We start from the raw sequence: 72,089 nt of genomic DNA on the forward strand, positions 1-72,089 counted from the left end.
ACTCGGGCACTGCCCGAGGGCCCGGGGTCAGTAGGGGGCCCCATGAGATGCCCCTGGTACCTTTTTCATAGGCTTTTTTGAGTTTGGGCAAGGACACAGGGGCCCCATGATCCCCTATTGCCCGGGGGCCCCATGAGTTGTCAGTCCGCCCCTGTTTACAACTTTTCAGAAATGAGAGTAAAGGTTATCTCCTTTTTTTGTAACGTTTGTAAAAACACTTATTTCTACATGAAGCTGGCATAGACAGTTTTGTTGGTGTGTACAAGGTTCATATATATATATATATATATATATATATATATATGTGTGTTAAACAAGCATCTTGTATTAGTGTGTACAAAATGGATTCGGTTATATTCCATTAATCCTTTCACTTACCATTTACAATTTCTGTACATGATCTCATTTTATACTATTATTTCTATTGTATTTTATATGAATATTGTGCCAATAGAGGACAATACCCCCATGGTGATAAGCTGAGCAATCCCTGGACTCTTCCACTAAAGGCTCACATTATGTTATTAAATATAATTGTGCCTATTGCCGTTTCTGCTGTGGAAAGCAATTCTCTGATGGTGTTTCTACTTCTTGCAGTATGAGTTCTCGCACTAGAATATATCATTCCAGTTGGGACTTTAATTCCCATCCCTCGAAAGACCGCTCCAAATAAAAAGTGTTTCTCGTGGAGACAAAAGACAGCAGGACAGTGAGACGGTAAGTCTACTACTTCATGTACTGTGCAGCGTCACTGTTTGTGAAAGTGATACGTCTTTTTTCAATCAGCTCCATTTTATTTATTATTATTATTATTATACAGTATTTATAAAGCGCCAATAGTTCGCTCAGCGCTGTACATTACAAAGGGGGACAGAACATGTGACAGAACAATAACAATACAGTGCGATACACGAAGGGTTCGAGGGCCCTGCTCCTTGGAACTTACAATCTAGGAGGGAGGGGAACAATCTAGGAGGGAGGGAAACATATATTTATGTAGTTTCCTTCATCATGTTGCTCACCAATAGACATCCATTATTTGTTGATGGATCTTCTGTGCCCTTTCCATCAAAAAAAGTGTTTATTATTCACAAAGTGTTCATTATTAAAGAAAACCTATTCTCTAAGAAATGGGTAGTGCATGGATGTCCTTCTGAAAAATTCTAATCAGTTGGCCATCATGTCAATCCATTGGTTTAGCATTTGGCCTATAAAAAGTATGCAGATCCATCCTCCCACACACATGTTCCAGTTTGGTGACTCAAAGGGGTTGCTTTACTAAAACTGGAAAGTGCAAAATCTAGTGCAGCTATGAATGGAAACCAATCAGCCTCCAATTTTTTTTGTCAACGCCTAATTGAACAAGCTGAAGTTAAGTCCTCCTGCACACGGGATGTTTTTACAGCGTCTGTTTTTGGCTTTTGGCGTTTTTTTCTACAGCCAGTAAACCCCCCAGCATGTTATCCTATGTGTCCATCCCCAGCATGTTATCCTGTGTGTCCATCCCCAGCATGTTCTCCTATGTGTCCATCCCCGGCATGTTATCCTACGTGTCCATCCCCGGCATGTTATCCTATGTGTCCATCCCCGGCATGTTATCCTATGTGTCCATCCCCAGCATGTTATCCTATGTGTCCGTCCCCGGCATGTTCTCCTATGTGTCCATCCCCGGCATGTTATCCTATGTGTCCATCCCCGGCATGTTATCCTATGTGTCCATCCCCGGCATGTTCTCCTGTGTGTCCATCCCCGGCATGTTATCCTATGTGTCCATCCCCAGCATGTTATCCTATGTGTCCATCCCCGGCATGTTATCCTATGTGTCCATCCCCGGCATGTTATCCTATGTGTCCATCCCCAGCATGTTATCCTATGTGTCCATCCCCGGCATGTTATCCTATGTGTCCATCCCCGGCATGTTATCCTATGTGTGCATCCCCGGCATGTTATCCTATGTGTCCATCCCCAGCATGTTATCCTAAAAAATGCTGGAAAACGTGGGAAAACGCCGCTAATCGTGGCAAAACGCAACTAAACACTAATTCAAAAATGCTAAAGAAAACTGAAAAACTCCGGTTTTTAACGTGACTTTACACAGCTAACGTTACCAGCGTTATCAAAACGTCCCGTGTGCATGAGGGCTAAAAGCTGATTGGCCACCATGCACAGCCGCAACAGATTTTGCACTCTCCAGTTTTATTAAATCAACCCCAATATATTCAAGCCAGAGACAACAGGCAACATTTTCAGCAATAGCAGTCTATATGTTTTCCCCATTACTCATTTTTTTAAAGGGTAACAATAGGAGTTGTAGACCAACTATACGTATACAGTATATATATATATACATAGATATGTAAAGCGCTGCGTAAATTGATGGCGCTATATAAGTACCTGAAATAAAAAATAAAATAAAAAGATTGGGCACCGCTCAAGGGGCTTCAAAGGTGAACACTCAGTGATAAGGTTTCTTTTGATGCTTTGACGAGGCACAGGCCAGTCTCGTTCGCCATCTTACCTAGGCAGCATGATTATCTGTCACGCCTTTTTCTTTGTCTCTGGCACTTCCTTCATTTATGTCCATTTTGTATGCACTACTTTGTTGCTTTTTTTGTGCTTCTGATTTGGACATTTGTCATCTGTTTTTTTTTAGGTGAAATTTTAACCATTGCACTTGATGGTAATGATGGGTTTTAGGGTATATATGGTCTTCTGTTTCATTTCACTGTTGTGCCTTGTCATGACTGAGGGACATGCAGAATATCAAGGCTAGTACTTACTACCTAAACCATAAAATAACCACCCCCCCTTCAACCTACCCCACCTAAATAACCACACGACTCTCCTTTTTGGTGTAAAACGGCCATAGCAACCCATTTGTTTAACATAACTCTTACATAACATTTCTTCTGGTACAATCAAATAATAACTGACAGTAATAATCCCAACTGGATCCAAGGTCTTGGAAGGCACTGTTACTCACATCAATAGATTGGCTGTATCTGACGCCCAATGAAAAGGCCCCCAGCAGCTACTACACCACCTCGGGGACAATACTACAGTTACGTAGTCCCAGATACAGCCAATGACCTCCCACCTTACCATCATGACCTTATAATTGGGAAGGGACACCCAAACCTATGATGGGCCCAACCCATAATCCACCAACTTGGCACTCCAGCACCGCCTTCAAAGACCCAGCGACCCCTGCAGGCTGCCATGACAAAACAGAAAACCAAACAACACCACAGGACATAAAATGGCAATCAGGAAAAGAAACAAACCAATAAATAAAGCAAACAAAACAGCAAAACAAACAACTAAACAGGGAGGGAGGGCAGGAGAAACCACACCCGTGCTGGCACAAGCTCGGACTGACCTCTGACAAGTCCCAACCACTCTCCTCATCCTGGCAAGACCACCCTCAATCCCAATTGCTCCAGTCAGGTGAGTAACCCCCCCATCTACCTATACTCCCACCCAAATCTAGTCTCCGCCTTGTCTGCAAGCCCTTTTAGCTTCGCTCAGTCCAGGCCCTAACTAAATGTCAGACTAAACCTTATCACTGAGTGTTGTCATTTCTTGCCCTGTGAGTGCTGCCTTATCCTGGATTATTGTTTTTGTTTTTTTAGTTGTCACTAAGGAGCAGAAGCATTTATTTGGGAATTAGTTCTCAATTATTTTTTGGCACTGGTCATATTTTGTATAAATTATCTTGGATTATACCTTTCTCTGTTGAGTGTAATTTTTTTTTTTGGCATCTAATGGCCTTGTAGAAATACCTTTTTCGATTAAGATGAACTCAAACCAAAAAGTTCTTTCTATTCTTGTGTAAAAATCAAAAATGTATATACAGTTGTGTTCAAAATAATAGCAGTGTGTTGAAAAAAGTGAATAAAGCTGAAAATCCTTCTAATACCTTTTATTTCCATCCACACAAATGCATTGGGAACACGACACATTCTATTCCAAATCAAAACATGAAGACAAATAGATCAAATTTGTGTTGTTCCTCTAAAAAAATTGAAGAAAAGTGAATATTAAACGGTTCAATAAAATTGCAGTGTTTGTATTCTTCTTTACAAACTCAAACATTAACTATATAAACTGAAAAATGTTTGAAGATTTTGCTTTTCTTTGAATCACTTAATGAATATTTGGTTGTAGTCGCACTGTTTCTGAGAACTGCTGTACATCTGTGTTGTATGGAGTCACCCAACTTCTGGCCCCTGTGATCAGGTATTCCAGCCCAGGATGATTGGACCACATTCCACAGTTCTTCTCTATTTCTTGGTTTTGCCTCAGAAACGGCATTTTTGATGTCACCCCACAACTTTTCTATTGGATTAAGATCCGGGGATTGGGCTGGCCACTCCATAACGTCCATCTTGTTGGTCTGGAACCAAGATGTTGCACGTTTACTGGTGAGTTTGGGGTCGTTGTCTTGTTGGAACACCCATTTCAAGGGCATTTCCTCTTCAGCATAAGGCAGCATGACCTCTTCAAGTATTCTGATGTATTCAAACTGATCCATGATCCCTGGTATGCGATAAATAGGCCCAACACCGTAGTATGAGAAACATCCCCATATCATGATGCTTGCACCACCATGCTTCACTGTCTTCACAGTGTACTGTGGCTTGAATTCAGTGTTTGGGGGTCGTCTGACAAACTGTCTCCGGCCACTAGACCCAAAAAGAACAATCTTACTTTCATCAGTCCACAAAATGTTGCGCCATTTCTCTTTAGGCCAGTCAATGTGCTATTTGGCAGATTGTAACCTCTTCAGCACGTGTCTTTTTTCCAACAGTGGGACTTTGCGGGGACTTCTTGCAGATAGCTTGGCTTCACATAGGCGTCTTCTAATTGTAACAGTCCTCACAAGGAACGTCACACCTTCTTTCATCTTCCTGGAGCTGATTGTTGGCTGAATCCGCGCCATTTTGGCTATTCTTCTATCCATTCGAATAGTAATTTTTCGCTTTCTTCCACGTCTTTCAGGTTTTGGTTGCCATTTTAAAGCATTTGCGATCATTTTAGCTGAGCAGCCTATCATTTTCTGAACTTCTTTATATGTTTTCCCCTTTCCAATCAACTTTTTAATCAAGGTACGCTGTTCTTCTGAACTAATTAATCAAGGTACGCTGTTCTTCTGAACAATGTCTAGAATGACCCATTTTCCTCAGAATTTCAGAGAGAAATGCACTGTAACCAGCATGTACAACATTTGCTGCCTTCCTTCCTTAAATAAGGGCAATAATTGCCACCTGTTTTTCAAAGAATGAATGACCTCACTAATAGAACTCCACACTGCTATTATTTTGAACACGCCCCTTTCAATGAGTGATTCAATTACACAGAATCAGCAGCATGCATGTCATGACTGTTGGGTCTGTTGGATTTCTATTACTCTACTACACCTGCTAGTAAATTATTTGTCATGTAGAAATATAATTTCTACCAAAAACAGTGATTGATCTGGTTAGTGATGTCTGACTGCTATTACTTTGAACACAACTGTAATCGCAAAAGAGCAAATGGTTACAGGATAATTATTGTAATATCAAATATAAAACAATGTCAAAAAGTATAGTTATGCTGTTGAGATAAAGTTTTTGTTAAGTCCTTGTAAGTATGTGTGTCTGTAGGTATGAATGTGTATGTGTGCTTTTTGTGTGTGAGCTGCCAAGTCTTTTATGAATGATAACTCCTATCACCTCCCCATTGAACATACAACCTATAGTTTCCCTATATGGTGAAGCAGCAGTTGGGTTGGCTAGGTAAATTTAGTTAACTCCACTGTAATGAGAGACGCAGGGGTGGATTGATTAGAGCTCTTCAGTGTTTTGTTGGCTGCTGCTCTGTTGCTTCCCCCTGTCTTCTAGAGAATTCTAGAACCACAGTGGGAGGAAGAACAAGACTTGCAGCCTGAATAATTATGGAACTCCTGCCAATCCCTGCAGAAGTGTGCCTAGTAGGTGATGAGAGAGGCCATAATTAGTCTGAGACCTGAGCAGCAGAGTGCAGTGTTCCTGGGTCCAGTCCTGCAGGAGAAGACCCCTAGTGTAGGACCTTAGAAGATGCTTTTAGGAAGATACAGAGGTCCCTGCTAGGTTTAGCTGGAGGGCCTATTTGCAATTTCAAGTCCAGTGATCAAGTTGGGTATGGAGAAGCTCACTGGAGAGAGCCAGGAGGAATTTGGTGGGGAAGAGTCCAGCTGTCCTATGGTAGTGGAAGTCTACATTTCCATCACTAGGAAGAGCTTGGTTGATATCTGCAGAAGGCAATCGATGATCCTGTGGCTATGTGAGTAAATGACTCCCAATGCTGAAAAGTAGAGACTGTGTGTAGTCACCATCAGCATAGAGATCCTGTGGGACATTCCTTGTATTTGTACAGTGCAGCCAGAAGTGAGGAGTCCTCAAGTTGTTCAGTTCTACAGTTTATTATCTCATGTTCCTCATCCCTATCCAAGTTCATTGTTCCCTATAAAAGCCCAAGAGAAACCCCTAGAACAGGGGTCTCCACATTTTCAAAACAAAGGGCCAGTTTACTGTCCTTCAGACTTTAGGTGGCCAAACTGTGTCCATTGGGAGTAGAAAACATCCCAACGTCAGTGAGAATAGACAATGTCCCATCTTTGGTGTCAGTGGGAGGAATAGTGCCCCATTTTTGGTGTCAGTTGGAAGAATTGCGACCCATTGTTTGCGTCAGTGGGAGAAACTGTGCTCCGTCATTGGGAGGAATTGTGGCCTATAGTTAGTGTCATTGGGAGGAATTTTGCCCCTTAGTTGGTGTCATTGGAAAGAATTGTGCCCCATAGTGGCTGTCAGTGGGGGGAATTATGCCTCATTGTTGGTATCAGTGAATGAAATAGTGCCCCAAGGGCCAGATAAAAGCAAGAAAAGGGCCCCAGGCTGCAGTTTGGAGACCACTGCCCTAGACTGTTCTCTGAGTCCAGTGAAAGAGTGAAGGAAATGTTGTGTGCTTGACTGTGTGTGTTCTAAGGGGGGGGACAAATAGGACCAAATTCACCAGCGGCTCTTTAGGGGGTCCTCTGCATATGTATACATAATGTAATGTTCTTTCCTTTATTGTCTTCATCAAGAAATATTACAGTGAAAGGAACCTACATACTTTATGAACTCTGTATATCTCAATAGTGTTCTAGAGGACATCTCTAACAATTTGCAATTTGGGATGGAGGGGTTGTATGAGCTCATGAATTCCATCTGTTAAAGTCGATTTCCAGCCATTTTTGTGTTTATTAAAAGTCAGCAGCTACAAAAACTGTATCTGCTGACTTAATAAATACACACTCACCTGTCCCAGGGACCAATGGTGTATTCACCCGCACCGTCCTTTTTCTCCTTCTCTTCACGGCGCTGGCATCTCAACTGTGGGCACCCGGCTGTGACATCTTGCGGCTTCGCAGCCTGGTGCCCACTGCGCATGCGTGAGTTGTGCTGCGCATCACAATTGGTTCAGCAGTCTTCTGGGACCTGTGAAAGTTCCCAGGAGACTACGGAGAAATGAGGGGGCCAAACGTCCGGATCAACTTCGTTGTGGCAAACTGAGCCGGAAGTGGGAGCGAGTACCTGTCAAAACCAGGTATCCTCTCCCCCCCCCAAAAGGGAGGTAGGGGAGGCAAACAAGCGGAGCTTCCACTTTTGGGTGGCTTTAGGCTTGTTTGAAGCTTTTAGACAGTACGCACTCTGTATATATATATATATATATATATATTAACATTTATCTTTACCTATGACTATACACATGACACAGAGTTACCTGGCGGGACTTATGGGATTTTTAGAGAGCAGAACCTGTTTGCCTTTAGAATGTCTCTCAAATTGAAAAACTGTTCATTCATTCATTCAACATTATACAGAATGGAGAAATAAGAAAACAAGGGTGGGGTTGGGGTCACTCCCTCTCATTATTCATTTGTGTATGTGATTTAACAATAAGCAGTTGATATGGACGAAATATTGAATTCTTCTTGTAAAATACATTTCCAATTTTTTCTAGCATTTGCATTTCACTATTTGAGAGCTGGAGGTTCCATTATCCATTCATGACCTGCTGTTGGGCACTGGAAGATCCCGGATACCCTATGAAAGATAATGTTTGGTCTCCTCCTTCTGCTGAGCGTTGCCTGTATATCTGATTGTTCTCCTAACGGTTGCAGGCTGGTCACTACGGAGCTCACAGGCATGTCACTAAATGGGGACATACTAATCGGGGTGGTGGTACCTGTTCATGTGAACAAAGTATATTCAAAGATCGATTTCAAGGAACCGCCAGCTCCAGCCACATGCAAAACGTGAGAATTGTTTACTTTTTCGTTATGCTTTGAATGTTGTTACATTTAAAAACTTGGTAGTTTAGGGTATAGGAACACTCTCCACCCTTCTTCCCATGCCTTGAAAGTGATGGTGCTTAGGGAAGGTCCACTCTGGCACCCAGTGCTATCAAATGAGGCTGGAGAGAGGAGACTTAAGCTGGCCATAGATGGATGGATCTCAACCGGTTCAGGAGGGACTGACCGAGATTTGATCCATCTATGAGCAGGTTGGTTGTACTGAAGTCAATACATCGGAACCAGCTTGTTGGCTTTTTTGCATGGGATTACCTCCAGCGGCTATAACAGTGATCCTTGTGTTCTGCTTGCAGGAAAGGCTCCCCACCGGCAGAAAACAATAGCACTGCGGTCAGTGTTGTTGAGAGAGTTGAGTGATTTTCTCTCCTGAAACCCCATGGTCTCAGGAAAGAAAAACTCATCATCAATGACTTTCAACTTTGCTTTTGCTTTAGACTTTGACTTGGAGCTCACAAAGGGCTCCTTCATTTTGTCTAGGCAACCAAAGAATTGGAGGTGGAGTGAATGGGTGGTGAGCATGCTCTATTGGAAAGTGGGGCAGTCAAGCTTAAAAAAAGTTTAAAGATTTCTTTAAAGTTTCTTGGTTTTGTTTTTTTGTTTTTCCTTCACTTCCTGGGCTCAATTCACTAAAGGATATTGCATGTGATATTTGGGTCATGTGACACATTTAATCCAAATATCTCATATGATATTGAAAATCTCGATTCATCGCAAGAATGAGAAATGCTTGGCAAATAGCACATACAGTAAGTACCTCAAAAGAACATAATTAAAAAATGTCCCCCGATGTACCATTGTCACTCATGATGAATGACCCACCCATGGCCCTCCCATGGTGGGGGGAATCTGAATGTTAGTTGGTGGGAGACAACTGACAGAGTGGTTGGGTTTTGTTGGACAGTTGGGTTTTTTTCATGCAAGTTGGTGGCCGTCGTTCATCATGAATGACAATGGGGGATATTTTTAAATTTTGTTTTATTATCGGACTTGTAAAACTTTCTTTGTGTTTTTATTTACTACTGAACTGATAGGGGTACTACTTAACTGATACTCATTCACATCATATGGGGGGGGTATGGGGGGCCCCCTGGTTAAAGAGGGCTTCCAGACTCTTACAAGTCATGACCCACCCATGGTGGTAGGAATCTGAATGTTAGTTAGTGGGAGGCAACTGACAGAGTGGTTGGGTTGTGGTGGACATCTGGGTTTTCCTTCATGCAGGTTGGCAGTCGTCGTTCATCATGAATGACAATGGGGGACATTTTTACATTTTGTTTTATTAAAGGGCTTGTCAAACTTTCTTTGTGTTTTTATTGCTTACTAAACTGATAGGGGTGCTATTTATCTGATACTCATTCACATCATATGGGGGGGGGGGGTGGTATGAGGGCCCCCTGGTTAACCACTTCAAGTCTGGACACTTTTACCCCCTTCCTGCTCAGGGCAATTTTCTGCTTTCAGCGCTATCACACTTTGAATTACAATTGCGCGGTCATGCAACACTGTACCCCTATGAATTTTTTGCATTTTCTTGAGACAGATAAAACTTTATTTTGGTGGTATTTATTCACCACTGGGATTTTTTTTTTTTTTTGCTATATAAATGAAAGTCCAAAAATTTTGCAAAAAAGTGTTTTTCTTGTAACATTTTGCAAATAGATAATCTTTCTTCATACAAACCTGGCCAAAATTTATTCAGTTATCTTTTTAGTAAAAAAAAAATAACCCAAATTAGTTTATAACCAGAAATGATAATTTTTCAAACTTTGTTTTACATTTTTATTTTATTATTTTATATTATAATTTATGGGGTTTTTTTTAACATACTGTCACCTTAGCAGTACAGTGTCACCATGGTGACACTGTACTACTTGTGGGGGGTGATGAAGATTTTTTTTTTACACTGATTGCTTTTACACCCATAAAGGCTGTAAAAGCAATCATTTCTCCTTCTCTCTGGCTGCATTCTTGCAGCCGTTGAGAAATACTGTGAGAGCTGTGATTGGTCACAGCTTGTCACATGGTACAAGGCTGTTGTGAATAGCTCTGTACCATGTAATCTCTTTGATCATTCACATTACGGGCAGCACAGTGACTAAATGGTTAGCACTTCCACCTGGCAGCACTAGGGTCATTGGTCTGAATCCCAACCACAGCACCACCTGTCTGGAGTTTGCATGTTCTCCCTGTGCCTGCGTGGGTTTCCTCCAGGTACTCTGGTTTCCTCCCACACTCCAAAAGACATGCTGGTAGGTGAATTGGCTCCTGTCTAAATTGTCCCTAATGTGTATATGTATGGATGTGAGTTAGGGACCTTAGATTGTACACCCCTTGAGGGTTAGGGCCTTAGATTGTACACCCCTTGAGGGTTAGGGACCTTAGATTGTACACCCCTTGAGGGTTAGGGCCTTAGATTGTACACCCCTTGAGGGTTAGGGACCTTAGATTGTACTCCCCTTGAGGGTTAGGGACCTTAGATTGTATGCCCCTTGAGGGTTAGGGACCTTAGATTGTACGCCCCTTGAGGGTTAGGGACCTTAGATTGTACGCCCCTTGAGGGTTAGGGACCTTAGATTGTACACCCCTTGAGCGTTAGGGACTGATGTGAATGTACAATATATATGTAAAGTGCTGCTTAAAATTGATGGCGCTATATATCTACCTGAAATAAATAATTAATATTTCACTAGTAGTAAGCAATGATGTCAGAAGTGACATCTTGCTTACTACTATGCATGTGATCACTGATCGGCCAATCAGTGATCACATGATCAGGACCTCACATAGAGGGAGTCTGCACAGGCTAAAATGGAAGGCACCGTTTATAAACGGCAACCCGCTCCTGCACTGCTGCTGGCCGTTTATATACATGGGCCGGATGGGAAGTGGTTAAAGAGGGCTTTCAGATTCTTGTAAGTCAACCCCACACCTGAACAACCACCAGGCCAAGGTTGTGGAGAAGAGACCCTCCCCATCAACATGGGGACAAGGTTCTTTGCCAGGCAACATACCACCTGATGTTGAGGGCATGTGGCTTGGTATGGTTTTGGGAGTTGGTATGAACACTCATCCCCCCCCCCTTTCTTGACCTGCTGCAATACATGCTCGGATGAGGGTCTGGTATAGATTTTGGGTGGGAACCTCACACCATTTTTTTTTTTTTTGGCATGAGAACCTCCTTACAATTCATACCAAACCCGAAGGTGTATCTTTTATATCTGCCTAGATCTCAACTTAAATAGTATCATTTGCACAACAGGTTATCTTAGGTTAGATTTTAAAGAACATAAATGACTGGCATGATGTGTTGTCCTTTGTCTTAAATTCAGTTTCAGGCTGGAGAATTATCAGCGTGTCCAGGCTGTCCATTTTGCAGTGGAGGAGATAAATCAAGATCCTCAATTATTGCCAAACATTTCGCTAGGATTTCAGATTTTTGACTCTTGCACTGTCCTGCAGAGGGCCATATCGGGAACACTGCAGCTGCTGAGTGGACATGGCCGACCTCTGGCCAACTACCACTGTAACCAAGATGCCCATTTGGCTGCTGTCATTGGCCACTCCATCTCCACCTACACCATGCTGTTGGCTCATATTCTGGGGCTCTATCGGTACCCACAAGTAAGTGCGATTTTCATTTCCAAATTTCGATATCCAGCACATCCTCTCCTGCATTATATCACCATCAAAACCATCGACATAAGTTATAGGATATACATTTGGAGCTTTCTTTGTAATAATTCCAGCATAGTAACTCATGTACATGCCGAATCCGCACTGTCCATGGAAGGTCTTCTGGTAGCTTCAAGCAACTCAGAGAGCAAGATTAAGAGTTTTCACTTTGGCAGATTTTTGGCTGATGACTAAATCAGTCATTTTGTGGCAATATCAGTTTTGGCTAAAAAAAAAAAAAAAAAAAATCATTCTTCTCACCCCATATGCAGGAACCCTGTGCAGTAGCAATAGCAAAAAAAGCAGAAATGACTACGTTACAAAAATATAATCTAAGAAACAAAAACCCAGATCTGGATGTTAGCCAATAAATTTCACTAGACATGCGCAGAACGAAAACATTTATTTTGTTGCTTTCTGATCAATTTGTTCATTCAGTTTCGACCAGATTCAAATTTTTCCAATGGATTCGAATTGTGTTTGAATCGAATTCAAATCAAAAATATTATATTGATCTGAATTCATTGTGAAGAATAGCTGTTTATTTTCTATTTGAAATTCAAATTTCGGAAGACTGCTATATTATTTCTATTTTATTCTATTCTATTTATTTTTTTCTATTCTATTCTTTATTTTCCATTCTATTATTTTGCATTCTATTCTGTTCATGGACAGCTGGGTTTTTTTTTCATGCAGGTTGGCGGTCGTTGTTCATCATGAATGACAATGGGTGACATTTTCGATTTTTTTTTATTATAGGACTTGTCAAACTTTCTTTGTGTTTTTATTTACTACTGAACTGATAGAGGTACTACTTATCTGATACTCATTCACATCATATGGAGGGGGGTATGGGGGCCCCTGGTTAAAGACGGCATCCAGATTCTTATAAGTCATGACCCACCCATGACCCACCCATGGTGGGGGGAATCTGAATGTTAGTTGCTGGGAGGCAACTAACAGAGCAGTTGGGTTTTGTTGGACAGTTGAGTTTGCATTCTATTCTATTCATTTCTATTCTTTTCCTTTATTATATATTCTATTTCGTTATTTTCTATTCTCTTCCGTTTTATTTATGTATTTATTTATTTCAGGTACTTATATAGCGCCATCAATTTACGCAGCACTTTACATATATATTGTACATTCACATCAGTCCCTAACCCTCAAGGGGCGTACAATCTAAGGTCCCTAACCCTCAAGGGGCGTACTATCTAAGGTCCCTAACCCTCAAGGGGCGTACAATCTAAGGTCCCTAACCCCTCAAGGGGCGTACAATCTAAGGTCCCTAACCCTCAAGGGGCGTACAATCTAAGGTCCCTAACCCTCAAGGGGCGTACAATCTAAGGTCCCTAACCCTCAAGGGGCGTACAATCTAAGGTCCCTAACTCACATTCATACATACACATACTAGGGACAATCTAGAGAGGATCCAATTAATTTACAAGCATTTACTCTATTATTTTATATTCTGTTCTGTGTTATTCTATTCTATTTGAATTTCGAACGATGGATATATACTATTTTATTTTATTCTATTCAAAATTCGAATTTCAGAAAACGGCTGTATTCTTTCTATTTTAATCCATTCTATTTTATTGTCTTCTATTGTTTCTATTCTTTTCTTTTCTATTCTATTCTATTTTTTTCTATTCTCTTAGTTATTTTCTATTCTGTTCTTTTATTTCATATCCTATTCCTTTATTTTTTATTATATTCTGTTTTACACTATTCTTTTCTATTTTATTCTGTTTTATGCTATTCTTTTTGAAATTTGAATTTCAGAAGACAAATATATTTATTCTATTCTATTTTTTTATATTCTATTCTTTTATATTCTATTCTATTTTTTTTTTTACATTTTTATTTTGGAAGACAGTTATATTTATACTACTACACAAAGTCTTTGAAGGAATCCAGCAATAGTCAGGATTATGTTTACATTTCAAATTTGTGTACAAATTCGATTTAATTTTCAAATTTGTTTCTAATTGGATTCTAATACAGATAATTTGTTATTTCGTTCAAAATTTAGTTTCATTATTTCAGATTCTTTCAAATTTGTTACTATTCTATTCTTTCTATTTTAATCCATTCCATTTTATTGTCTTCTATTATTTCTATTCTTTTCTTCTCTATTCTATTATATTTTATTCTGTTCTCTTCCTTTATTTTCTATTCTGTTCTTTTATTTCATATCCTATTCCTTTATTTTTTAGTATTTTCTGTTTTACACTATTCTTTTCTATTTTATTCTGTTTCATGCTATTCTTTTTGAAATCCGAATTTCAGAAGACAAATATATTTATTCTATTCTATTTTATTATATTCTATTTTTTTTATTTTGTATTATATTCTTTTCTATTCTATTCTGTTTTATTCTATTCTATTTGAAATTTTTATTTTGTAAGGCAACTACCGTATTTTCCGGCGTATAAGACGACTTTTTACCCCTTGAAAATCTTCTCAAAAGTCGGGGGTCGTCTTATACGCCGTTATATGGCATACTGACACTTTTTAGGGGGGCGCCGCCGCCCCCCCCCTTCCAACGGAAGGGACACTAAGTACAGGGGTGGGCAGGGGCTGTTTCTTACCTGGCTCCAGTCCCACGACGATCCAGTCCAGGAAGCGCGGCTGCTCCTTCAGTTCGGCCACTGGATGTTCGCGCAGCTGCTTGGCCCCGCCTCCTCACCGGTGATTGGCCGCCACAACTGTAGCTCAGGAAAGGCACACAGGCGGCCAATCACCGGCGAGGGGGCGGAGCCGAGCAGCCCCGCGAAAATCGAGTGCAGGAGCAGCAGGTAAGTGTTCAGTGTAGAGGTGCTGCTGCAACCACATATGCTGACTGCAGCAGCACCATACTAGAACAGGGGTCAGCAAGTGTAATTGGTGTCAGTGGGAGGAATAGTGTCCCATCATTGATGTCACTGATACCAATGATGGAGCACTATTCCTCCCACTGACACCAATGATGGGGCACTATTCCTCCCACTGACACCAATGATGGGGCACTATTCCTCCCACTGACACCAATGATGGGGCACTATTCCTCCCACTGATACCAATGATGGAGCACTATTCCTCCCACTGACACCAATGATGGGACACTATTCCTCCCACTGATACCAATGATGGGGCACTATTCCTCCCACTGATACCAATGATGGGGCACTATTCCTCCCACTGACACCAATGATGGGGCACTATTCCCCCCACTGATACTAATGATGGGGCACTATTCCTGCAACTGATACCAATGATGGGGCACCTATTCCCCCCACTGATACTAATGATGGGGCACTATTCCTCCCACTGACACCAATGATGGGGCACTATTCCTCCCACTGACACTAATGATGGGGCACTACTCTTCCCACTGACACCAATGATAGGGCACTATTCCTCCCACTGACACCGATGATGGGACACTATTCCTCCCACTGATACCAATGATGGGACACTATTTCTCCCACTGACACCAATGATGGGACACTATTCCTCCCACTGATACCAATGATGGGACACTATTCCTCCCACTGACACCAATGATGGGGCACTATTCCCCCCACTGACACCGATGATGGGGCACTATTCCTCCCACTGGTGTGCATTGGAAGAGGGGTAGTCTTATACGGTGAGTATAGCCCAAACACTACATTTTAGCAGGAAAAGTAGGGGGTCGTCTTATACGCCGGCAAATACGGTATATTTACACTACTACACAAAGTCTTTGAAGGAAATCAGCAATAGTCAGGATTATGTTTACATTTCAAATTTGTTTATGAATTCGATTTCATTTACAAATTTGTTTCTAATTGGATTCTAATACAGATAATGTGTTATTTCGTTCGAAATTTAGTTTCATTATTTCAGATTCTTTCAAATTCGTTACTATTGTATTTCGGAAATTCAGATACATCCAAATCTCCAAATGATGAAAATTTCGCCTGAATTTCGGTTCGGAATGAAATAATTTGCTTTTGTCTATATTTCACCTCTACTAGGAGTACATACAGAATACCTACAAACATGTCAGTTTTTGTGCTTTTTCTTAACTGTAATTGTGTGATTTGAAAGTTTTGTGTAATTTATTTTTAATTTCCAGGATAGGACAAGTGGCTCTAGCTGGATAGAGGCACATTATGAGTACAGAGAGGACAAAAACATGCAAGTTTGCCTTACGTTCCTTATGCATAAAAATATATCATCGACTGACGCGTTTTGACTACATTATCATTATGCTCTTAATTGTCCTTTTATTTGGAGGGACAGCCATGCTATGGGAGCCAAATTGCTCTCGCCATCTTCTTTTCCCAACTGTCCCTTTTCTACAACTAATGTTTGGCTGTTAATTTAGAGTGTTTTATGTTTCCTTTCTTTAAAGTGTCACTAAACCCAGGACCCCGCATTCACTATATCCGCTCTCCCCGGACCCCGCATTCACTATATCCGCTCTCCCCGGACCCTGCATTCACTATATCCGCTCTCCCTGGACCCCGCATTCACTATATCCGCTCTCCCCGGACCCTGCATTCACTATATCCGCTCTCCCCGGACCCCGCATTCACTATATCCGCTCTCCCCGGACCCTGCATTCACTATATCCGCTCTCCCCGGACCCCGCATTCACTATATCCGCTCTCCCCGGACCCCGCATTCACTATATCCGCTCTCCCCGGACCCCGCATTCACTATATCCGGTCTCCCCGGACCCCGCATTCACTATATCCGCTCTCCCCGGACCCTGCATTCACTATATCCGGTCTCCCCGGACCCTGCATTCACTATATCCGCTCTCCCCGAACCCTGCATTCACTATATCTGGTCTCCCCGGACCCTGTATTCACTATATCTGGTCTCCCCGGACCCTGCATTCACTATATCCGCTCTCCCCGGACCCTGCATTCACTATATCCGTTCTCCCCGGACCCTGTATTCAGTATATCTGGTCTCCCCGGACCCTGCATTCAGTATATCCGGTCTCCCCGGACCCTGCATTCACTATATCCGTTCTCCCCGGACCCTGCATTCACTATATCCGTTCTCCCCGGACCCTACATTCAATATATTCAGTCTCCCCGAACCCTGCATTCACTATATCCGTTCTCCCCGGACCCTGCATTCACTATATCCGGTCTCCCCGGACCCTGCATTCACTATATCTGGTCTCCCCGAACCCCGCATCCACTATATCCGCTCTCCCCGGACCCTGCATTCACTATATCTGGTCTCCCTGGACCCTACATTCACTATATCCAGTCTCTCCGGACCCTGCATTCACTATATCTGGTCTCCAAGGACCCTGCATTCACTATATCTGGTCTCCCCGGACCCTACATTCACTATATCCGGTCTCCCCGGACCCTGCATTCACTATATCTGCTCTCCCCAGACCCTGCATTCACTATATCTGGTCTCCCCGGACCCTGCATTCACTATATCCGCTCTCCCCGGACCCTGCATTCACTATATCCGCTCTCCCCGGACCCTGCATTCACTATATCTGATCTCCCTGGACCCTGCATTCACTATATCCGATCTCCCTGGACCCCGCATTCACTATATCCGGTCTCCCCGGACCCTGCATTCACTATATCCGCTCTCCCCGGACCCTGCATTCACCATATCTGATCTCCCTGGACTCTGCATTCACTATATCCGGTCTCCCCGGACCCTGCATTCACTATATCCGGTCTCCCCGGACCCCGCATTCACTATATCCGGTCTCCCCGGACCCTGCATTCACCATATCCGCTCTCCCCGGACCCTGCATTCACTATATCCGATCTCCCCGGACCCCGCATTCACTGTATCCGCTCTCCCCGGACCCTGCATTCACTATATCCGGTCTTCCCGGACCCTGCATTCACTATATCCGTTCTACCCGGACCCCGCATTCACCATATCCGGTCTCCCCGGAGCCTGCATTCACTATATCCGGTCTCCCCGGAGCCTGCATTCACTATATCTGCTCTCCCCGGACCCTGCATTCACTATATCCGGTCTCCCGGACCCCGCATTCACTATATCCGGTCTCCCCGGACCCTGCATTCACTATATCCGCTCTCTCCGGACCCTGCATTCACTATATCCGCTCTCCCCGACCCTGCATTCACTATATCCGTTCTCCCCGGACCCTGCATTCACCATATCCGGTCTCCCCGGACCCTGCATTCACCATATCCGGTCTCCCCGGACCCTGCATTCACTATATCCGGTCTCCCCAGACCCTGCATTCACTATATCCGGTCTCCCCGGACCCTGCATTCACTATATCTGCTCTCCCCGGACCCTGCATTCATTATATCCGGTCTTCCAGGACCCTGCATTCACTATATCTGGTCTCCCCGGACCCTGCATTCACTATATCCGGTCTCCCTGGACCCTGCATTCACTATATCCGTTCTCCCCGGACCCTGCATTCACTATATCCGGTCTCCCACAGTACACAGAACATGGAAATGCTATTATTTTAGTAAATATAAACTGCTAAATATCTTATCAGCAGTATAGAGCAGTCTTGTGTCTTCTAAGAGTGTTCAGCAGAGCCCTGATTACAGCTTGTAGGAGGAGTTTTCATTCTGCTCTAGGAGGATGCAGGACCCCTGACCTCTGTCTGGAGAGTGTTGATTGGCCCTGTGCTGATCACATGCACTCTCCCAAAAAAAAAAAAACCTCTCTAGCAATACACACCAAACTGGGCATGTACAGAGTGTCTCCACGCGATATGTCCTATCGGTGGAAAAGAGGGGGACACTGGAAGAAGGGGAGGATTAGAGAAGACAGGATCAAACAGCCTTTTTACACAGTGCAGAGGATTAACCCCTTAGGTCCCACAGTGAGTATAACAAGCATGCTTTACTGTATATACAGACTGATTGTACTGTTGTGGGTTTAGTAACACTTTAATGACAATAGTGCATTTCTGTGCGGCGCAGGAAAATGCATGTATCCGTGAGTGTCCCTGCACTGCAGTTTGTCTAAACAATCCCTTAGGATTAAAGATGTTTGGATGAAATTTCTTTTCACTTTAAAGGCTCATTCACACCAGTTGTGCTGTGATTGATCGGCATTGATCAACACAGGCTCAACGCAAAAGCACAGAGAAAACAATTGTTCTCTATGTTTCCTGTTCACACATACATGGATGTTGGCGTGTGCCATGTAAAAATGCAGGGGAGAATGTCACCAGCACAATGAGGATCACCAATATGGGTCCAAAGGTTTTAATGAACGATCACATAATTACAGCATGGCAACGTTTCAGAGTCTCGCAGGACCCCTTCATCAGGCAGGTGACAGTGCATGGTGTATGTGACATGATGCCTGATGAAGGGGTCCTGTGAGACTCCGAAACGTTGCCTTACTGTAACTATGTGATCGTTCATTAAAACTTTTGGACCCATATTGGTGATCCTCGGTGTGCTGGTGACATTCTCCCCTGCATTTTTATATGGCACACGCCAACATCCATGTATGTGTGAACAGGAACTCACAGAACCCATCACGGAGGATGGCTGCGGTACTGCATGTGTCCCAGAGGAAGGGGATTCCTGACCAGGCTGTGTTCATCCTTAAAGGGACCTCCGGCTGACCACACTGTATACTTATACATGCGTATTATAATTACGCATCTGGTGAGTGCGTAATTTTACTCTATCCCTGGCACATCACCGAATAATCATATTTGGCACGAGGAACACCAATTTAAGATCAAGTTTACTAGGATCTTCACTTATTTGCCACTATTTATAGATATTGTTTTGTCACTTGTTTACTATTAGATTGAATAATATCTCGTTATCAGCACTTTACTATATTAGCACTTTATTTGCACCTTATTATTCGCACATTTCATCTTGAATGATATTAGGAGTTTTATGAGTATTTAACGTGTATTTTATTGCTGGATATTTAGCACTGCACCTGTTATTATTACTATAAAGTATGAAGATGGTCTCACATGAGAGAAGGTGAGGCAGGATCCTCCAGGATAGAGAATCCTACAGCCAGCTGGCATTCAGTAGGGTGGGGACATGGTAATCATGATAAAAACCAGAGCAGGCAGCGTAACACCAGATGTCAGAGCAGATGCCAGATGTGAATAATCAGGAACAAGCTGGAGGTCAGGGCAAGCAGCAGACATGGATATTCAGGAAACAAAGCCATAGGGTTGGTACACAGGAACCATTAGAAAAATGCAGGATGGATAGTATGAAGGCTTGTCAAGGGCTCGGCAGCCAGTTTGTGAAAGTATTGCAAAGGCAAAAAGTCAGAAGATGTGCTGAGTTTAAAGGTAGCCTCTCTGACTGGATGTGGCCAGAGGCGGACTGACAACTCATGGGGCCCCCGGGCAATAGGGGATCATGGGGCCCCTGTGTCCTTGCCCAAACTCAATAAAGCCTATGAAAAAGGTACCAGGGGCATCTCATGGGGCCCCCTACTGACCCCGGGCCCTCGGGCAGTGCCCGAGTTTCCAAATGGTCAGTCCTCCCGATTATAACACATTTTTATTAGCGCTGCACTTTCTTATTATTGTGTTTTGTTTTGGTGGAGACAGAGGGTTTGCACGTTGTGCTAACTGCTTTATTTTTTCTTTTTTTTTTGTCTTGCGCTCACCATTTATTCTTTGATTATACACATACATTTGATTATACATTTTAAGTTGATCACATCAATATTTCAATGGAAAATCACCATAAAAAAAAAACCCTAATAGGGACTGTAGACCTCAATTACTGTATCTAATACTGGTAAAAACAAGGTTGGGCCCTTCATACACTTTAACTGTACCTGAGCAGGACCCTGAAGGAATAACCCTTTGCCTTGAATTCTTCCTGAAATCAAACTTCTTGTGTCTAGGCACACCCGTTTTCTACCTACATAGTTGTATATCTGAAGAGTGAGATGATATAAGGCAGTCTATAGATGAGTCAGTTTTTTTTTAACCAGTGGGCTAAGAAATTTCCCCAATTCCCCATCCACACACTTGATGTGGATGGGGGAATTCTCCGCAATGAGCTATTGTATTTTTTGCAGCAGGGAGATTTCCCAACTGTCAGAATATAGTGATCAGGATTGCAGGCTATAGCCTTTGGTACTGATCAAGAAGGGGAAATTCAACAGGGTAGCTGTAGAGAAGTTCATTGGTAGATTGACTTCTGTACAACCACAGTGTCCATACATGAATCAAAATTTGGACGGTCCCTGCTGAACGTTGATCCATGAATCACCAGCTTAAGGCACTGACTGCTGATCTCACCAGATTTGGAGTGAGATTTGTTGATGTCACCGCTGTGCTGTCCACTGTTCTCCTTGCTGCAGCGGAAGCTGTATTGGAGGATCTGCAGTGCAAGGATCTCCCTGCTTCTGCTTCATTTGTCACCGCTGTGCTGTCCACTGTTCTCCTTGTTGGAGCGGAAGCTGTATTGGAGGTCCTGCAGTACAAGGATCTCCCTGCTTCTGCTTCATTCGTCATTGCTGTGCTGTCCACTGTTTCCAAATGGTCAGTCCGCCCCTCGATGTGGCAATACCAGGCAAGAAGAAGCTGTGGGCAGAGAGCTAATGATTAGCCTTGTTGGTGACAGAACAGAGAGCACTCTGTGACAATTTGGGTAAAACCTGGTAGTGTGAGCAGCTGAGCACCATAGTAGAAATGGCACTGGACGTTGGAGGGTTAGTATCTCAGACAAAAGATGGTGGTCCCAGGTTAAATGTAGATACGTACACTGCTTGCATTAAAAATAAATACATTGATGTTGATTACAAAGCTGCATTAATCTTTTATATTTCCCTGGAGCTTAACTTTTATGTTTAATTATTGTCTCTGTTATGGTTAATGTATTTTATTACAGATCAGCCATTTTTCCACAAGCTCTCTTCTCAGCAATCGGATTCAGTTTCGTTCATTCTTTAGGACTGTTCCCAGTGACACCTTCCAGTCCCGCGGCTTGGCTCAGCTTGTGTTGCATTTTGGGTGGACCTGGATTGGTCTAGTAGCAATTGACAATGATTACGGACAACAAGGTATCCAAATGATCAAAAAGGATATCTTAAAAGCTGGAGGTTGTGTGGCCTTCACAGAGAGTATCGCTATCAACCAGCCAGATAGAAATGCTCCACACATTGTCCAGGTGATCAAAGAATCAACAGCCACCGCAGTGGTCATTTTTTCTACGGACATAGATCTGGTTTACATTCTCGATGAGATGCTAAAGCAAAATGTAACAGGAAAAATATGGATTGCTAGTGAAGCTTGGGCCACCTCTGCTTCCTTGTCTGTTCAGAAATACTCCAAGCTGCTTTATGGAACAATTGGCTTTGCTCTGCACAGTGGGAAAATGCCAGGATTTGGGGATTTCCTCAACAGGATCCATCCATCCATGTCTGTAGGAAAAGAATGGATAAAAATATTCTGGGAGGCAATGTTCACCTGCAAATTCTTGGACAAAGGAAACCAAACAACATCTTTGGCATCATCAGTAAAAGAATGCACAGGCGAAGAACGTCTAGGTAACATTCTGAATAGCTACAATGATATCTCTGGTCTGAGAGTGACATACAACATCTACATTGCAGTTCATGCTGTAGCAAGAGCTCTTCAAGACCTAACCAGCTGCAGGAAAGGAGGTGGACCATTTCTCAATGGAACATGTGCAGATGTGCAAAACTTTCAACCATGGCAGGTAATGTCATTCTGAAGCCCTTTGAAAATAAATGAATTACAATAAATGGATTGGTTCACCTGACCCTGCATTTGCTTCAGTAGTCACACTGATTCAGTGATGGACTGGTAAAGAGGTCCTTTGGACCCATTTTCTGGTTCACAATCTCTATACAAATAGCTGCTTTCCTGAAACTATTGCTTTTGAAAGCATCCCCCAGGGGCGGACTGACCATTTGGAAACTCGGGCACTGCCCGAGGGCCCGGGGTCAGTAGAGGGACCCATGAGATGCCCCTGGTACTTTTTTCATAGGCTTTTATGAGTTTGGGCAAGGACACAGGGGCCTCATGATCCCCTATTGCCTGGGGGCCCCATGAGTTGTCAGTCCGCCCCTGGCATCCCCTATTCTTGCTGAACTTCAGCCACCAAGTCAATAGGCTGATAGACTAGTTATAAATAATAATGATGTGGTTCAAAGAGGTGTGCTGCATCATAACTCTTGATATGCTAATTTTAACATGACCCATAAACAGGTGAAAAACATTCAATATTTATGTTCAGATTTCCAAAAGCCTTCTGGGTGCGTTAGCCCAAAAGACTTCCAAAGACGGTGTTAAAGGATGTTCCTGTCTTAAATTCTGCTATTGCCTGGGTACTCTTATCTTTTTGGAGCCTGGCTCAGAATTCCATTGACTCCAGCTGGACTTCTGAAACAGAACTTTCACATGTTGGAAATTTGTGAATCTATTAACTCATGGGGCCCCCGGGCAATAGGGGATCATGGGGCCCCTGTGTCCTTGCCAAAACTCAAAAAAGCCTATGAAAAAGGTCCCAGGGGCATCTCATGGGGCACCCTACAGATCCCAGGCCCTCGGGCTGCGCCCGAGTTTCCAAATGGTCAGTCTGCCCCTGAGTATGACTGAACCACATCAAAATATTCAGTTCACATCTCCAATGTACACCTTGGCCTTCGCTCATTCCAGTGGAAAGTTTAGTATACCTTCTAACTACATGGTGTGAGAACTTTCCACGGGAAACAAAAGAGATTGTGGTGGGCATGCAAGAGGCTTTGAGGTGTTGGACAAGAAAAAGAGCAAAGCTCTCAGCAGAGCACAGACAGGAACTTTGTGGCTAAGGTCCAATGTACACGGGTCACTTCTGAACGATGGAAACTGACTGCTGGAAAACGTAGGTTAAAAAACGTCTGTTTAGCCACGTTTGCATAACGCGTTTATGTGCATTTGTGTTTAGAAGCGTTTTTTAAAGATAAGCACAGGAGAACCTCCCAAATGCCCAGAATGCACTGAAAAGTGGTAAATTATTAACTATTTCAGACTGTTTCAGGAAAATACAGAGAGTAGAAGCAGAGACAGCAGTATGTGTTGAGATTAGCTTAGCTGCTGACCTGCAAGTGTCCCCCCCCATCCATTTTGCACACAGCGCAAGCAAGAAGCTCTCAAACCGGGAAGAATAGGCAGAAGCATTCCCTGCCCCACAGCATGCCCCTGTTATGTGCAGCTGTAAGGAATGCCTCTGATGCCTAGGATGTACTAGCAGGTTGCTCAGGCTCATGTCCCTCTGAGTGCAATGTGCTAATCCCCACCGGATCTCTGTAGGATGTGCTGATCCCCACAGGATCAGCACACTAGAGCAGATATCTATGCCACAGCAGCTTTGCCTGTGCAGCACTGTATCAGGAAAATACTTGTTGTACCTACCTGATCCCCAGTACCATACCCTCTTGACCCCTCAGTGTGGCCTCATGACCCCTCTGTGTGTTCTCCTGACCCCAAGTACCATGTCCTCCTGACCCCTATAGTGTGCCCTCCAGACCCCCCAGTACTGTGCCTTCCTGACCCTCCCCCCCATACTATGCCCTCCAGACCACCGTTGTAGTGATTCCTAACCCCCAGTACCGTGCCCTCCTGATGATCCAGTACCATGCTCTGCTGACCCACTAGTACTGTACCATCCTGACCCCCTATTACTGTGTCCTTCTGACCCCCCAGCCCCCCAACCCCTCCAGTTCCATACCCTCAAGACCCCCCTGTGCTGAGCCCTCCAGACCCCCCTATACCGGGCTTCTCAGACCTCTCCGTACCAGGTCTTCTCGACCCCTCTGTACTTTGCCTTCCTAACCCCCCCTTTAAATTGCCTTGCTAACCCCCTGTCCTTTGCCCTGTTCGCTACTATGATAACCCCTTTCCTGATCACCCATCTCATCTGTCCTACTGACCTCTGTACACTGCTATTCATACTACTGACCTCTGTACACTGCTATTCATACTAGTGACCTCTGTACACTGCTATTCATACTACTGACCTCTGTACACTGCTCTTCATACTATTGGCCATTATACACTGCCCTTCCTCCTACTGACCTCTGTAACTTGTATACCTCCTACTGACCTCTGTACACTGCTCTTCATACTATTGGCCATTATACACTGCCCTACCTCCTACTGGCCTCTGTACACTGCCCTGCCCACTGCTGACCTCTGGGGGCTTGCTAGCTAACTAAAAAAAAATGGCTGCAGCACCCCAGTGATTTTTTCTGTCTTCCATATTCTCATGGGAGATCTCCACCTCTCAAAGGTTGCCTACCCTTGCCATAGATATCATAGGCGACCTTCCGGTCCTTGATGATCTCTATGGTTATCTGGCGTAACCACCGACTGCCATCCTTAGTTCACAGGAGGGACAGGAAAGCATGGGAAGATAGCCAAAGGCGGAGGAAGGGGGGCCCCTCCTACCGCCTGTAAAAGTGATCCAGCAGCTAATTAGCCACTATGATCGATTTTATAAAAAATTGCTGGCTGAAAACACCAGGATGATGCATGGTGCAACTCAAGGACGTGGATGGACGTACTTGGGAAGCAAATTACAGTAAACCTGTAGTTATTAATTTAAAGACAAACTTACCTATACATGGGTGGAAACTATTAGATGGCAATCTATATGCTGTCTTAAATTCCCTGTTCTAGAACAACTTGGGACAAACCAACATTCGGTATGCAAACCATGGCTACATGCAAATCTGAGATTTGGCACACATCTCATGCTATAAATCTAATGCTCTGAGTAAGTCCTTAAGGCAATGTTCCAGATTTCTTGCAACAGTTCTAGACTTGGAGCATCCAAGACATGTTGGCTTGTTTCATTACTTTCTGGTATTGGTGCTGGCTTTTTCCTGTTGTGGCCTGTTCTATATCCTTTATAGACAGATTTATTTACAAAATGGAATATTCAATCTTTCTAATTTTGCAGACTTATTTATGAATGATTTTTACTTGCACACTTATTTAGCTTTATATACTTCATAGGATTCTTCAGTTTTAGTTAAATGGTAAGTTCACCTTTTTCACAAAAAATGAAAAAGGTGAGCTAACTCCAAATATCATGGTCATCCCTCCGGACCCCGCTGCAACATTCCTTACACCATACCCTGCAATAAACAGCCCCAGCACTTGCCATTGTGAGCATTATGATTGATAGTCACTCCAGGGCTGTGTATTAAAGTGTGCCATGCATGGATTGCTACACATGGAAGCAAAGGGCACCACAGCCATTATTTTATCTAGAGGGGTAGCCAAGATATATGGAGTTGGTTCACTTTTAATATTTTGTGAAAAAGTGAACGTACCCTTTTACCCCCCTGGCGGTATTCCCGAGTGTAGCTCGGGGTTAACTTTCAGTACCAGAAGCGGTAACCTCCCCGAGCTACACTCGGAAATACCCTGCAGCGCGTCTCCAGCGATCCCTGTTTAACTTACCTTGTCCTTGGCTCCCGTGATGTCCCCCCTGCAGCGTCCCCAGCCATGTCCTCTGGCCGATGCCGGCATCCGTCTTCCGGGTTCCGTTCCCTGCGAGCGTCGGGACTTACGGGACGTACGGGGGACGGAATCGGTGGGAAATTAAAAAATGTCAAAATGTGACATTCACTCAATACACTAAAATCTGATAGTATTACATTCCTGTATGAAAGCATTTCACATACATTTTGTCCCGAGTGCTTTGTCCGGCGCCCTGCCTGCATTTTTACTGTTCTTTCTGCCTGGAAACTGAGAAACGTCCATGGCGTCCAAAAAGCGTCCCTTTAGGTCAAAAGCGGTTTTAGACCGGCTAGAGAACAGCGATAGTAAATCAGAACCACTTGCAGAATTGAGTGATAATGATTCGTGGGGGAAATTCATCATCAGACACTGAAAACGATTCTGCGACTGAGCTCAGCGATGTGCGAACTTGGCGCTCTATTTCACATTTCAGTGTTTTTGGTTTGATTATATTATTGAATTACATTTATTATTATTATATTATTATTTTTTATGATTATTTATTATATTATAATTTATGATTTCGTGTTTCAAGTTTTATCATACCCGGGATGTTTACTAGACTCTTGTTCAGACAGATTTCAGTGAGTTATTCCTAAGAATTACAGGCCTACAATAAAAAAACAACATATTTCCATTGAAAACAATGTACCGCTTTGAGCACAGAAATACTGACATAATCAGACCGCTAGGGAGGTTAAAGGTAAAAGATAACTTGAAGAGTGATAGTTTCTACCTTGTGAACTGCCTGAACTCTTCGTCTAGAGTCAAAAGTTGTCTGCTGCTGCCCTGTCTACCCTCTGACCCAGGGGCGGACTGACAACTCATGGGGCTCCCGGGCAATAGGGGATCATGGGGCTCCTGTGTCCTTGCCCAAACTCAAAAAAAGCCTATAAAAGGTATCAGGAGCATTCCATGGAGCCCCCTACTGACCCTGGGCCCTCGGGCAGTGCCCGTGTGCTCGAATGGTCAGTCCGCCCCTGACCACATACTCTGCACTCTGAGAAGATCGTGTGTGAGGTCAGGCAGCTACCAGAGCAGCAACAGTTTACCACTGACTCCCAGACTGAAGAGTCCAGGTAGGTTCGCAACACTTCAGGTGACCTTTCACCCGACTCAAGCTGAAGAGTGAGCAAAAAGTACATAAAACTATAACTACAACTATTAAAATAATTGAAGACCAAATACCATACTGTCGAACAAGCCCAGCTAATGATGATTCAGTTTAGTGTGTGTTCCTCTTACAGCTCCTCAGCTATATGAAAAAGATCCACCTGAAATTCACCAGTGGCAGGGAAGTCTTCTTCAATGAGAATGGTGATCCTCCTGCAGCATATGACATCATAAACTGGCAACTTACCTCAGAAGGAAGACTGCAACATGTGATAGTAGGAAGTTATGACACCGGGAATACAGCTGGAAATGTATTCACCATCAATGCCAGTTTGGTGCAGTGGGGTGCTGAAAATAAAAAGGTAGGCATTGTATGTCACGTTCTGTACTTTATATCCTTTAATTCTCTATATTGGTGACAATGACTCCAGTAAGCATTAGGGTATAACATCTGTCAGTGGCGTCCCGAGGCAGGTGCGGGGGGTGCGGTCCGCACCGGGTGACACCGGACCCGCTCCACAAAAAGGTAAGTTATAAAGGATGGATCCGATCCATCCTGTGGGGATCACCGGCTTTCTTTACAACTTACCTTTTCTTGGAGCCGGTCCGGTGTCACCCCGTATAGGTTGCATGTCGATGATCCTGCAGGAATCGTCGGCATGCAACCTATACAGGGTCACACCGGACCGGCTCCAAGAAAAGGTAAGTTGTAAAGGATGGATCCGATCCATCCTGGGGGGATCACCGGCTTTCTTTACAACTTACCTTTTCTTGGAGCCGGTCCGGTGTCACCCCGTATAGGTTGCATGTCGACGATCCTGCAGGGATCGTCGGCATGCAACCTATACAGGGTCACACCGGACCGGCTCCAAGAAAAGGTAAGTTGTAAAGAAAGCCGGTGATCCCCACAGGATGGATCGGATCCATCCTTTACAACAATGAGTAACCAACAAATCAATATTCCCATTGCACACCTTCCTGGGAAAGGCTTGAAGATAGTGGGTGCAGTAGCAAAAACTAACTGGAGACTGGAAACATCACAGATCAGAGTGCTTATTTGCCAGTACACCATGGATCTTCAGATCTGTTTTTATTGAAGAATGATCACATTTCGGAGCTCCGTCGGACCCCTTCCTCATTCTTCAATAGAAAACAAGTTGGGTGTTATCTGAAGATCCATGGTGAAGAATCAAGGTACCACCTCCATTAAAGTCGCAAGCTCCAAAGAAAATTACAGAAATATGAGTACAGATAAGACTTTGGGTGTCAAAAATATAAGTAGATAGTCTCAAGTTAAAGCGGAGTTTCACCCAAAAGGGGAAGTTCCGCTTTAAAGATTGGTCCCCCGCTCCCCATTAAGGATTGGCACCTTTGGGGAGTGTGTACACGAATTTGACAGGTACCCACTCCCACTTCCACTGCGATAGCCTAGGCGATCGGAAGTGGAAGTTGTCCACTTACCCTCCCCGTAGTCTTGTGGGACATGTGACCGGTCCCAGAAGACTACGGGACCATTCAGGAAGTGCAGCGCTACTCGCTGTGAAGCCGGGTGCCCACACTGAAGATGCCGGCGCCTGGAATACAGGACGACCAGTGAAACGGGCTACGGTGGGGGCACCACGGGACCGAGGGACAGGTAAGTGGCTGTTTTTTAAAAGTCAGTAGCTACAGTTTTTCTAGCTGCTGACATTTATTTTTTTACAGAGTGAGTGGAACTCCGCTTTAAAAAAAATCCATATTTTTAGTTAAACAAAACAGATTAAAAATCATGATGAGCATATAGTTCATGTGCAGTAAAGTGTTACATTAACCTCTTCATGCCGGCCAAATGCAAATGTGCCCTGCGCGCTCCCAGCACACATGTCCGGTACGCACGGAAAGGTCCCGATCAATAGAGGAGATCATGTGACCGCCGTGACGGCATATCACGGCACTCACATGACCCTAAACCCCGCCCCGCCTCCCAGCTTCTGAAACCCTTAATGGGTCGGGAGGCACCGGCTCCAAGGGGTTAAATATAGCACATCTTGCAGACATCTTCAAAAATGTATTTGATATTAGCAATTAACACATTGGTGTAATACCTCTGGTAGGAGCCTCCTACTCACACAACACACAACAGTCTTATTGGCTTTGTACGTATTGAGTTTATTCATGTGGTTCTTGGAGGTAGCGGGGAAACAGTTTATGGATTTTTTTATTTTTACAAGGAATAGAATTTGATACTCATAAATCCAAGACAATAAGATGAATTTCAGTTGCTACAAATAATTGGATTTGGTGGCTGTCAAGTTCAACACATTTCGCAATTGGCTTTTTGAAGAAGAACTGAGGTTTTATATTGCAGGTTAGGACCACAGGGTGAATATGCAGCACAATGGACACGTCAAGCATGTTAAACCCCCAAATCCACCAGGATCTTTCTTGTATCTCTTCACCTCTGCGGAGAGTGAGAGAAAGGTATGCGCTGGCTGTGAATGCGGAGTCAGAGGATCAGTGGGAGAGGTACAAGAAAGATCCTGGTGGTAAAATCCTTGAATGGAGAGAGTGGTGGAATCCCCTTTGGAATGGAGGAGTGGTGGAACCATCAAGGTTAAGAGTGTGGAGAGAGTAGGAAGAGCGGTGACACCTGAAGAGGGATAACTTACCTGGAGTGGAGGAGTGGTGGAACCATCAAGGTTAAGAGTGTGGAGAGAGGAGGAAGAGCGGTGACACCTGGAGAGGGATAACTTTCCTGGAGTGGAGGAGTGGAGGAACCATCAAGGTTAAGAGTGTGGAGAGAGTAGGAAGAGCGGTGACACCTGGAGAGGGATAACTTTCCTGGAGTGAAGGAGTGGTGGAACCATCAAGGTTAAGAGTGTGGAGAGAGTAGGAAGAGCGGTGACACCTGGAGAGGGATAACTTTCCTGGAGTGGAGGAGTAGTGGAACCATCAAGGTTAAGAGTGTGGAGAGTGTAGGAAGAGCGGTGACACCTGGAGAGGGATAACTTTCCTGGAGTGGAGGAGTAGTGGAACCATCAAGGTTAAGAGTGTGGAGAGTGTAGGAAGAGCGGTGACACCTGGAGAGGGATAACTTTCCTGGAGTGGAGGAGTGGTGGAACCATCAAGGTTAAGAGTGTGGAGAGAGGGGGAAGAGCGGTGACACCTGGAGAGGGATAACTTTCCTGGAGTGGAGGAGTAGTGGAACCATCAAGGTTAAGAGTGTGGAGAGTGTAAGAAGAGCGGTGACACCTGGAGAGGGGTAGCTTTCCTGGAGTGGAGGAGTGGTGGAACCATCAAGGTTAAGAGTGTGGAGAGAGGAGGAAGAGCGGTGACACCTGTAGAGGGATAACTTTCCTGGAATGGAGGAGTGGTGGAACCATCAAGGTTAAGAGTGTGGAGAGAGTAGGAAGAGCGGTGACACCTGGAGAGGGATAACTTTCCTGGAATGGAGGAGTGGTGGAACCATCAAGGTTAAGAGTGTGGAGAGAGGAGGAAGAGCGGTGACACCTGGAGAGGGATAACTTTCCTGGAGTGGAGGAGTGGAGGAACCTTCCAATACACTGTGAGTGCGTTTAGTCCTCAAGCACACTTCACATTTTTACAGCGGCTGTTTTTGGCTTTTGACATTTTTTTCTACAGCCAGTAAACCCCCCAGCATGTTATCCTAGATGGTATGAAAAGATCGTGAGCGCTCTCTAACAATGTCAGCAGCTAGAACACTATAGGTAACCACAGTACCTCAGAAATATATCAATATGACCTTAAAACGATAAAGTGCAGCGCTTAACCAGGTGAAGAAGACAATGAATAGGTAATCACAGTGAGTGCTTAACCAAATAAAAAAGTCAATGTATAGGTATCCGCAGTAAATCACTGTGTGGATGCGAATTCCCACGGCCTCCACTCTGTCAAAATAGTAGAAATGCGCACTCACCGGAAACGCATAGGATATGCGCATGTGTGATTATGCATCACAGGCAATGGGAACATCTGAGGTTAGGCAGCCAGGCATCTCCCTCATGGTGGGTCATCACAGACTCTTTGATAAGGTCCAGGGGTCCCCTTAAGGTCAGCCAGGTGTTGTAAAGGAATCTCCTCTCAGGATGGCAAAAGTGTTTTCACTGTGGGAATGAAAGCTCCAAATAGGAGCCCCAGAAACAGATGCCAGAGATAGTGTAGTATGTCCAAAAATCAGTGCTTTATTGATAGAGATAACAGGGCAGTAACAGGGCAGTATGCATGTAAATCATATAATAATGACATAGATATGCAGCAGTACTGACCCTTAGTAGTGATGGCCGCCGGGCCTCCTCGTGGCTCCGGCGGTGGAATGACGTCACGCTCTGCACAGCTCCTCCTTAGGCCTTTCGTGCTACAGGCACATCATCAGAGGGGAGGCTGTACAGAAGCGCGACCGACGTCAGTGTTAAAAATAGGAGAAACGGCACATGCGCAGTTAACCGCGGCCATTTTCCCGAAGAAAGCGTGTACTGCGCATGCGCGAGCACGGCAGCGCCATTTTGCCGTGGATCCGCGATCGTACAGAAAGCAAGGGGGAGACACAGAAGTCTCATAGCACAGAATCCCAGTGCCGTTTGCTAACTATGCCGCAGACCCCAGGGACTCTATGTCAAACATTATTACCCTCATTAACAGTGACAGTGCAATTAAAATAGCAGTACCTGTGCGCATGATGTATGGGGTACAAAGATCCCCCTCAGTGATTGGCGTAAGGTTGCAATAACGGACCACGGCAAGATGAAGAACAACATAATGAATATAATAAATGATATCCCACAAAGACTTGGATAAAAGCAATGGAGGTAAAAACAAGGCATAAGATCTAGGCAGTAAGTGACATAATTAGTGATACACTACCCAATCAACCAGAGTGAATGTAATAATTATATACATTACAAATACTCATAATAAATATGTACAAAACAAAAAGGGGATAAAAAGAGATAAAAAGACCCTAAAAATAGCCCATAAAAAGCCATCATGATCATTCCTGCAACCGTCTTAAAAATTGGGAAGTCAAACAGGGCAGAAGGAAAAATCATAATAATAATAAGACCAATAAATAATAATCAGTTAAACTGAATGAATGTCCGAATAAAATTAAAAGGTATTCAAACACATAGAGAAGAAGCACGCTAAGAGTGCAACTTAATACAGAGAATAGGATTATTCAGCAATATATGTCAGATAAAAGTAGGCTCAAAATATATAAAACAGAAATGGGAAAAAGACATAAACCAATCAACTGTTAGCAATGAAGCAGTTGACATCTACCTCAATGTTATGGCCTAAAGGGTGTAAAGTTTGGAGCTCAAACACCCATTTAGTCTCGGCTTGGGAAACCGCCCTGGTTTTGTTAATACCCCTCCAATGGTTATTAATCACATCGATACCAATGAATTTCAGTGAAGATGGGTCACTATTATGGTGAAGGCGGTAATGGTTCGATAATGAGTGCTCCCTAAACCCCTTCTTAATGTTTGAGACGTGCTCACGTAGTCGATCTCGTAGACGTCTTGTTGTCCTGCCAATATATTGTTTGCGACAGGGACACTGCAACAAATACACTACAAATTTACTATAACAAGAGATAAAATGCTTAATGTTGTATGTTCTACCCGTGATAGATGATTGAAATGTGCTGACTCTCCTTTTTCTAGTATTGTCACACTTACAGATAATGCACTTGTTACAGGGATGAAACCCTTTCAAATCTTCAAACAGAGATATATTTTGAGGAGGGTCAACAACATTTGGTGCAATCATATGCCTAACAGCCGTTGCCTTCCGAAATACAATTTCAGGTTTATCTGGTAAAATTGTTGTTAAAACTGGGTCCATTTTTAGAATGCCCCAATTATCATTCATTATTTTATTTATCTTCTTATATTGAGTTGAGAAGGATGTGATGAAGGGGCATACTTTCCTTTGATTACTCCTTGATTTATCCATCAGCATGGTGTTTCTATCCATCTGCGCTATTGTCCGTATAGTGTGATCAAGGGTTGCCCCATTATATCCCTTCTCTAAAAACCTATGCTTTAAAATGTCGGCCTGAATATGGTAAGTCTCATCCTCTGTACAATTACGCCTAATTCTCATCATCTGTCCTTTAGGGATATTGGACAGCCATTTAGGGTGATGACAACTCCCAAGAGGGATGAAACTATTGCGATCTGTTGCTTTAAAGAATGACTTAGTAATGATTCTACCCATGTGATTAACAAGTGTCAAATCTAAAAAATTAATTTCTTCATGACTGTAGGCATATGAGAGCTTAATAATAAGGCTATTATAATTCAGTGTATTAAAAATTTTTTTAAGAGACTCCTCCTCCCCATTCCATAAAAGCAAGATATCGTCAATATATCTTTTATAAAACAATAACTCAGGCCAATCTCTGGAGAAAATGAGGTCCTCCTCCCACCGGGCCATGAACAGGTTTGCCAGGCTGGGGGCAAACTTAGCCCCCATAGCCACACCTCTAATCTGCAAAAAATATTCTTTATTGAACCAGAAATAGTTCCTAAACATCGCGAATTCCAATAATTCTAAAATGAAATCCTTCTGGGTGGTATGTAGGGAGCTGTATTGCGTCAGGAAAAAATCAGCTGCCTCCATACCATCATTATGATTGATGTTCGAGTACAAAGAAGCAACATCGGCTGTTACTAAAAAGGTATCAGGTGAAGTGACAATGGTGCTAACCTCATTGAGAACCTGTTTAGTGTCTCTTAGGTATGCTGCAGTTTGCAAAACAAGCGGTTGAAGAAAAAAGTCCACATATTCGCCAATCCTAGAGCAAAGTGAGCCAATACCGCTTATTATTGGCCTCCCCGGTGGTTTTACGGGGTCTTTGTGGACCTTCGGCAGTATGTATAGGACTGGTAGTTTAGGTGCTGTTGGAACCAAGAAGGCTTTTTCCTTTTTATTCAAAATGCCTTTTTCATAACCTTTGTTGATGATCATTTTAAGAGACCGTTTGAATTCAATCTTGGGATCCTTAAGTAAACGGACATAAGTAGTGTTGTCACTCAGAATATGGTTGACTTCACTAATGTAGTCCTCCTTGTTGAGAACAACCACACCGCCACCTTTGTCAGCTGGCCTGATCACCAGATTGTTCCTTTCTAGTAATAGTTTGATAGCTTTAGAGTCACCTGATCTATCAAAAGATCTCTTATCTGGTAATAATGTTAACTCTTTCAAGACTTTATCTCTGAATAAATTCACATATGTGTGGGTTTGCGGAGGAGGGTTATAAGTGGATGCATTGTGTAAGTTGGAATGAGTATATCTATCAATTGGGGCATCCTTAGTGATAGGATTAGTGGTGAAATACCTTTTCAAGGATAATTGCCGTGCAAACTTATGTATGTCCATGTAGGTTTCAAATTTGTTCAGTTTTTTGGATGGGGCATATTTCAATCCTTTATCCAGTAAGTGAAGCTCTTTCTCTGTAAGGTTAGTCCCACTAAGGTTAAAAATACCTTGTGCCTTTACACCCTCCTTTTCTTGGGTGTGTCCATTTGATCTCTTCCCTCCTCTCTTTCCCCTCCGGTGTCCCTTCTTTTTCGTGTGGTACTTACCCCTAAAAAAGGCTGCCGGGGATGATTTGTAGTTTGCTGATAATTCGTGGTTTGCTGATAATAATCCGAATTTTGTTGCTGGTTATAGTAATAATCTGAATTAGGTGGTGCTCTAAAATTATTGTGAGGTTGATAACTATTCTTATTGTTATTTTGATTGTTTGGCCTTGACCGGGAATTGTCCTGTTTGGATTGCTGGTAAGTACCTTTAGTGGAATACTTAACCGCTTTATTATTCCTGGGAGATGAATATTGTCTCTTATTTTGCCCTTTGTATTGGTGGGGTTGATATTGATCATAATAGTCAGGATGGTAATTATTCCCATGCGGCCTATCACGTTCATTATAAGGGTAGGGATGATGACTTCTAGCTGGAGTGTTGGTAGTATTGTCATGGAAATTTTGTATTATTGGTCGAACTTTAAATGTGTCATATATTCGTGTTATTCATATGTCTCTCGTGTGGCTTAATTAAAGCTCTGAAGGCTGCAATTGGGCCATGCGCATGTACAATGTATGTATTACAGTACTCAGCTTGGTAATGGATGAGATGGCAGATCTGCGCTTATAGACCGGCGTGTATACCACCACGGCATTCCATGCGAATGCTGCTGTCAGTAGCACGTGGGCCTGTATCCACATATCAGCAGCATGGTACCACATGGGCTTCATAACGCAATGCGCAAGCGGTGTGAACTCCGTGTGTAGGCTTATGCATATCTTACAACCCATTACTAATCTGAACTGTATCTCGGATGGATGTGTTTTAATAAAGATCGTATCGGGCCCATCCAGGTACAGACTGATATTTTTAGGGAGTGCTTGTGCAGAGAATTTTGCATACCAATAGAAGCTAGTAGGACAGGAAATATGACCTCAGATGGCTCATAGGGGGGAAGGGGAGGAAGTCTGCTGACCTCAGAAGACTCATGGGGGAGGACCAGTGATAGATAATAGCAAAGGCTATGCTCCAATTGGAATGTACATCCTCTGTATAGGCAATCCCCATTGCATTGTTCGGTGGGAGGGATTGACTTTATTCATGTGGGGGGCATGTGTGTATTTTTAATAAAACAGAGAGCTGGGTCTAAAATCAGCCCTTATGTGGATTGCAACCATCCTGAGAGTGTCGTGTGATCATTCTAGGGTAACGGAGCTCCAAATCACCTACATTTCAACAGAACCAAAGTATTTGGATGGGCAGGAATCGTGTAGTTTAGCTGCAGTCGTGGTAAGCGAGATTCGCACAGCTTTATGGGGGATTTCTGCGCATCCAACTGCGAGTACTCACGGTAAGGAGAAATTCGTTAAAGCGAATTTCCAAGACAGTATTAGGATACCAACGCATATCTCGTGATCCAACATTGTCATCATGAATGTTTTGCAAAGGCTCAAACCTGTTAGAGATAGGTAGATCATAATGCTGATAATCACATTCTCTCATATTGGATCTACTTGTGTTTGTATTATGTCCCATCAAAGGGGGTACTTGGTTAGAGGTCAATGGGTTGACAGGATCATTGTGTTTCTGCCAATCAAAGACCACTTTTTCCGAATAATCCTTGTAATCTCTATTACATTTTTTCCTCTTTTTAATTTTTTGTTCCTTTTCCACCCCTTCCATATGAACCTTCAATTTGTCAGATTCATATTTATATTTCTCATTATCTCTAAATGGGGTTAATTTCTCCCGTACTAGATTAATTTCTTTATCCAAGTGAGCTAATTTTTTCTTTTTACGTATAATGAGAAACCTTAAAAGATCAATTCCTGCGTTATTAAAAAATTGATACCACTCAAGGTGACTACTCGGATCTTCCGAATCTGGGCGTACATCCCACCGGAGTGATCTGGGAACCATTTGTTCCTTAATATACTTTTCTAAGAATGATACATCCCATAAAGTTTTAATTTCAGCAGTAGTCAAATTCTTCAAATGTACGAACAGTCCCTTTAAGTCATCATTATCCTCATTATCTAGTGTAAAAAAATCCTCAGGGATAGCACACCTGGAGGATCTGAGGTCGAAGATATCCCCCATATTCCAGAAGGATAGTAAGTAAGATCAACCTAAGAGCGGCTACAAACTGAAAATGGTATAATAAAACTGGTATGAAAAGATCGTGAGCGCTCTCTAACAATGTCAGCAGCTAGAACACTATAGGTAACCACAGTACCTCAGAAATATATCAATATGACCTTAAAACGATAAAGTGCAGCGCTTAACCAGGTGAAGAAGACAATGAATAGGTAATCACAGTGAGTGCTTAACCAAATAAAAAAGTCAATGTATAGGTATCCGCAGTAAATCACTGTGTGGATGCGAATTCCCACGGCCTCCACTCTGTCAAAATAGTAGAAATGCGCACTCACCGGAAACGCATAGGATATGCGCATGTGTGATTATGCATCACAGGCAATGGGAACATCTGAGGTTAGGCAGCCAGGCATCTCCCTCATGGTGGGTCATCACAGACTCTTTGATAAGGTCCAGGGGTCCCCTTAAGGTCAGCCAGGTGTTGTAAAGGAATCTCCTCTCAGGATGGCAAAAGTGTTTTCACTGTGGGAATGAAAGCTCCAAATAGGAGCCCCAGAAACAGATGCCAGAGATAGTGTAGTATGTCCAAAAATCAGTGCTTTATTGATAGAGATAACAGGGCAGTAACAGGGCAGTATGCATGTAAATCATATAATAATGACATAGATATGCAGCAGTACTGACCCTTAGTAGTGATGGCCGCCGGGCCTCCTCGTGGCTCCGGCGGTGGAATGACGTCACGCTCTGCACAGCTCCTCCTTAGGCCTTTCGTGCTAAAGTTAAGCGCTGCACTTTATCATGTTATCCTAGATGTCCATACACACATAGACTGGAATCAATGTTTTTTGGCTGGGAAAAAACCCAGGACTAGTGGGATTCTAGAGGAGTTTTTTAGCTGTAAAAATGCTATAACACTGAAAAACACAGTCAAATGCTGCAAACTGGCATTTTTGGACTTTTTTTGACCAAAAAAAAAAAAGTTTTTTTTGGTAAACAAACGCTAATAAACGCTAAGAACACAAACGGAGAAAAGCGCCGCTAATTGCAGCTAAATGCTAATGCAAAAACACTAAAAAAAGCTAAAAAACTCACGTGTTTAACGTGACTTTACACAGCTAACGTTACCAGCGTTATCAAATGTCCCCTGTGCATGAGGACTGACCCCCGTTTCACATACATGCGGGTGTGCGGACCGCGGTTTGCATGGGAACGAGAGCCCATTCATTTGAATGGACTCCTGTGCCCATGACAAGCAAGGAAAGAAGTCCCTGTACTACCTTTGAAAATGCAGCCTCCAGTTGTGTTTTCCAGTGCAGGCAGCGTGCCATTAGAACTAATGGCACCCGCCCACGGGTCCACATTTCTCTGTGCAGGTGGTGCGGCTGCACGGATTTTCATGAGGATCCGCGGCGGCACCACCCACACAGATGTGAACCTAGGGTTAAGAGGGTCTAAGGCTGGCCATACATTATATAATTTTCTTGAGATTTTTGGTTTAGATTTACCAAAAACTATATAATTGGAGGTCAAACCTATTAAGACTTTCAATTGTATCCAATTAGGCAGGCTCTTGCACTACAAGGTTGAAGGTAAATCTAAAGGTAATTGGGCAGAAATTGAACAGAAAATTGTATAGTGTATGGCCAGCCTAATGCAGGCCATAGACGGGTCGAAAATATCGGCCATTTAAAAAAACAAAAAAACAAAAAATCAGTCATTCAATACGCCGACGTTACTACCAACAGTAAAAAAATCGGCTGATTTTCGTCCTGTTTATGGCCGGCATTTAAACCCCATAATTACTTCTGTCCCTTGCAGAGACAGGAGAGCACACAGGGGAGCAATACATAAGAAGAATAATAAAAGAAGAAGAAGAAGAAGAGGAAGAGGAGGAAGAGGAGGAAGAGGAGGAGGAGGAGGAGGAAGAGGAGGAAGAGGAGGAGGAGAAGGAGAAGAAGAAGAATTCTAGTCCGCTATTATATTTTATATGAAAAGTCTTGCAGTTACAACATTGTATCCATTTGTATCCATTTCGGATGCAGATGGTTTTATTCGGATACAAATAAATACATTGTTGCAACCGCAAGACTTTTTCATATAAAATATAATACCATAGCGGACTGGAATTCTTCTTCTTCTTGTTGCTGGGAAATGTTTTACATATATATGTAATTGGTGCACTTTAATTGGATGGTTTACGTAGTAAAAAAGGTCCATAAGAATAATGCACTTTGTATAAAGGAATTTGTATATACTGTACATGATAATATTTAATATTTAATAAATGATACATTATCATTTCTGCTTATGACCCAGATCCCAATGTCAGTCTGCAGCCAAAGTTGCCCACCAGGTTTCAGGAAGGTCACAATAACAGGGCAACCCGTGTGCTGCTTTCAGTGTGTCCCGTGTCCTTATGGAGAGATCTCCAATCAGTCAGGTAAGCAAGATATTGTATTTTCTGTTGGGTTACAAAGAAGCGGCTACCTGTACCATTGCAAACCATCTCTATTGGATTGGTGATCATGGGCACCACTTACTTACTACTATGGAAGAAAACAGTTTAATGAAGTTGACTTTAAATGTGCTACAACTACAGTCCCTTTAGGAAGGATACAACAATTAAGAATTCATTGTAAACATGTGTTCTGTCTCTCCAATCTAAGCATTGATAATGTGATCTCTGTAACTTACAGTTGTGATGAGATAGCGTTAACTTCAACCTCAGTAGGATACCACAGTCAGTGACTCAATGACAATGACATCTTGTAGATCTTGTGAAGTTTATTCCATAAACTGAGAGAATCTTACAACAATGAAATTCCATAGGTCAAAAGAACATACTGTGTCTTGCTCCATGCCATGAGGCTAGCTGCATTGCATCTCTGGGAAAAGGGGTGAGGCTATCTATGCAACATTAACTAACCAAAGGAAAGGGAGGAGCAGAGACAAAACACAGAAAACATTTAAAGATATATGACAGTCAATATGACAGTCATGTGAAACATTACAATTAGAGATGAGCGAATCGAACTTGGCGAAGTGGAATTCGTTTCGAATATTAGGAAAAATTTGATTCGCATCGAATCCGAATTTTAGCCAACTTCGGATGCACGAATCGAATTTTCCCCGATCAGCCGGCAAAAGTGTCACTGCAGAGAGCTCCGCTATTTCTGACAGTTCTCTGACAGTTCTGACAGTTCATTTACAGCGGTTGAAACATTGTATCTATTTGTTTCCATTTAGGATACAGATGTTTTTATTCGGAAATAAATAGATACAATGTTTCAACCGCTGTAAATGAACTGTCAGAACTGTCAGAGAACTGTCAGAAATAGCGGAGCTCTCTGCAGATACACTTTTTGCTGTACTGGAATTCTTCTTCTTTTCATTCTTCTTCTTCTTTTCATTCTTCTTCTTCTTCTTCTTCTTTTCATTCTTCTTCTTCTTCTTCTTTTCATTCTTCTTTTCATTCTTCTTCTTCTTCTTTTCATTCTTCTTTTCATTCTTCTTCTTCTTCTTTTCATTCTTCTTCTTCTTCTTTTCATTCTTCTTTTCATTCTTCTCATTCTTCTTTTCATTCTTCTTCTTTTCATTCTTCTTCTTCTTTTCATTCTTCTTCTTCTTCTTCTTCTTCTTCTTCTTTTCATTCTTATTTTCATTCTTCTTCTTTTCATTCTTCTTCTTCTTCTTCTTCTTTTCATTCTTCTTCTTTTCATTCTTCTTCTTCTTCTTTTCATTCTTCTTCTTCTTCTTTTCATTCTTCTTTTCATTCTTCTTCTTCTTTTCATTCTTCTTCTTCTTCTTTTCATTCTTCTTCTTCTTCTTTTCATTCTTCTTCTTCTTCTTTTCATTCTTCTTTTCATTCTTCTTTTTCTTCTTTTCATTCTTCTTCTTCTTTTCATTCTTCTTCTTCTTCTTTTCATTCTTCTTCTTCTTCTTTTCATTCTTCTTTTCATTCTTCTTCTTCTTTTCATTCTTCTTCTTCTTCTTTTTATTCTTCTTTTCATTCTTCTTCTTCTTCTTCTTTTCATTCTTCTTCTTCTTTTCATTCTTCTTCTTCTTCTTTTCATTCTTCTTTTCATTCTTCTCATTCTTCTTTTCATTCTTCTTTTCATTCTTCTTCTCATTCTTCTTTTCATTCTTCTTCTTCTTTTCATTCTTCTTCTTCTTCTTTTCATTCTTCTTCTTCTTTTCATTCTTCTTCTTCTTCTTTTCATTCTTCTTTTCATTCTTCTTCTTCTTCTTCTTTTCATTCTTCTTCTTTTTCTTTTCATTCTTCTTTTCATTCTTCTTCTTCTTTTCATTCTCCCTCTTCTTCTTTTCATTCTTCTTTTCATTCTTCTTCTTTTCATTCTTCTTCTTCTTCTTTTCATTCTTCTTCTTTTCATTCTTCTTCTTCTTCTTTTCATTCTTCTTTTCATTCTTCTCATTCTTCTTTTCATTCTTCTTTTCATTCTTCTTCTCATTCTTCTTTTCATTCTTCTTCTTCTTCTTTTCATTCTTCTTCTTCTTTTCATTCTTCTTCTTCTTCTTTTCATTCTTCTTTTCATTCTTCTTCTTCTTCTTTTCATTCTTATTCTTCTTCTTTTCATTCTTCTTCTTCTTCTTTTCATTCTTCTTTTCATTCTTCTTCTTCTTCTTTTCATTCTTCTTTTCATTCTTCTTCTTCTTCTTTTCATTCTTCTTCTTCTTTTCATTCTTCTTTTCATTCTTCTTCTTCTTCTTTTCATTCTTCTTCTTCTTCTTTTCATTCTTCTTTTCATTCTTCTTCTTTTCATTCTTCTTCTTCTTCTTTTCATTCTTCTTTTCAATCTTCTTCTTCTTCTTCGTCGTGCCCCGTGACTGCCAAAATGAGTGAAGTGTGCGGTGATTCTAAGATCGACGGCACTCATCTGCATGTCATACTGACTGACAGTATTATTTCTCTTCCCCAGCAGACTCCAAGGGCATTTAAATTAAAGGTACAGTGTTCTGCACTAATATAAAGGCTCTCTGAAGCCTAGAAACCCTTTAAATAAGTTAAATTTGCGGCGAATAAATTCACATCGAATTGAATTTCTCCCGCAAATTCGGCGAATCAGCCGAATCGAATTTTTGAATAATTCGCTCATCTCTAATTACAACATGTTAAAAAACAAAACACTCACAATAAAACATTACAATTGTGTAACACCCTCCTAGGGGGAGCTCTAGCTTCAGTTGTTAGATAGAGGCTGAGTAGCAGCCTGGGTGCAATAGTCAGAAGGTCAAATCTTGGTCAGAGTTGAGAGACTCTGCAGACCAGCCCTCTGGATTATCTCCTGTTCTAGGACTTTGAAGAAAGATCTAGAAGCAGTGGGTGGATCTGAGGAGTGGTTGATCTGCATTCAGGGATTCTGGCCAATCCCCAACAAGAGGCTTTGTAAAGGGCCAGGATAACCCTTAAACGTGATAGAGCCTGCTCAGCAAGAGGGAGAGTTGGATGAAAGCTCGAGTGGAGGAGGATGTGCAGGCTGGAGAGCAGGAGCCTGGGAGGGGGACCAGATGGGAAGGGGCTCAATTCCAGGCAGGGACCTTGGAAGGAGGAAAACTTTGACCTTCATCGGCCCCCTAAGAGAAGACCACCTGTATAGCAGGGAAGGAGCATCCCAGCTAGAAGACCTGGTAGCAGCCACCGACCCATCATCATCATAGGAGAAGGACTGAATGAGTACACCTGCCCCCCTGGGTCAGAAAGGCGAGAGAGCATTTGAGTGGGAAACCTGACTTGCTCCATACCTGAGACTGTTAACCTCTTCAGTAACAGTCACTGGATCCCCTGCCCAGGGGTTCCTCCAGGCAGCCAGATAGAGGAGTATTCGGGTTCCAGAGTGGTACACAGGAGATGCTGGCTAGCTCTCCAAGAGGATTTCTTTATGCATAGACTTGTAAATAGTTCTGGAAGATTGTCCTCAGTTCAAGCCGTTCCATTGGGCATCCCATACACCCCTCACCCCATCCAAGTTTATTATCTCCTAAGAAAACTTCAAAAACAAGCTTGCAGACTGGTTACTGACTCATGGATGCATTCAAAGGGGCATATTTACCACAAGGCAAACAAGGCATTTGCCTAAGGAGGCATTTTTCAGGGGGGCAATGCAGCCCCCCCAGAAGAAGAAACATAAGCTGCATGGGAACCAGGTAGGATCAATGTGGGCTGCTTCATGGTGTATGCAGAGCCCGAAACTAGGTCCCGGGGATGACCGGAATGGTGAAGGTGAGTATCTGTGAGTTTCTTTCTCTCTCTTGCCAGGGATGGGAGGGGGTGGCAGCAGGTGTATGGGGGAGGCTCTTTTTGGCCGGGGGGGGGGGTGTTGGTTGGTGTCAGGTCTCTCCTTTGGGGGGGGGGGTGGGTTGCTGGTTGGTGTTATGCTCTCTCCGCGGTGTGGGGGGGATGTTGGTCAGTGTCAGGCTCTCTCCTTTAGGGGGTTGTTGGTTGGTGTTATATGCTCTCCACAGTGGAAAGTACCTGAACGAGGACCTTCACAGCAGAAGAATCACCAAGTATTATATTAATGAAAGCTTCAGATATTTAATATGTTGAACATTACTTTTGAAATGATTTGTAAGTGATGTAAAATCTTAGATAAGAATTTAGTGATTGGGTTTGCATACAATTTTAACTTACACTTATGGGACTGAAGATGGAAGCTGCACACCCAGAGCTGTCATGCTGCCCAAGGCGGACTGACAACTCATGGGGCCCCCGGGCAATAGGGGATCATGGGGCCCCTGTGTCCTTGCCCAAACTCAAAAAAGCCTATAAAAAAGGTACAAAGGGCATCTCTTGGGGCCCCCTACTGACCCCGGGCCCTCGGGCAGTGCCAAATGGTCAGTCCTCCCCTGATGATGCCTAGGACCCATCTTGGTCCTAATCCAGCTATGAATATAACCTTTTATGATTTCCCTTTGTTGTCTTGTCTTGTTTTCAAAAGCTCATTCTCAATTCCTCCTCCATATGTAGGATTATCTGAGCTGTGTACATACAGTGTATCATCAAAAATACATCCCCTGCAATTATAGATTTTGACAGTAGTTCCTAAATAGTAGCTCCTAAGAGAGTAGCTCCTGACTGGGATCATCTGACAGAGAACATAGCCATAGTTCTTCTGGGCTCACCTTTTTCTGCTTCTGCTCTTGCTCTTTGTAGAATTTGCTAATGGAAAGATATTATGATTTGTGTTCTGTATTAAGTGACACAAACTGAGCATGCTCTTCTGTTTTTAATATTTCAGATTCAGTTGATTGCAACAAATGCCCATGGGATATGTGGCCAAATTCAGCACATGACCGTTGTGTTCCAAAGACCAGAGAATTCTTATCCTATGATGATCCACTGGGTACAACTTTAACCTCTACAAGTATTTCTTCATCACTGATTCCAGTGGCCATCTTTGGACTATTTATTCATTATAAATCCACACCCATCGTTCGAGCCAATAATTATTCTTTAAGCTGTCTTCTTCTGCTTTCATTGTGTCTTTGTTTTCTTTGTTCTTTGGTTTTTATTGGTTTCCCCCATCCTGAAAAATGTATTTTGCGACAAGTTACCTTTGGCATGGTGTTTGCCCTTTGCGTCTCGGGAATTTTGGCCAAAACGATAATGGTGGTCATAGCTTTCAAGGCTACAAGACCAGGCAGCCACCTCAGAAAATGGACAAGTCCAAAAGTATCTTATTTCATTGTCTTTTCATGCGTCATTATTCAAGCCTTTCTTTGTATTACATGGCTGGTTAGAGCCCCTCCCTTTCTACAGTTTAAAACTGAAATCAAATCAGATATGATTATGGTTGAGTGCAATGAAGGCTCAGTTACAGCCTTTTGGAGCATGTTGGGCTTTCTTGGCATCTTGGCCTCCATCAGTTTTGCTGTAGCCTTCTTGGCTAGGAGACTTCCTGACAGCTTCAATGAAGCCAAGTTCATCACTTTCAGCATGTTGGCCTTCTTAAGTGTCTGGATGTCTTACATCCCAGCCTCTCTTAGTTCAAAAGGAAAGTACACAGTGGCCATGGAGATCTTTGCAATCCAGTCATCAAGCTGGGCTCTAGTGATCTGCATTTTTCTACCCAAATGTTTCATCATATTGTTCCGACCAAAGATGAACTCAAAAGAACATCTTATGGGAAAAGACAGAAAACCGACTAATACAAGTTAGAAACAGCCAAACCTTGTCTGTGAAATATCAGAATACAGTGCAGCGCGTCCTCCAGAAAACTAGAAAACAACATCAATGTCACAATAATTGAATATACATACTGCAGTGAACATTCAATGCATCCAAGTGAACATGAGTTATCATAGTCTCTGAACAGTGTTATCTTCTACTTAGAATAACTCTCCACAACTAACTTCTCCACCATGGATCACCAGATGTGCCCTCACCTACACAATTTGACCTCACAATAAGTTTGATCAAAAAACGCATGCGTCTCTTAGGTCGAACGTGAACCAATTGCTGTATCCCAGGTATAGCTGTTTCAGAGATGGACACCTTGATCTCTCCTCTTCCACTCAGTTGTTATATTAAAAATAGAAAACACAATAGTGCTTTATCCTTAGCCTCTCTGGAGGTATTCCCAAGTGTAGCTCGGGGTAAAGTTTCAGCACCACAAGCGGTAACCCTGAGCTACACTCGGGAATACACTGCAGCGTTGTTCCAGGATCTCTTCTTCACTTACCTTGTCCTGCGCTCCCGCGATGTCCCCCGTGCAGTGTCCCCGTCCATGTCTTCCGGCGGATGCCAGTATCTGTCATCTGGGTTCCGTTCCCTGCGAGCGTCGGGACGTACGGGGGGACGGAACTGGCGGTAAATTTGAAAATGACAAAAAGTGACATTCACTAAATGCACTAAAATCACATAGTATAACATTCCTGTATCAAACCATTTCACATACATTTTGTCCCGAGTGCTTTGTCCGGCGCCCTGCCTGCATTTTTACTGTTCTTTCTGCCTGGAAACTGAGAAACGTCCATGGCGTCCAAAAAGCGTCCCTTTAGATCAAAAGTGGTTTTAGACCGGCTAGAGAACAGCGATAGTAAATCAGAAACACTTGCAGAATTGAGTGATAATGATTTGTGGGGGAAATTAGTCATCAGACACTGAAAACGATTCTGCGACTGAGCTCAGCGATGTGCGAGCTTGGCGCTATATTTCAAATTTCAGTGTTTTTGGTTTGATTACATTATTGAATTAAATTTATTATTATTATATTATTTTTTATGATTATTTAATAAATTATAATTTATGATTTTGTGTTTCAAATTTTATCATACCCGGGATGTTTACTAGACTCTTGTTCGGACAGATTTCAGTGAGTTATTCCTAAGAATTACAGGCCTACAATAAAAATAAGACATATTTCCATGCAAAAAAAATGTACCGCTTTGAGCACAGAAATATGGACATAATCAGACCGCTAGGGAGGTTAAAACATTACACTTTATTAAAACCATATAAGTGGCCACTCACACTTTCAAGGTGCCAAATAGCACCAGATATATAGCACTTTCTAAAAGCAAATCGCGCTGTGATACAGGAATACACAGGCAATCCTTCACTCATCTGTAAATGCAGTAACATGGATCGATGTGTGTGAGCAGTGTCGTGATGCCATCAAGCCCCCCCCCTACGCGTTGCGCCACACGGTCACGTGGCTTCCTCAAGGGGATGTGATTGGACACCACCAAACTTATGGTTGTTTATATAGCAGTCTGCTGCCATTTTCATGTGGTCTATATGTGATCTATTCATTGGTCCGTGGCCATTTTCTTGTAGCCCATATACAACTATGATCGAAGGACCCCATCAGCTGCCATTCTATCATAAATGCTATAAACATGCTGCTCACACCAAGAGATCTGCTCTAACACACCCCTGCAAACACCCTCGCCTACATCATCATGGATCCCATTACTATATTTATAAATAATATCCTCACTAATCGCTAAATGTAGCTAACCTTATGGAATAAAACATTAATCAACAATTGGTACCATTTGTATGAAAATAAAAAATATGCAAAATACGTCTGAATAAGGTGTCAATGAATTAAAGTGTTTGTTCACCAATGCCAGAAGTCTGCCGAGCAAAATAGGTGAGTTGGAGGCTTTGGTGCATGAAGAGAACTATAATTTGATTGGTATTGCAGAATTTTGGCTTCATTCTTCACATGACTGGGCCATTAATATTCTTGGCTATGTTCTCTTTCGGAGAGACGGCGTAAATAGGAAAGTTGGTGGTGTCTGTCTCTATGTGAGAAGTGATCTCAGAGCGAGTGTGAAAGAGGACCTAGTTGATGGAGAGTGTGATGAGGCTGAAGTATTATGGGTGGAACTGCACATGTGGGTGCGTACTACAAAGGTAATCATTGGAGTTTGTTATAGACCTCCCAGTGTTAATGAGGAGGTGGAGACTCAGCTCCTAGCACAGATCGAAAGGGCTGCAAGGGCTGGGACAGTGATAATAATGGGGGATTTTAATTATCTGGAAATTGACTGGAGTAACAGTACTACAGGAACAGTTAAAGGACAAGCTTTTTTAAACCTACTACATGACAAGTTTATGGTACAGTTCATAGAGGCCCCAACTAGGAATGATGCTCTGCTGAACCTGGTAATCTCAAACCATGCAGAGCTTATTACGAATGTCCATATAAAAGAACATCTGGGTAGCAGTGACCATAACATGATTTCATTTATTGTTTGCTGTAAACAGCAAGCACATACAGGAAAAATAAAAACACTCAATTTTAAGAGAGCTAATTTTCCAAGGCTGAGAGCTGCTTTCCAAGACTTAGACTGGGAGGGAATATTGGCATCGATGAACACAACACAGAAAGGGGAGTTCTTCAAAAACACTGTATGTGAACACACTGCAAACTATATTCCCATGGGCAACAAGTATAAAAGGCTAAAAATCAAACCTATGTGGCTTACAGCCAACATTACAAAAGTTATAGATAATAAGAAAAGAGTTTTATTAAATAGAAAAATGAAAGAATGATATCATTGTTTAAACATTACAAAAAATGTAACAGAATATTCAAAAAAGAAATAAAGGCCGCAAAAATTGAAAATGAAGGACAGATTGCAAAAGATAGCAGGACCAACCCCCAAAACATTCTCCATATATATTAATAGTAAAAAGGTCCGGTCCGAACATGTAGGCCCTTTACAAAATAATCTAGAGGGGGTGACTGGGGATAAAGAGAAGGCAAATGTATTTAAGTCCTTCTTCAGCTCTGTGTATACAATGAAGTATGGGGGAGCTCTTGTCCATAATGGGCGTGGTACTGACACAGCTCCAGATGATCCACATTGGCTCACAATTGATATGATCCAGAAATATTTAGACAGAATAAAGGTGAATAAAGCACCTGGACCGGATGGCATACACCCACGGGGCCTTAAAGAATTGAGCTGTCATTTGAAAGCCATTGTTTCTAATTTTTAGGGACACTTTAATGACTGGTATAGTACCACTGGATTGGCGTAAGGCCAATGTGGTGCCAATATTTAAAAAAGGGTCAAAATCTTTACCAAGTAATTATAGACCTGTTAGTGTAACTTCTGTAGTTGGGAGGATATTGGAGAGTTTAATAAAAGACCACATAGATGAGTTCTTGCTGGAAAAAAATATTTTAAGCAACAGACAGCATGGATTCATGAAAGACAGAAGTTGTCAAACAAATCTGATTTCTTTTTATGAGGGGGTGAGAAAAACAGACAAAGGGATGACGGTAGACGTGGTATACTTGGACAGAGGGGTGGCTGTGGACGTGGTATACTTGGACAGAGGGGTGGCGGTGGACGTGGTATACTTGGACATAGGGGAGGCGGTGGACGTGGTATACTTGGACAGAGGGGTGGCGGTGGACGTGGTATACTTGGACAGAGGGGTGGCGGTGGACGTGGTATACTTGGACAGAGGGGTGGCTGTAAATGTGGTATAATTGGACAGAGGGGTGGCTGTAAACGTGGTATAATTGGACAGAGGGGTGGCTGTAAACGTGGTATAATTGGACAGAGGGGTGGTGGTGGACGTGGTATACTTGGACAGAGGGGTGGCTGTAAACGTGGTATAATTGGACAGAGGGGTGGCTGTAAACGTGGTATAATTGGACAGAGGGGTGGCTGTAAATGTGGTATAATTGGACAGAGGGGTGGCTGTAAACGTGGTATAATTGGACAGAGGGGTGGCGGTGGACGTGGTATACTTGGATTTTGCAAAAGCGTTTGGCACAGTTCCCCACACAGGGCTAATGTGTAAGGAAAAGTCTACAGGATTGGAAAAATCTGTATGTAAATGGATAGAAAACTGACTAAAAGATGGCATTTCAAGAGTAGTGGTGAATGATTCATACTCTGAATTGTCTAGGGGTGTCAGTGGTGTACCCCAGGGTTCAGTGTTGGGACTCTTACTTTTTAATATATTTATAAACAATATAGGGTCTGGGATTATAAATCCCATTTCAGTCTTTGCAGATGACACCAAGCTGTGCCGGGGAATAACGTCCTTACAGGATGTCTCCAACTTACAAGCCGACCTCAATGCTCTGTGTAATTGGGGGACTATGGGGCCAATGAGGTTTAATGTTGATAAATGTAATGTTCTGCACTTGGGGGCTAAAAATATGCATCATACATACTGGGGGGTACAACTGGGGGGGTCAATGGTGGAGAAGGAACTGGGAGTTCTGGTAGATCACAAGCTTTATAATGGTATGCAATGCCAAGCTGCTGTTTTTAACGCAAGCAAAATCCTCTCTTATGTTAACAGAGGTATAGACTCCAGAAAGAGATATCATTCCCCCCCCCTCCCCCTGGTACAAATCATTAGTAAGACCTCATCTGGAATATGCATTTCAGTTTTGGGCAACAATTCACAAAAAGAACATTGGGGAACTGGAGAGAGTACAGAGAAGGGCAACCAAACTGATAAGAGGGGGGATATGATCTCCATGTATAATACATAAGGGGGGATATGATCTCCATGTATAATACATAAGGGGGGATATGATCTCCATGTATAATACATAAGGGGGGATATGATCTCCATGTATAATACATAAGGGGGGATATGATCTCCATGTATAATACATAAGGGGGGATATGATCTCCATGTATAATACATAAGGGGGGGATATGATCACCATGTATAATACATAAGGGGGGATATGATCACCATGTATAATACATAAGGGGGATATGATCACCATGTATAATACATAAGGGGGGAATATGATCTCCATGTATAATACATAAGGGGGATATGATCTCCATGTATAATACTTAAGGGGGGATATGATCTCCATGTATAATACATAAGGGGGGATATGATCTCCATGTATAATACATAAGGGGGGATATGATCTCCATGTACAATACATAAGGGGGGATATGATCTCCATGTATAATACATAAGGGGGGATATGATCACCATGTATAATACATAAGGGGGATATGATCTCCATGTATAATACATAAGGGGGGATATGATCTCCATGTATAATACATAAGGGGGGATATGATCTCCATGTATAATACATAAGGGGGGGGATATGATCTCCATGTATAATACATAAGGGGGGGATATGATCTCCATGTATTATACATAAGGGGGGATATGATCTCCATGTATAATACATAAGGGGGATATGATCTCCATGTATAATACATAAGGGGGGATATGATCACCATGTATAATACATAAGGGGGATATGATCTCCATGTATAATACATAAGGGGTGATATGATCTCCATGTATAATACATAAGGGGGGACATGAACACCATGTATAATACATAAGGGGGGGATATGATCTCCATGTATAATACATAAGGGGGGGATATGATCTCCATGTATAATACATAAGGGGGGATATGATCACCATGTATAATACATAAGGGGGGATATGATCTCCATGTATAATACATAAGGGGGGATATGATCACCATGTATAATACATAAGGGGGGATATGATCTCCATGTATAATACATAAGGGGGGATATGATCTCCATGTATAATACATAAGGGGGGATATGATCTCCATGTATAATACATAAGGGGGGATATGATCTCCATGCATAATACATAAGGGGGGGGGGTGATCTCCATGTATAATACATAAGGAGGGATATGATCTCCATGTATAATACATAAGGGGGGTTATGATCTCCATGTATAATACATAAGGGGGATATGATCTCCATGTATAATAGATAAGGGAGATATGATCTCCATGTATAATACATAAGGGGGGGATATGATCTCCATGTATAATACATAAGGGGGGATATGATCTCCATGTATAATACATAAGGGGGATATGATCTCCATGTATAATACATAAGGGAGGATATGATCTCCATGTATAACACATAAGGGGGGATATGATCTCCATGTATAATACATAAGGGGGGATATGATCACCATGTATAATATATAAGGGGGGGATATGATCTCCATGTATAATACATAAGGGGGGATATGATCTCCATGTATAATACATAAGGGGGGATATGTTCTCCATGTATAATACATAAGGGGGGATATGATCACCATGTATAATACATAAGGGGGGATATGATCTCCATGTATAATACATAAGGGGGGATATGATCTCCATGTATAATACATAAGGGGGGATATGATCTCCATGTATAATACATAAGGGGGGATATGATCTCCATGTATAATACATCAGTGGTTCATATAGTGAACTCGGTGTAGAGTTATTCCCCCTGAGGTCATCACAGAGGACAACGGGGCGCTCTTTACATCTGGAGGAAAAGAAATGTAATCTCCAAACACGGAAAGGTTTCTTCACAGTAAGAGCTGTGAAAATGTGGAATAGACTCCCTCAAGAGTTGGTTCTGGCCAGCTCAGTGGATTGCTGTAGGAAAGTCCTGGATTCTTTCTTAGATACACAGAATATAACTGGATATAACATTTATAGGTCAAGTTAATCCAGGGAATATCCAATTGCCTCTCGGGGGATCATGAAGGATTTTTTTTCCTGCAGGAGCAAATTGGCTTATGCTTTTCTGGGGTTTTTGCCTTCCCCTGGATCAACTGTGGGCAGGGACGGACTGACCATTTGAAAACTCGGGGCCTGTCCAAGGGCCCGGGCCAGTAGGGGGCCCCATGAGATGCCCCTGGTACCTTTTACATAGGCTTTTTTGAGTTTGTTCAAGGACACAGGGGCCCCATGATCCCCTATTGCACGGGGGCCCCATGAGTTGTCAGTCTGCCCCTGACTGTGGGTGTAGAATTATAACTTTTTTTTTTTTCTATGGTTGAACTGGATGGACTTTTGTCTTTTTTCAGCCAGACTAACTATGTAACATTAACAGATTATAGTTGTCCACTGGGGAAATTTTCATCCTGGCACCGATCATTTTCCAAGAAGGAGAAGCAATTTCGGCTAAATCCTTGGTGTATAGAGCAGAGTGAATGTCACATGGTGCAAAAATGACAGAAAATAATGGATTACTATAAAGACAATTAAAATAAAATCACTGGCTTTTCTATATATAGGACACCGAGACACATAAAAGAGTCTTGTTATGTTCTACTCTGCTACCTATGTCTGAGTGATTTTATAAAAATAATACAATTTATGCTATCCTGGATATCTTTTGATCCTTCTATTTTTTTTTCTATATTCTCATCTTTGCAAGTTCATCAATTTGCAGATTGTACTGCCTTATCATTGACTACATTAAAAAAAAATATATATCATACTTGTCAGAAAAAAAAATGTTGAAGAAGATATGAAGAGTTGATTAAAGCAAAATGGAGAGTTTACATAAAGCCATCTGGATCTTTTTCCTGCCTTGTCTGGCTTTTCACTCCAATGATCCAGCTTACTTGAGCTGCCACTTGGACAAACCAAATCTTAAGGGGATGACTCTACCAGGAGATGTCCTAATAGGATTTTTATTCCCTATACATCTTGATAAAATTTACTACAAAGCTTCTTTCACAGAATGGCCTCCCAATGCCTCCCTTATTGGTGTCCATGCACAAACTCCATCAAACTGGGAGCACACCCTCATGGCATCCCGCTCAACTCACCAACACTCATCTTTTATATCTGACATAAACTAAATATATTAGATAGATCAGGGTGGACAGTTTCAACACCTTTACTGGTTTAGACACTCCAAAGCAAAACCCATATATATATATATATATATATATATATATATATATATATATACACACATTATATATATATATACAGTTGCAAGAAAAAGTATGTGAACCCCTTGGGATTACGTGGAGTTTTGCATGAATTGGGCATAAAATGTGCTCTGAACGTCATCTAAGTCACAACAATAGAAGAACACAGTCTGCTGAACATAATACTACACAAACATTAGATGTTTCCATGGTTTAATTGCACATAACATGTAAACATTCACAGTGCAGGGAGGAAAAAGTATGTGAACCTTTGGACTTAATAACTGGTTGACCCTCCTTTGGCAGCAATAACCTCAACCAAACGTTTCCTGTAGTTGCAGATCAGACCTGCACAACGATCTGGAGTCATTTTGGACCACTCCTCTTCACAAAACTGTTTCAGTGTAGCAATATTCTTGGGATGTCTGGTGTGAATCGCTCTCTTAAGGTCATGCCACAGCATTTCAATCGGGTTGAGGTCAGGACTCTGACTGGGCCACTCCAGAAGGCGTATTTTGTGCTGTTGCAGCCATTGTTTTGTTGAATTACTTGTATGCTTTGGGTCATTGTCCTTTTGCATCACCCATCCTCTGCGGAGCTTCAGTTGGCGGACAGATGTTCGTACGTTTTCCTGCAAAATGTCTTGATAAACTCTGGAATTCATTTTCCCATCAATGACAACGATCCATCCAGGCCCTGAGGCAGCAAAGCAGCCCCAAACCATGATGCTCCCTCCGCCATGTTTCACAGTGGGGATGAGGTTTTGATGTTGGTGTGCTGCACCTTTTTTTCTCCACACATAGTGTTGTGTGTTCTTCCCAAACAACTCAATCTTGGTTTCATCTGTCCACAGTATATTTTGCCAGAAGTGCTGTGGAACATCCAGATGCTCTTTTGCAAACTTCAAACGTGCTGCAATATTCTTTTTGGACAGCAATGGCTTCCTCCGTGGTGTCCTCCCATGTACTCCATTCTTGTTTAATGTTTTCCTTATTGTAGATGTGTCAACAAAAATGTTAGCATGTGCCAGAGATTTCTGTAGGTCTTTAGCTGACACTCTGGGATTCTTCTTTACCTAATGCAGCATTCTGCGCTGTGCTCTTGCAGTCATTTTTACAGGACGACCGCGCCTAGGGAGAGTAGCAACAGTGCTAAACTTTCTCCATTTGTAGACAGTCTGTCTTACCGTGGACACATGAACATCAAGGCTTTTGGAGATACTTTTGTAACCCTTTCCAGCTTCATGCAAGTCAACAATTCTTGATGGTAGGTCTTCTGAGAGCTCTTTTCTGCGAGGCATGGTTCACATCAGACAGTGCTTCTTGAAACCAGTAAACCCAAAACAGGTGTGTGTTTTTTAAGGGCAGGACAGCTGTCAGCAACACATCCAATATCATCACACTGATTGGAGTCAAGGTTGGCTCACTCCTGGCTCCAATTAGCTCTGGGAGAAGTCATTAAGCTAGGGCCTCACATACTTTTTCCTCCCTGCACTGTGAATGTTTACATGTTATGTGCAATTAAACCATGGAAACATCTAATGTTTTTGTAGTATTATGTTCAGCAGACTGTGTTCTTCTATTGTTGTGACTTAGATGATGTTCAGAGCACATTTTATGCCCAATTCATGCAAAACTCCACGTAATCCCAAGGGGTTCACATACTTTTTCTTGCAACTGTATATATACATATATATATATATATATATATATATATATATATATATACAGTGTATATATATATATATATATATATATATACACACTGTGTATATATATATATATATATATATATATATATATATACAGTGTGTGTATATATATATATATATATATATATATATATATACACACACTGTATGTTGACATGTGTTTTTATTACAAAATATATGAAAAATATTTTTAAAATTACATTTTCAAATATACTGTGTGTGTATAAAAATACATTTAATCTACATTGTTGGAACGCATTTACGAATATATGTAAAAAATATGTTAAAATTACTTTTTTATATGTTAAAAAAAATCTGAAGAATATATTTAAAAAATATATAATTTTAAAAATATTTTTCATATATTTTGTAATAAACAAAAAACGCTTTTCAACATGCATATATATATACTGCATGTTGAAATGCGTTTTTTATATATTACAAAATATATGAAAAATATTTTTAAAATAATATATTTTTTTCATTTTACATAGTTAGTCTGGCTGAAAAAAAGACAAAAGTCCATCCAGTTCAGCCATTTAAAAAAAATAATCCTACATCCACAGTTGATCCAGAGGAAGGCAAAAAAAACCCAGCAAAGCATGATCCAATTTGCTCCTGCTGGGAAAAAAAATTCCTTCCTGATCCCTGAGAGGCAATCAGATATTCCCTGTATCAGCTTTACCTATAAATGTTATATCCAGTTATATTCTGTGTATCCAAGAAAGAATCCAGGACTTTCCTACAGCAATCCACTGAGCTGGCCACAACCAACTCTTGAGGGAGTCTATTCCACATTTTCACAGCTCTCACTGTGAAGAAACCTTCCCGTGTTTGGAGATCAATTTTCTTTTCCTCCAGAAGTAATATTTTCTTCAGATTTTTTTAAACATATAAAAAATCATTTTAACATATATTTTTACATATATTTGTAAATGCATTCCAAAAATTTAGATTAAATGTATTTTTAAAGAAATACAGTAGATTTGAAAATGTATTTTTAAAAATATTCGGGCAGCACAGTGGCTAAGTGGTTACCACTTCTGCCTGGCAGTACTCAGGTCATCAGTTCAAATCCCAACCACGACATCTCCTGCCTGGTGTTTGCATGTTCTCCCTGTGCCTGCATGGGTTTCCTCTGGGTACTCCGGTTTCCTCCTACCCTCCAAAGACATGCTGGTAGGTTAATTGGCTCCTGTCTAAATTGTCTCTAGTATGTGTATGTATGAATGTGAGTTAGGGACCTTAGATTGTACGCCCCTTGAGGGTTAGGGACCTTAGATTGTACACCCCTTGAGGGTTAGGGACCTTAGATTGTACACCCCTTGAGGGTTAGGGACCTTAGATTGTACACCCCTTGAGGGTTAGGGACCTTAGATTGTACACCCCTTGAGGGTTAGGGACCTTAGATTGTACGCCCCTTGAGGGTTAGGGACCTTAGATTGTACACCCCTTGAGGGTTAGGGACCTTAGATTGTATGCCCCTTGAGGGTTAGGGACCTTAGATTGTATGCCCCTTCAGGGTTAGGGACTGATGTGACTGTACAATATAAATGTAAAGTGCTGCGTAAATTGACAGCGCTATATAAGTACCTGAAATAAATAAATATATTTTGTAATAAAAACGCATTTCAACATACAGTATATATATATATATATATGCAATAAATAGAATCAGTGAGCACCTAATAATATAGCAGCTATAGCACATAAAAGGTAACCAACATAAAACCTCATAGGATACATATGTAAAAAGTGCAGCGCTAGAAGGTATATACTCCAGTCTGGTAATAGATTATAATAATATAAAATGATAAATAATAGTAAAATAATAGATCAATAAAATAATATAATGATAAAATGGGTGACAGTTCGTGGTAGGTGATAGGTACAGGAGTTGATCACGTTCCAGTGGTGTGGTGATAAATAGTAAAAATACGCACTCACCAGATGTATATATATATATATATGTTTATTGAGATATATTTTGTATTTCAATGTTTTTATTAATTTATAAACAGTTTAACACAGGAGCAACAAAACACGCCCACGCAGGAGCTATCAATTGCACATAAAAAAAAATAAAATAAAAACAGTGCTCTAACACCAACAGAGCAAAAGGTGCGCCCACGCAGGGGCTATCAATGGCACATAAGAGGTGTATTTTGAAATATATTGAATACGACCAAAACTGTAGTACTTCACATATATGTCAATATATTTGGAAAGAATACTTGTAAAAAATTTATTTCAAATATATTTTTCTTCCATGTGGGTAATAAATCCTAAAACCAAGCCCACGGACTGTTTCTTGTGTTTGGAAAATGTGCATTGCCTGGGTGTGCAGGAAATAAGGGGGACCCAGGGGTGGACTGACAACTCATGGGGCCCCCGGGCAATAGGGGATCATGGGGCCCCTGTGTCCTTGCCCAAACTCAAAAAAGCCTATGAAAAAGGTACCAGGGACATCTTATGGGGCCCCCTACTGACCCCGGGCCCTCGGGCAGTGCCCGAGTTTCCAAATGATCAGTCCACCCCTGGGGGGGCCCAAAAACTCTCAAGGAGGTAGCGCTACAAGTAGAGGCAATTACTATTTTTATTTCATTATTTATTCTTTAAGCACCAGTATACTACTCTATCTATCCATTCGGTCGTATCCAACCCTTGGCGATTACATGGACCGTCACTCGTAAGCAAATTTTTCCATGAATTCTCTTACCAAATATTTTACAGGGTAGGTTGCCAGGTCTTTCCCCAACCCCCACCATGCAGGAGATCCCACATGGCCAGCGATGAAACTAGGACAATTAAGACAGGACAATTAAGACAGGAGCCAATCAAACCCATGACCCAATTACTGCAAGACCAGGGGCAGACTGACAACTCATGGGGCCCCCGAGCAATAGGGGATCATGGGGCCCCTGTGTCCTTGCCCAAACTCAAAAAAACCTATGAAAAAGGTACCAGGGGCATCTTATGGGGCCCCCTACTGAACCCGGGCCCTCGGGCAGTGCCCGAGTTTCCAAATAGTCAGTCCGCCCCTGTGCAAGATAGATGTGCTAACCACTAAGCCACTGTGCCACCCTCACCAGTATACACAAGACCTCATAAAGGATGCAGGTAGTGCCTAAAGGATGCAGGTAGTGCCTAAAGGATGCAGGTAGTGCCTGGAGAAGACACATTTTTTTCTAAGCAGTAAAACATTCTTTCGTTTGCATTGAAATGTAGTAAAAATTTATTCTACCTGCTGAAAATAATCATTCATTTTTGCCTTCCTCTGGATCAACTGTGGGCAGGGGCGGACTGACCATTTGGAAACCCGGGCACTGCCCGAGGGCCTGGGGTCAGTAGGGGGCCCCATGAGATGCCCCTGGTACCTTTTTCATAGGCTTTTTTGAGTTTGTTCAAGGACACAGGGGCCCCATGATCCCCTATTGCCCGGGGGCCCCATGAGTTGTCAGTCCGCCCCTGACCCGGGGGTCCCATGAGTTGTCAGTCCGCCCCTGACTGTGGGTGTAGGATTATAACTTTTTTCTTTTTTTTAATGGTTTAACTGGATGGACTGTTGTCTTTTTCAGCCAGACTAACTATGTAACTATGTAACTGACATCCTGAACACAAGTTATTTGTGACGGCAGTAGGAAATCCCAGAGCAGGCTAATTGAGTTAATTTGCTTCCCTTGGAGAACATCCTCTACATCCCGATCTCTGTAGAGAATTCTTCGGATCATTTAATTGCATGGAGAGTATTCATGACATGTAAATGACTTGCAGAGACGTGACGCAGACTCTGAGGGGTTAATAGAGTCACAGGATACAGAGGGATTTTGATATAAAAAGGGGAAGTAAACAAATTGTGAGGAGGTGGGGGACAGCGTGCTATGATAGTAAGTATGATGGACCCAGGCTGTTACACATGAGCCATCCATCCCTGATCATAACACATGTCACTAGTATGCTGTTAGATCGAGGCTGAAAGTATGAAACCCAAATCAAACATATTGCAACTTACCATTTCTTCCATGTGACGGCTGCATTCGTTTTCTTTTTTTTAAGCTTTCTTTCTTTTATTTGAATCTGGTGATCCAAACATTAAGTCTGTTTTTCAAAACAACAAGCTCTCCAGTAGAATGTATCGGTTACAGAGAGGAGGCAAACCATTTAACACTAGCTTACAATAGCCAGCTTTGATTTATTATATAAAACCTTTATCCCAAAAGGAAAAAAAAAAAACAGTTTCTGTAAAGTGTAAGCTGTCGTTTGGCTTCAGTTTGTTAGTGTATTTAAATATTTATTTCAGGTACTTATATAGCGCCATCCATTTACATAGCACTTTACATATATATTGTACATTCACATCAGTCCCTAACCCTCAAGGGGCGTACAATCTAAGGTCCCTAACTCACATTCATATACTAGGGACCATTTAGACAGGAGCCAATTCACCTACCAGCATGTCTTTGGAGTGTGGGACGAAACTGGAGTACCAGGAGGAAGCCCGTACAGGGAGAGCATGCAAACTCCAGGCAGGAGGTGCCGTGGTTGGGATTTGAATCAATGACCCGAGTACTGCCAGGTGGAAGTGCTAACCATTTAGCCACTGTGCTGCCCAGCAAATATACTAGCGCATCTACTACTGTAAAGTGTGAGCTGTAGTTCGGCTTCAGTTTGTTAGTGTATTTAAATCTGCTAGTGCATGTTAGTCTATTTAAATCTGCTAGTGCATCTACTACTATGAAGCGTGAGCTGTAGTTTGGCTTCAGTTTGTTAGTGTATTTAAATCTGCTAGTGCATGTTAGTCTATTTAAATCTGCTAGTGCATCTACTACTATAAAGCGTGAGCTGTAGTTTGGATTAATTTTGCTACTGTATTTAAATCTGCTCGTACATCTACTACTATAACCCCTGGTTCACATATCTGCTTTTTTTATGTGTTTTGCATTTTGCTATGGATCACGTTCACATCTGTGCGTTTTTTAGAAAGGGTCAGGGACTTCTTTTCTCGTTGCGGTTTGCGTTTTTTGGACAATAGACTTCAATGGAACCGCATCTAAAACGCAAGTGCTGCATATTGCATGTGTTTTTGTTGAGTTTTAGATGCATTTTGCGTTTTTAACATGCTTCAATACTAACACCTCCCTAATTAAAATTAAAAACTAAAAAAAACCCCGCAAAAATGCAAAATGCTGCAAAAACGCATCAAAAACATTAACAACGCGTGTAAAAAAACGCAAAACGCACCGCGAAAAGCACAGCAGAAACGGATTAAATGCAACTGCATAGGTGTGAACCTAGGGTCAAGTGTGAGCTGTAGTTTGGGTTCAGTTTGTTAGTGTATTTAAATCTGCTAGTGCATCTACTACTATAAAGTGTGAGCTGTAGTTTGGCTTCAGTTTGTTAGTGTATTTAAATCTGCTAGTGCATCTACTACTATAAAGTGTGAGCTGTAGTTTGGCTTCAGTTTGTTAGTGTATTTAAATCTGCTAGTGCATCTAACGCTCCCTTCCTCTCCCCCCTCAGACTTACAATGCTGTCTGCTGTGCCCCCTGTGCTCCTTCATCCAGAGTTGTGTCCCACTAATACAGGAGGTGTGTTACTGGCCGGATCACCAGGTGAAAACAGAAGGGGAAAAGCCTAAAAAAGAGAAAAGAAAACTAATTCAGCCACCACATCTGATGATTGGTAAGCTGTGATGTAATACATTTTTTTGGTTTCGGGTTTAACCGCTTGCCCGGCGCCCTATAGTAGAAGCGCTGCTACAGGCTGGCAGGCATATTTACGTGATTTGCATTTCTGGGTAGGCGGCACATGCTCCGCCTGCACTGTACTACTTGTGGGGGTGATGAAGATTTTTTTTTTTTACACTGATTGCTTTTATACCCATAAAGGCTGTAAAGCAATCATTTCTCCTTCTCTCTGGCTGCATTCTTGCAGCCATAGAGAAATACTGTGTGAGCTGTGATTGGTCACAGCTTGTCACATGGTACAAGGCTGTTGTGAATAGCCCTGTACCATGTGACCTCTGTGATCATTCACAGATTTCACACGTAGTAAGCAATGATATCAGAAGTGACATCTTGCTTACTACTCTGCATGTGATCACTGATTGGTCAATCAGTGATCACATGATCGGGACCTAACACAGAGGTCCTGTACCGCAATCGGTGTTCTGCTGTGTCCGGAGGACACAGCTGATACTGGATCGCAGTGCCGCGCGCTCCCAGGGAGCACGCACAGTCCAAAATGGCGGGCGCCATTTATGAATGGCAATAAGTGGTTAATATAAAGGTTCTGAAGAATAAAAGGTAAGCTAGTTGCCCTGGGTCACCGACTGCTCCCTTTCTATTCACACGTGTGTGACTTGTCATGCGACTTTGGACACATAAAGTAACAGCCCGTGTATTTCAATGGAAGCCATTTGAATCAATGCGACTCAAAGCCGCAGCGACTTTAAAAAGGTTCCTGCACTACTCTGACAGTAAAGAACCTCTTACTCAGTTGAAGGTTAAACCGCTTCTCGTTCAACTTCATTGAGTGGCCACATGTCCTTTTAAGTGACCTGAGACCAGGGGAGGACTGACAACTCATGAGGCCCCCGGACAATAGGGGATCATGGGGCCCCTGTGTCCTCGCTCAAACTCAAACAACTCCCAAAAAAGCCTATGAAAGGTACCAGGGGCATCTCATGGGGCCCCCTACTGAACATGGGCCCTCGGGCAGTGCCAGAGTTCCCTAATGGTCAGTCCGTCCCTGGTCATGACCCACCCATGGTGGGGGGGAATCTGAATGTTAGTTGGTGGGAGACATGGGGCCCTCTACTGACCCAGAGCCCTCAGGCAGTGCCCTAGTGTCTGAATGGTCAGTCCGCCCCTGCCTGAGACTGACTTGCTTTCTCCCAGAGCTGGAATCACCATTGAGGTATTTGTACAGCACAATCATATCCCCTCGTAAGCCTCTCTTCTCCGGAGAGAATACGTTTCATGCTTGTCATCATTCCTAAAGCTTCTCAGAGATTTGTGTGGTCGGGTCTACTTCAACATAGCAAGATGAGATTGAACCACACGCCAGTAACAACTGAAATCTGAAAGTATGCACATTGTCTTCTCAGGATATATTATCTCAGCATGCCGGTCCAAATCTACACTGTAATATGTCACTTCCTTCTCTCCCGTCTACTTTTACTCCACCATTGCTGTGGACATCAGTGCAAGCTGGACATCCCGGAGCTTAAGGAGGTCCAACAACCAGGAGATATATTGGTAGGAGTTGTGTTACCCCTTCACCTTGGTGCTTCTGTCCACCTCAATACCTTCACCGAGAGACCACCCAGGGTGACTTGCTCTGTGTAAGTGGAACTCATTTTATAGTAATATTAATGAATATATAAATATATATACATTTGTGTTCAAAATAATAGCAGTGTGTTGAAAAAAGTGAATGAAGCTGAAAATCCTTCTAATAGCTTTTATTTCCATCCACACAAATGCATTGGGAACACGACACATTCTATTCCAAATCAAAACATGAAGAAAAATACATCAAATTTGTGTTGTTCCTCTAAAAAAATTGAAGAAAAGTGAATATTAGACGGTTCAATAAAATCGCAGTGTTTGTATTCTTCTTTACAAACTCAAACATTCACTATAAAAAATGAGAAATGTTTGAAGATTTTGCTTTCCTTTGAATGACTTCATGAATATTTGGTTGTAGTCGCACTGTTTCTGAGAACTGCTGTACATCTGTGTTGCATGGAGTCACCCAACTTCTGGCCCCTGTGATCAGGTATTCCAGCCCAGGATGATTGGACCACATTCCACAGTTCTTCTCTATTTCTTGGTTTTGCCTCAGAAACTGCATTTTTGATGTCACCCCACAAGTGTTCTATTGGATTAAGATCCAGGGATTGGGCTGGCCACTCCATAACGTCCATCTTGTTGGTCTGGAACCAAGATGTTGCACGTTTACTGGTGTGTTTGGGGTCGTTGTCTTGTTGGAACACCCATTTCAAGGGCATTTCCTCTTCAGCATAAGGCAGCATGACCTCTTCAAGTATTTTGATGTATTCAAACTGATCCAGATCCCTGGTATGCGATAAATAGGCCCAACACCGTAGTATGAGAAACATCCCAATATCATGATGCTTGCACCACCATGCTTCACTGTCTTCACAGTGTACTGTGGCTTGAATTCAGTGTTTGGGGGTCATCTGACAAACTGTCTTCAGCCACTAGACCCAAAAAGAACAATCTTACTTTCATCAGTCCACAAAATGTTGCGCCATTTCTCTTTAGGCCGGTCAATGTGCTCTTTGGCAAACTGTAACCTCTTCAGCACACGTCTTTTTTCCAACAGTGGGACTTTGCGGTGGCTTCTTGCAGATAGCTTGGCTTCACATAGGGGTCTTCTAATTGTAACAGTCCTCACAGGGAACTTTACACCTTCTTTCATCTTCCTGGAGCTGATTGTTGGCTGAGTCCGCGCCATGTTGGCTTTTCTTCTATCCATTCCAATGGTAGTTTTTCGCTTTCTTCCATATCTTTCAGGTTTTGGTTGCCATTTTAAAGCATTTGCGATCATTTTAGCTGAGCAGCCGATCATTTTCTGCACTTCTTTATATGTTTTCCCCTCTCCAATCAACTTTTTAATCAAGGTACGCTGTTCTTCTGGAACGACCCATTTTCCTCAAAATTTCAGAGAGAAATGCACTGTAACCGGCATGTACAACATTTGCTGCCTTCCTTCCTTAAATAAGGGCAATAATTGCCACCTGTTTTTCAAAGAATGAATGACCTCACTAATAGAACTCCACACTGGTATTATTTTGAACACGCCCCTTTCAATGAGTGATTCAATGACACAGAATCAGCAGCATGCATGTCATGACTGTTGGGTCTGTTGGATTTCTATGACTCTACTACACCTGCTAGGAAATTATTTGCCATGTAGAAATATCATTTCTACCAAAAACAGTGATTGATCCGGTTAGTGATGTCTGACTGCTATTATTTTGAACACAACTGTATATATAAAAATGTATTTATATATTTTTACATTTATACAACTGCACACTCTTAAGTCAGACATTTATTTTACAGATCAACAAATTCAAGAAAGAAAATTCAGCAGGAGAGATTTTTCTAACTGATCCTCCATGCAGGGAGGGAGAAAATGAGCAAGGAGTTGCTCCTCTGACTTATTAATTTGTGTGTTTTGTTTGGAACTTGAGCTATTGAGCTCTCTAAACAACACTCATAAATACAGCTGAGGCTGCTCTTTAAAGCGGAGTTCCACTCACCTGTCAAAAAATAAAAGTCAGCAGCTACAAAAACTGTAGCTGCTGACTTTTAAAAAACAGCCACTTACCTGTCCCTCAGTCCCGTGGTGTGTCCCCCGCAGCCCGTTTCACCAGCTGTCCTGTATTCCAGGAGGTCGGCATCTTCATTGTGGGCACCCGGCTGTGATAGCTTGCGGCTTCACAGCCGGGTACCCACTGCGCATGTGCGAGTAGCGCTGCACTTCATGAATGGTCCTGTAGTCTTCAGGGACCTATCACGTGTCCCAAAAGACTACAGGGAGGGAGGACACCTTCCATTTCCGGCTGCCTAGGCCAGTGGTTGGCAAGCCGCGGCTCGCGAGCCACATGCGGCTCTTTACACACTTTAATGCGGCTCTTCTGTGTGCCGGGCGCCCGCTCCCCTCCCTCCTCTCGGGCGGCCGCCCCAAAAGTCAGGACTCTGCAGCTAGCCCAGCAATGGGCAAACTACGGCCCGGCGGACCTTTTAATCCGGCCCACGGAGCGTGGCAAACATTGGCTGTCAGGATGTAGGCGGGGCAGCGTGACAAACTCCTCTCCTCTCACAGTCCGCCCTGAAGACCGGAACGGCGCGGGAACACGGCGAGAGGAACGCGCGGAGCAAAGGTAAGTGAATTGACACAATATGGGGAATGAATTACTATAGGGGGGATGAATTACTATAGGGGGGATGAATTACTATAGGGGGGATGAATTACTATGGGGGATGAATTACTATATGGGGGATGAATTACTATGGGGGGGATGAATTACTATATGAGGGATGAATTACTATAGGGGGGATGAATTACTATATGGGGGATGAATTACTATGGGGGATGAATTACTATATGGGGGATGAATTACTATGGGGGATGAATTACTATATGGGGGATGAATTACTATAGGGGGGATGAATTACTATATGGGGGATGAATTACTATGGGGGATGAATTACTATATGGGGGATTAATTACTATGGGGGGTGAATTACTATATGGGGGATGAATTACTATATGGGGGATGAATTACTATGGGGGATGAATTACTATATGGGGGATTAATTACTATGGGGGATGAATTACTATGGGGCATGAATTACTATATGGGGGATGAATTACTATGGGGGATGAATTACTACGGGGGATGAATTACTATATGGGGGATGAATTACTAGGGGGGATGAATTACTATATGGGGGATGAATTACTATGGGGGATGAATTACTATGGGGGATGAATTACTATATGGGGGATGAATTACTATATGGGGGATGAATTACTATGGGGGATGAATTACTATATGGGGGATGTATTTTCAGTTTTAAAAATGTGGCTCTCAAAATAAATTTCAATCGTGGTTTTGGCGAGATTTGGCTCAGTTGAAAAAAAAGGTTGCCCACCACTGACCTAGGCGATCAGACCGGAAGTGGGAGCGGGTACCTGTCAAATTCGGGTTACGCTCCCCCCGCCCCCCAAAGGTGCCAATCCTTAATGGGGAGCAGTTCTTAAAGTGGAACTTCCCATTTTGGGTGGAGCTCTGCTTTAAATGTAAATGAGCTTTCACATTTCGTTATGGTATTCGTTTTTTTTTACTACTTGTTCTACGCTCTTTCATTTTACAGCCTTCTCTTCTGGGGTCTAGAAGAACATTTTTAAATATGGAAACTGAAAGCAGTCAACAATTACAAAAATATATTAATAATAGCTGTATATGTATTTGGTTGGCCTATGTAGTTTGGTTTATTTGTGGATACTGTAGAGAACATGTACAGTCTGGAGGAAAGAAGGGAAAGGGGAGACAAGATTGAAACCTTTAAATACCTTTAAATCAGGGGAGTGACTAAGGTTCAGGAAGGGAGTACTTTCAACACAAAACCAAAATCAATAATACGGGGACATGACCTCCAACTAACAGAAGGAAAGTTCAAAACGAATCTCAGAAAGTATTATTTTACTGAAAGAGTAGTTGATGCTTGGAATAAACTTTCAGCAGAGGTAGTGAGACAGACAACAGTAAATAGCTTCAAACATGCGTGGGACAAGCATAGGTCTACAGTGAAGGAAATGCGTATTTGATCCCCTGCTGATGTTGAATGTTCGCCCCTCACAAAGAAATGATCGGTCTAAAAATCGAATGTTCGGTGTATTGTAACACTGAGAGACAGAATAGCAACAACAAATTCAGCAGAAATGCATCTAACAAATGATGACTGATTTGCATGTTCATGAGGGAAATAAGTATTTGATCCCCTTCACAAAACATGACTTAGTACTTGATGGCAAATCCCTTGTTGGCAATCACAGAGGTCAGACGTTTCCTGTAGTTGGCCCCCAGGTTTGCACATATCTCAGGAGGGATTTTTGCCCACTCCTCTTGGCAGATCCTCTCCAAGTCATTAAGGTTTGGTGGCCGACGTTTGGCAACGTGAACTTTCAGCTCCCTTCACAGATTTTCAATCAGATGAAGGTCTGGAGACTGGCTAGGCCACTCCAAGACCTTAATGTGCTTCTTCTTGAGCCTCTCCTTTGTTGCCTTGGCTGTGTGTTTTGGGTCATTGTCATGCTGGAACACCCATCCACGACCCATTTTCAATGCCCTAGCTGAGGGAAGAAGGTTCTCACCCAAGATGTGACGGTACATTGCCCCATCTTTCATCCCTTTGATGTGGTGCAGTTGTCTGGTCCCCTTAGCAGAAAAACACCCCCAAAGCAGAATATTTCCACCACCATGTTTTACAGTTGGGATGGTGTTCTTGAGGTCATAGGCAGCATTCCTCCTCCTCCAAACATGACGAGTTGAGTTGATGCCAAAGAGCTGGATTTTGGTCTCATCTGACCACAACACTTTCAACCAGTCCTCCTCTGCATCATTCAGATGTTCAGTGGCAGACTTCAGACGGGCCTGGACATGTGCTTTCTTGAGCAGAGGGACCTTGCGGGCACTGCAGGATTTCAGGCCTTGTCGGCTTATTGTGTTCCCAATTGTTTTCTTGGTGACTGTGGTCCCAGCTGCCTGGAGATCATTGACAAGATCCTCACATGTAGTTCTGGGATGATTCCTCACTGTTCTCATGATCATTGACACTCCACGAGGTGAGATCTTGCATGGTGCACCAGACCTAGAGAGACTGACACTTGTTTTGTGTTTCTTCCATTTGTGAATGATTGCACCAACTGTTGTCACCTTCTCACCAAGCTGCTTGGTGATAGTTTGGTAGCCCAGTCCAGCCTTGTGTAGGTCTACAATCTTGTCCCTGACATCCTTGGACATCTCTTTGGTCTTTGCCATGGTGGAGAGTTTGGAATCTGATTGTTTGATTGCTCCTGTGGACAGGCGTCTTTTATACAGGTTACAAAATGAAATTAGCAGCACTCCCTTTAAGAGACTGCTTCTAATCTCAGCTTGTTACCTATATGAAAGACACCTGGTAGCCAGGAATCCTGCTGAATGATAGGGGATCAAATACTTATTTGAACATACAAATCAGTGCATCATTTGTTAGACATGCATTTCTTTTGAATTTTGTTTTGCTATTCTGTCTCTCAGTGTTACAATACACCGAACATTTGAGTTTTAGACCGATCATTTCTTTGTGAGTGGGCAAACATTCGAAATCAGCCGGGGATCAAATACTTATTTCCTTCACTGTATACTCAGACAAAAAAACTAACAAAAAACAAAACCACACACAAAAAAGAGCAGACTTGATGGACCATCAGGTTTTTTCTGTTGTCACTCTTCTATGTTTCTAACACGTAACCAGTTTGGGACTGGAATGTCACACCCCCTCCCTGTCCAGGCAGTGGCATAGAAAGTGTTGTCAGCGCCCCGGGCAAGGCAAGTAATTTGCTCCCCCTAACTCATGGACTTACACATCCTCAGCTCGCTCCAGTCTGGTCACATGATGTCACTCAGCGGTGGCTGCAGGGGAGAGGAGAGAGTGCTTGACTATGGCCAGTAAAGCCTGGAGTGGTGACATCACCCACAGGATCCCATGTACCGCCTGTTGTTGGTGCTCCCTCCTCTCCCCTGAATACACCACTGGCTCACACAGGGGATACCGTGACCGGACTGAAGCAGCCTGGAAATAGGTCTTTTCTACATAGCTTAGTCAGCAGAGGCATTAGGAGGGGGATGGGAGAATCTTTAAAGCTAGTTAGGTTTAAACTGAAAATTCAACTTTAATCCCTCCCCATTGGTGGGCACTGGCAGAGTTAATCAACCCCTTTGTGCTGCATAAGTGGCCCTTGGCAGTGTTTTTTAACCCCTTCATGAAGGAGTTAATTAACACTGACACTGGTGCCACTAATGCAGCACAAAGGGATTAAATAACTGTCACTGGTTGCTAATGCATCAGTGACCAGTGGAAGAACACTAACCCCTTCTTGCTGCACTTTACTAACAACATTGATAATGAATTTTTTTCCTATATAGGAAAAAGACTAAAAATGGAAAAAAAATCCCTTACTTTCTAGTAAAAAAATTTCAAATAAAAATTCCAGGGCATTACACATACTTCCAAAATTGCCCTTTTTTAAAGTAGGCACCCCAAGGTGATCTATTTTTTTTGCCACAATTTGTTGGAAAAGAAAAAAAAATACTGCTCTTGGGGAACTTCAAAAATGAAATGAAGGTACACTTAGCCTTTAAACGTTGCTCACTGAAGTCAAGTGCAAGTCTTCCAATATTAGTGGGAAAAAAATTTGAAAGGATAAAAAAAAGGTTGAAATTACATTGTGTGCAGTATCTAGATGTAATGAATAAACCCAAATCAAACCCCCTAAAACAATCACACAATAACTAGTGGTAAGTGGAATTTTAAATTCTCCCCGACCCCCTCATTGGTGGTCAGTGGCACTTTAAACAACTAGCCCCACCCCAAAAAACAATCCCACAGCATTGGTGGTCAGTGGCATTTTAACCCACCAAAACAATCCTACAATAATTGGTGGTCAGTAACAATATAAAACCCTCCAATCCCTCATTGATGGTAGCTGGCACTTTAAATCCCTCCCAAAACATTCTTAGGACATTGGTGGTCAGTGGCCTAGTTGCCCCCACCCCAGAGCAATCCCATCTTTCCAATCAGCTCTGTGCCTTTAGTCAATGCTCTCTACTATCCAGCAGGATCAATGGCTTTGTGTCCATGCTGGACAATGAAAGAATCTCTTCTTCTGCTCCATCCACTCTGTGGATCTGTCGTTCTCCAGCTGCTGCTTAAATATAGCCCCTTTAGTCATCAGATCACCAGCCATCACAGAGGTAGCTGTGACATGAGGAAGCAAAGCACAGCGCATCTACAAAGGTGTCCACCTCCACATAGATGTGATACGGAACAAGGGATGATAAGTTATTTATGGGGAAAAGATTCTCTGCAAAGAGCTAACAGACAGTACTGGCCATCTACTTTCCTTCTTTTTTTTAAAATGGCTTCCAACAAACTTGATCTATATAACTTCAGGAGGCAAATCCAATTTGAAAAATTTCCAGATCTCACAGGTAAAGAAGTGCTAAAGGAGTTGCATTTTAGACAACATCATCAAGGAAAAGTATCAAAACTGGAGGAGCTAGAATCTGGAGCAGTTCTGCATGGCAACCAATCATCTTCTTTCATTTTCAAAGCTTAACTGAACAACCTAAAGATGGAAGCTGATTGAATGTCATACACATGTTCCAGATTCTGTCTGCTCCAGTTTTGATTCCTATCCCCCATGAGAATAAGGTCAACCAAAAATACATATACCAACAGAAAATTACTAAATACTGTTGTCATTGGGTACCTAGAGTGTCCCACCCTTCTCTTCTTTTCCTTCTTCAGTATATACCAACAGAAGCTTCCTTTCTAGTGCTTTGTAGGTCAGCCATGTTGAAGTAATGTTTGAAAACAGGCACAGACACATTTTTATTAACATTGACGCCCAATTAATTGCAAGCTGGAGGGTTGCAACAAATTATTCTGGGTGTCTATTTTGGGAAATCAAATAATTTGCATATCATCAGTTCCTCATAGCTTCACAAGCATAGACCTAGTATAAGACTGCCCATAGATGAAGCAAATTTCTTTCCTGCAACCACCTCTATTCCCCCATCAGCACAGACAGTGTTGACAGGGGAATCCCTCCTGCATAACCATTGTGTTCTCCAGGTGGGGGACGAGCCATCCCCACTGGGAGAACACACTGATTATTGCTAGCAGCTATAACTGCGGCTAGCAATAATCAAATGTAAAATCCGGCAGGCTGATTGTACCCAAGCTGATCAATTGATCAACTTGGTTACATTTACCCTGCCCATACCTGGTTGGAATCGTTTATGGCCATCTTAAGAGTTCTTTCCCCACAGCCACCAATCATATGTTGTTGTTATTGTCCTCGGGTTCAGGTCACTCTATTGATCTTATCCCTGCCAGCAAATTGCAAAAACAGGAGGTAAAAAAAAAAAATCATCTGTTTCTACAGTTTCACTTTTATTGGCTGGACCAGCAAGATTTTGCTCCATCATTGCTCCCACACTATTCTTACTGCAACCTTTCATCTAGCAAGGGAGCATCGCTATGTAGGCAGGTAGGTGTTCTTTTTAGCAATCTTGTTACTGGGAAGTTGCGACAGAATTGCCACTGTGATTGCTAGTCTAACATGACCCTTAGTAAGAACACTTTGATACAGGAGCGGGCTGACCATTTGGAAACTCGGGCACTGCCCGAGGGCCCGGAGTCAGTAAAGGGCCCCATGAGATGCCCCTGGTACCTTTTTCAAAGACTTTTTTGAGTTTGGGCAAGGACACAGGGGCCCCATGATCCCCTATTGCCCCGGGCCCCATGAGTTGTCAGTCCACCCCTGCTTTGATACAAAAGACCTTACATTTTTAAGGGCTGGTTTACACTAGATTTTCCCTTGCGATCTCTGGTAAAACACTTTGTAGAGGGTATCTGACAGGTGCAGCGGAGGCTTTGCCACTTAACTGCCTGTTTTTTAACCCTTAAAAGCCAGCACAAAAGCGAATCACAGACAGTTGTTGCACTTCAGTACTGCCCCCCAAATGCAACAGGGGGGGGGGCTAATTTTTTTAAATGTAACCTAAGCCTCGAGGTTAACTTTTGAGCAATATGGGGGATTCTCTGTCTGGCCCTTTTAAGATGTAGGCTGCCTGTCAATTTCTGGCTTCAATACTTCTGTGTCACCAACTTGAAACAAGTAAAATGCGAAAAGTCAGGATTCCTAATCTTTGTATACTTAACTCAGAAAGTATTGAATCCAGTGCATTGGCAGAAAGCAATTTTAAGAAGGAGACTAATATTGGCATCCTACAGATTGCTCTCATGGTAGGTATCTTTTAAACAGCTCTGCCTTTAAAAATGATAGATATTGTCAATAAATTAAATTTATTGGATCTTCATAAAAAAAATCACATTAAAAAGAGGCGGTCACAAAGGCACGACAAAATTAATTCTAAGGTGGTTACAATGTCTTTGTAAAGTGTTACTAAACCCACAACAGTACAATCAGTCTGTATATGCAGTAAAGCATGCTTGTTATACTCACTGTTGAACCTAAGGGGTTAATCCTCTGCATTGTGTAAAAAGGC

The 72,089-nt window shown here is 42.4% G+C and overlaps 1 protein-coding gene across 1 annotated transcript; it reads left to right on the forward strand.

The window, feature by feature from the left end:
- The first annotated feature begins 6,164 nt into the window (after positions 1-6,164).
- Positions 6,165-45,544, forward strand: LOC149448960 (extracellular calcium-sensing receptor-like). The gene is made up of 7 exons (XM_089694013.1): positions 6,165-6,283; positions 8,189-8,323; positions 11,710-12,001; positions 21,907-22,737; positions 27,797-28,024; positions 39,609-39,732; positions 44,549-45,544. Exons 1-7 carry the CDS (start codon positions 6,165-6,167, stop codon positions 45,466-45,468), a joined length of 2,649 nt encoding a protein of 882 aa, XP_089550139.1. The 3' UTR covers positions 45,469-45,544.
- Positions 45,545-72,089: the final 26,545 nt, after the last annotated feature.

This window comes from Staurois parvus, unplaced genomic scaffold (assembly GCF_062004578.1).
Source record: "Staurois parvus isolate SC_StPar_1 unplaced genomic scaffold, SC_StPar_1.0 ptg000647l, whole genome shotgun sequence".
NCBI lineage: Eukaryota > Metazoa > Chordata > Amphibia > Anura > Ranidae > Staurois > Staurois parvus.

Bases quoted from the DNA above. Each gene is read 5' to 3' on its own strand.
- LOC149448960 (XM_089694013.1), top strand. From the start codon at position 6,165: ATGGAGAAGCTCACTGGAGAGAGCCAGGAGGAATTTGGTGGGGAAGAG. The intron at 22,738-27,796 runs GTAATGTCATTC...TTCCTCTTACAG, and splicing joins AAAACTTTCAACCATGGCAG to CTCCTCAGCTATATGAAAAA. The intron at 39,733-44,548 runs GTAAGCAAGATA...TTAATATTTCAG, and splicing joins AGAGATCTCCAATCAGTCAG to ATTCAGTTGATTGCAACAAA.